The sequence below is a fragment of the Salvia hispanica genome, chromosome 5 (genome assembly GCF_023119035.1).
Source record: "Salvia hispanica cultivar TCC Black 2014 chromosome 5, UniMelb_Shisp_WGS_1.0, whole genome shotgun sequence".
Lineage (NCBI taxonomy): Eukaryota > Viridiplantae > Streptophyta > Magnoliopsida > Lamiales > Lamiaceae > Salvia > Salvia hispanica.
In genome coordinates, this window is record NC_062969.1 from 19,781,171 (window position 1) to 19,852,190 (window position 71,020).

At 37.1% G+C, this 71,020-nt stretch overlaps 8 protein-coding genes across 10 annotated transcripts in view; 2 read left to right on the plus strand and 6 right to left on the minus strand.

Annotated features, from left to right (window-relative positions):
• Positions 1 to 2,986: 2,986 nt before the first annotated feature.
• On the minus strand, positions 2,987 to 5,424 carry LOC125187691 (reticulon-like protein B21). Of its 2 annotated transcripts, XM_048084320.1 has the most exons (7): positions 4,839 to 5,424; positions 4,664 to 4,766; positions 4,512 to 4,586; positions 4,141 to 4,291; positions 3,994 to 4,063; positions 3,836 to 3,901; positions 2,987 to 3,237 (listed from the first exon to the last, which is right to left on the minus strand). In XM_048084320.1, exons 1-7 carry the CDS (start codon positions 5,290 to 5,292, stop codon positions 3,062 to 3,064), a joined length of 1,095 nt encoding a protein of 364 aa, XP_047940277.1. In that variant the 5' UTR covers positions 5,293 to 5,424; the 3' UTR covers positions 2,987 to 3,061. The 2 variants fall into 2 exon arrangements, with proteins under 2 accessions (XP_047940277.1, XP_047940278.1); XM_048084321.1 differs by lacking the exon at positions 3,994 to 4,063 and having other exon boundaries at positions 3,037 to 3,237.
• Positions 5,425 to 25,468: 20,044 nt separating this feature from the next.
• Positions 25,469 to 26,053, minus strand: LOC125189579. Its single transcript, XM_048086842.1, has one exon. The coding sequence runs from the start codon at positions 26,051 to 26,053 to the stop codon at positions 25,469 to 25,471; it is 585 nt and encodes a 194-aa protein (XP_047942799.1).
• A 7,603-nt stretch (positions 26,054 to 33,656) lies between these two features.
• Positions 33,657 to 42,491, plus strand: LOC125187319 (FIP1[V]-like protein). The gene is made up of 9 exons (XM_048083885.1): positions 33,657 to 34,655; positions 36,634 to 36,866; positions 37,491 to 37,617; positions 37,687 to 37,755; positions 37,915 to 38,058; positions 38,479 to 38,580; positions 38,693 to 38,991; positions 39,418 to 40,900; positions 41,711 to 42,491. Exons 1-9 carry the CDS (start codon positions 33,729 to 33,731, stop codon positions 42,230 to 42,232), a joined length of 3,906 nt encoding a protein of 1,301 aa, XP_047939842.1. The 5' UTR covers positions 33,657 to 33,728; the 3' UTR covers positions 42,233 to 42,491.
• A 2,819-nt stretch (positions 42,492 to 45,310) lies between these two features.
• Positions 45,311 to 48,597, minus strand: LOC125186099 (glycerophosphodiester phosphodiesterase GDPDL6-like). The gene is made up of 10 exons (XM_048082416.1): positions 48,528 to 48,597; positions 48,110 to 48,231; positions 47,740 to 48,036; positions 47,552 to 47,667; positions 46,988 to 47,486; positions 46,877 to 46,918; positions 46,518 to 46,793; positions 46,308 to 46,441; positions 45,750 to 46,230; positions 45,311 to 45,669 (listed from the first exon to the last, which is right to left on the minus strand). The coding sequence occupies exons 2-10, from the start codon at positions 48,216 to 48,218 to the stop codon at positions 45,407 to 45,409; spliced, it is 2,217 nt and encodes a 738-aa protein (XP_047938373.1). The 5' UTR covers positions 48,219 to 48,231; positions 48,528 to 48,597; the 3' UTR covers positions 45,311 to 45,406.
• A 2,492-nt stretch (positions 48,598 to 51,089) lies between these two features.
• LOC125187211 (UDP-glycosyltransferase 89B2-like) lies at positions 51,090 to 52,651 on the minus strand. Its single transcript, XM_048083757.1, is given in 2 exon segments — positions 51,090 to 52,350; positions 52,353 to 52,651. Coding segments are annotated over 2 exon segments (1,374 nt in total). The 5' UTR covers positions 52,636 to 52,651; the 3' UTR covers positions 51,090 to 51,259.
• A 9,628-nt stretch (positions 52,652 to 62,279) lies between these two features.
• On the minus strand, positions 62,280 to 64,207 carry LOC125189580 (ubiquitin carboxyl-terminal hydrolase 21-like). The gene is given in 8 exon segments (XM_048086843.1): positions 62,280 to 62,380; positions 62,446 to 62,854; positions 62,929 to 63,396; positions 63,492 to 63,631; positions 63,723 to 63,842; positions 63,901 to 63,953; positions 63,955 to 64,010; positions 64,088 to 64,207. Coding segments are annotated over 8 exon segments (1,467 nt in total).
• Positions 64,208 to 65,292: 1,085 nt separating this feature from the next.
• On the minus strand, positions 65,293 to 68,516 carry LOC125190804 (probable ADP-ribosylation factor GTPase-activating protein AGD8). Its single transcript, XM_048088207.1, has 7 exons — positions 68,280 to 68,516; positions 68,028 to 68,146; positions 66,698 to 67,160; positions 66,339 to 66,608; positions 66,015 to 66,140; positions 65,662 to 65,760; positions 65,293 to 65,582 (listed from the first exon to the last, which is right to left on the minus strand). The coding sequence occupies exons 1-7, from the start codon at positions 68,346 to 68,348 to the stop codon at positions 65,475 to 65,477; spliced, it is 1,254 nt and encodes a 417-aa protein (XP_047944164.1). The 5' UTR covers positions 68,349 to 68,516; the 3' UTR covers positions 65,293 to 65,474.
• Positions 68,517 to 70,358: 1,842 nt separating this feature from the next.
• The window catches only part of LOC125191110 (STOREKEEPER protein-like), a 1,646-nt gene continuing 984 nt past the window's right edge, over positions 70,359 to 71,020 (plus strand). Inside the window, exon 1 of one of the 2 annotated variants that reach the window (XM_048088570.1) lies at positions 70,359 to 70,981. In XM_048088570.1, the coding sequence (XP_047944527.1) occupies positions 70,493 to 70,981 (489 nt within the window). In that variant the 5' untranslated portion in view covers positions 70,359 to 70,492. The remainder of the gene's footprint in view (positions 70,982 to 71,020) is intronic. The other variant, XM_048088569.1, reaches the window with a different exon arrangement.

Genomic DNA, 71,020 nt, shown 5'->3' on the forward strand with positions numbered 1-71,020 from the left:
ACATTACATAGCTAGGAAGATTACCCTTATTGGCAAACGCAGTCTTCTCATGAACCAAGATGTCGTTGTACGATCTCGTGCAGGTAGATAGAATATAGAGTGGCATAAGTGATCTTCTTAACTTCAAACACAATATGCCTTGGCTCAAAGATTGTCCCATCGTAAACTAAGGTATTGCGAGCCTTCCAGGTCAGCCTCACAATCGCCATAAGAGTTAGCCTTCTTGCCTTGTGCATTACAACTACTTCGTGCCTTTCCTTGGTGATCCACTTAATTGCCATCGGGATGGAGCTTATCATGTGACATCTCTAACCTAAATCATATATTATTTTACGTAATAACATATTTTATTGTGATTAAATATTAAATTATCATTTACATTATAAAATTAATAAATAAGTGTCAAAATGATGTTTTAATAAATTATGAAAGTAATATAGTTTCGTACATACATGTGTGTGTACGCGTGTGTAGAGTAAACTGTAGCAATGTGTGACATTTTATTTTTATATATTATATGTATACATATGAGATGTCATTTTTATCTAGCTTTTCAAAGTGATGAAATTTTAGACTTTTAAAAGTATTTTATTTATGTTTTAAAATAATAAGTCTTTTGAGTATAATAAATAGGATACTACAGTGTTAGTAGGAAAAAAAAAATGCATGATTTTTGTGCTCGGGTGCATTACTCTAAGAGCATCTCCAAGGATAGCCACCGGCTAGCCGATTGACGTGGCTAGCCGAACCATTGGAGTAGGCTAGCCGAATTTCGGCGAAAAAACCGGCGTGGGCTAGCCGATCGCGTGTGGCTGGCCGATGCGCTGGCCGCCATTGTGGCGGCCCGATCGGCCAGCGGTATTTTTTAATTTTTTTTAAAATTTTTTTTAATTCTTTTTTTTAAATTTTTTTTTTAATTTTTGAAAAACTATATAAACGCGATATTCTCTATCTCTAAATTTCTGTACAAGAGCAACATCTAGCGATGGACAACAACAACTAGCCCAATACAAAATTAAGACCTATAACGAATTCAAGGCAAACTAACATTTTTTAATGTATTTTTTTAATAAATTAGTGAGGAGTAGAGTGGGGCGGTGGCTCGTGTGTGGAAGCCCGGATTTTTTTTTTTATTATGTAATTTTTTTGATTTTTAGTTAATATATTTTTTTAAAAAATAAAATTAATGAATTTTCCCGTATATGTCTCGTAAATTTAATTCGGTAATTTAATCGTGATTTTAATTCCGTAAATGTAGTATATTTTGAATTATATTTATTGCGGCTGGCGTATGGGCTGGCCTAAATCTGATGTGGCAGGTAGATTTTTTAGTGCTTCTTGCTGACGTGGCAGGGGAGAGAATGGCTAGCCTATTGCTGGCCTATTGCTGGCCTATGTACCATTGGAGATGCTCTAAAAGAGATGAAGAATCGGCTAAGCCAGCATTATTTTCTACACATAAGAAATTATAGTGGAAAAAAAAGAAGAAGAAAAAAGAAAGGGATGGAGAGATGAGTTATATTTAGTGCAAATAGGAATAAATTCATGCTTTGAGCTTATGATCGAGAGGGTTGTAAATCAAGAGAAGATTTGAGGGTTTGGTTTGTGATAGAGCTTGTTACAAGCATGGTTTTGTAGGGGTTTATTATACTAACAAGAGTGATAATGTGCGAAAAAGTGGTGAAATTGAGTGTACAGGAGCTGTACAACGTTGTAGCAGAAAAGTGCAAGAACAACTTGATCAACTCGTGAAAGAAGCGAAAAATGACCATAATCGAAGATGAGTTGATCAGTTGCGAACAAGCAATGAAACCTGCCTAGCCAACAAGTTGATCAAGTGGAGCTCACCACATATGATGAGTCATAGGAGAGAGAAAAGAAGATGCTATTTCAAGGGCATTAATGTCAAGACAGGATGGGCTTACCCTAGGGATTTGGGCCCAATGACAGGATGGAACCATCGAGCGCAATAAGAGTATGGTGCGCAATGCCATCTTTAGAGCCAACGAAGAAATCCAAATGTTCCAGGGGTATTACCTCTAGGAACAGCGGTCGACGATGAGCAGCAGGAGCGAGCTTGACATCATCAGTGCCACCATGACAACCTACCAATCCCAACATTACAAACCATTCAAGTACCTAAACGCTTGGCAGGAGGTGCGTGTGCATCCGAAGTATAGGGGAGGTGTATCATCCTCCTCCAGCAAATGGTCGAGGTCGTTATCCCTATCCGACGCCGGCGAGCCCTAAGCAGTTCCCAACGCCGCTCGCAAGGAAGGGAACAGGCGACTGTCAACCGCCGTCGCGCCGCTTCCGCTCCCTTTGTGGCACCTCAACCCCCACCAACTCATTGTGGACCCTTTTGGCTCAACTCAATATGGCCGAGACGTCTCACATGTGTCTCGAGCAACTTGAAGCACATCGGACAATGATATGAGGTCTCCGACAAACATTGAGGATAGGGCCAGAGAACATAGTCTTCCACGGGGTATTTTTTAGCATTTAATTATGTAATTTTTAATTTGTAGGATTTAAATTACGTAATTTTTATTTTTTAGGATTTTAGGTTTGTAATTTTTATTTTTTAGGATTTAATTATGTAATTTTTTATATTTTTAAAATTTGTAATAGTATTTCGAGTATTTTTAATGTATTTTTATATTGTAGAAATGCTTTTAGTGATTGAAGTATTTAAATAAAATAATGGAATGGTGGGACCTTGAGCATGCTCTTACGTAAGAGCATGGATGTGGGTGTTGTGCTATTGGGGAAGAGCAGAGAGTAAAAAATTAATAAATGTGGGTTCGGGCCTATACCCATGTTCTTTGGCAAGAGCATGGATGGAGATGTTCTTAAATATCAAACAGCTGAAAATACACAGTTACAAATATTTATCTTGACATTTTTATGGTATCAGACGAGCCCTAAGTATATGATTTCATTATCCTAAGTTAGAATTCAAACTACAAAAAGTGGAAAAAAGAAAGAAGAAAAGGAATTTACGTATTGTCTTTTACCGTAGGAGTATTTTGTAAGTATAGAATTTAGCAGACTTTAACAACTATGCCTTATTACACTGTTGATAGTACTTAAACGCAACAAATAAAAGAAAAAGAGCCCAAATTCGAGCAACAACTGAAGATAAATTCCAGACAAGACTGAATATTCCAAACGCCACTGCTTTCTTGTGACTACATGATTCCCACGCATCTCCGAATCTTCTAATCCAGAATGTACCTTCATACCAATACTACATTTTTCATTTACATAATTACAACACCTAATCTACTACTAATGTGTTTCATTTAATTTTAACACAACCTCAGTCACGCCCAACATTCTCTTTATGACCTTAATGAGTGGTTGAGATGACTGGTAAACCGTATTCAATATTGAATTAATTATTGATTAATTAAAACAGTTGATCCCAGAGTTAGATAAATAAACAAGATTAATTCATTATAATTGTTCCAGTTAATCAAAAAATACCTCCTTGTCCACAAAAATAGTTTTTTTTTTTTTTTCCTCACAAAATTAGTGCACTTCTACTTATGAAAATTTGTCCATAACACAAAATATACTATTAATGATAATACGAATCTGAAAGATGTATTTCTTATTTACCTCTTTAAAAATATAAATATACCTCCAATTTATCTATTAAATAATAACAAAAAAAACTAATATGTTTATTTAATCTCCATTTTTATCCGTTGAAATTGGATTTTAATGTGATCTCAAATTTAGTCTGAATTTTATTTTAGCAATACGACCCTAAAAGATTAAAAAATGAATTCAATAAATAATGGAAGAAAGCAACGGATTTGTTTGTTACCATATGCATTTAACTCTGAGGAGTAGGCAGAAGATAGTTTTGGCACCACGAAAACTCCAAAGAATCCTGACACCAACATAAAAAAAATCCAATAGTTACAAAAATATATGCAAGTACTATAGTATTTATTTGATTTAAATTTTTTAAAAAAAAGCAACCTAATTTTGTCATTTTCCAGATGGTTATGGAGCCTCCACATCTTGCTAAAACAAAAAGCACAACTGCCAACTGCAACAGACAGTAGTTGACATTTTGCCCAATTCAAATCGAAAATACTATAGTCAAGAAAAATGAATTTCTTTTACCTTGATTGTGGTAGCTGGATCTCCAGAAAAGAGGCTTCTCAATTTGGAAAGGAATCCATTTACATAGGGCAAAACCAACTTTATTACCCAAACAGCTTCTTCTTCTCCAACAACATATTCCTCATCTTTGCTATCCACATCAATATTTCCCCTAATAATTTCCACCACTAGTTTTTTTACTGATATGGTATGATAAAAACAAAATGGTGTAGTTGAGTCGTTTTTTTTTTGCAGTCGTTTTGAGAAAATGGTAGTACTATTAAATAGTTCGAGTTATAAAAAAGTAATGTAATTTAACTATTTGTTAGTACTGACATTTTATCAAAAATGATGAAAAAAAAAAGAAACGACTCAACTACAATAGGTTTTACCTGCTTTTGAGGGATCTGACAACAAAAGTTACAGCAAGATAGAGCAGAGCAAGGTAGGAAAGAAGAGAGATACAGCTGCCAAAAAAACATACTACTATAATTAATTGAGTAAAATGTGTGTTGAGTAAATTTCATTTGTATTTATTTGTGACCTAATATTGAGGTCTTTGGTGTATGAAGAGGAGATGATGGCAAATGCTCCAACACCAAATACAAAGGCTGATCTTGCTGTATCTCTCCACATTATCAAATCAGCTGCAAATTAAAAAAAGGCAATCAGAATTGACAAGCAAATGTCAATGCATTTGGATTTGTATTGTAACTCACCCAAACTCTCAAGTCTGGCTGAAGCTCCATCCTCCTGAATCTGATTTGGTATCTCCTCTTCCACAACCTCCTTCTGCTCTTGCAAACTGATTTCGAGGCTTTTCTTTTCAATCTCGACTTCGATTGCGATTTCCTTTTCTTCTTCCACTTCCTCTTCCTTTTTCACTTCCTCTTCCTCTTCCTTTTCCTCTTTGAGGCCATGATCTGCATTGATTGTGATTGGCTCATCGGCTTCGAATGTAGATTCGATAACCCTGAGATCCTCGTGTTGATCGATCTTAGCAGAATCGGATTTGATTTTCCTCAGCTTGACCGAATGAATCTCATCTCTAATTGGCTTGATGCCGGGATCAGATCTCTGCGTTGCGATCTTGCTCTTGGCAATGAGAATCTTATTAGTATCATTTTTTAGCATCATTTTGGTCTCCCCTGCTTTTCTAGCTCTGCCTGCCATCTTTGCTAGTACTCAATAACTCTAGCTGCTTCTTCTCAAAGTCATGCAGCATTGGGATTCCTTTAAACTCTTTTGCTTTCCACTTTTCTTTTATGGCCTTTTATTTTTTGGATATTACTTGCAGATGCAAAATATGTTTGATAGTTTACAATTTTTCAGTTTCCAATTAAATGATTTTAATAATGTTTTTGCGTAGACTTTCTAACCCGCACTGTACGTAGCACAAAAATAGAGGTGGATAAGGGTGGTGGGTGAAGAATGATTGGGTTGCAACTAAATTAGGGACCACCACCTTCAGATTAGAAGCAGTATACTACTCCCAAATTCCAATATACACTTTTAATTAAATACGAGTTTTAATAGTAATTAGTAAAATTAGAGGGAAATAGAAAAAAAAAATAATTAAATATTGTTAGTGTATAAATAGTCTCATCTCATTGGATAGAAAAAAATATTTTACTTTAAAAAGTGTATATTTTTATGGGACAAAACTCAAATGAAAAGAGTGCATATCATTAGGGTGTCTCCACCGGCGGACGTCCCGGTCGCCCCTCACCGACGTCCGACCGGGCGTCCGCCGTAGTGAGCGGGACGTCCGCCCACGCCCGTCCCGAGTGCCCCTCCCATGGGCTCGCCCCTCTCGCGCACGTCCGACCGGACGTCCGCCACAGTGGCGAAGGTCGGACGTCCGAGATTTTTAATTTTTTTTTTTTAATGAACTCTATAAATAAGGCTCCCCCAACTTCATTTCATTCACACCACTTGTGTTGACAAAGTTTCTCTCTCTAAATCTACAAATTTCATTTCTACTACAATGGAGTACAATAGCAACTCCCCCACCACGAGCGGAGGAAACACACCCTCGATTCCCATCGAATCGGAGGAAAATTTTGCGGGGATGAATCCCCAGATGGCGGGGATGCCGGAAACCGTCTGGGGTGAAGCCTCGCCCACCCGAGCAATGCCGGAAACAGTGGCTTCGGTTGAGGCCTAAGCTCGGTCGTTTTGCCGCCCTCTACCAAAACAACATGCGCATGGTAACCAGCGGCATGTCTGAGGATGATGTGAAGAGACAAACCTTGGCCCAGTACCCCAACCGAGAGTTGAACATCAGAGAGTTTGACCGGTGGGAGGCCTTTCTCGTGGTCAAGGATTCGCAAAAGTTTGCGATTGGTGTCGAATCAGCCTGGAAGCGGACGAAGATCGACTCTTCCGGTGAGTACAAAGCTGGCAGTGCTTGTTCGCATGAGCTCCCCGAAGCCGAGGAAGTGGCCCCGCTACCACGAACAGTACTCTCGTCGTCGTCGGCGCTCGATGGGGCAACAGTCTGCGCAGCGGATGGCGAGGGGAAGCGGCAACGGGTCCTACGAGGTCGAATCGGAGTCCCTAGGAGGCCCAGAGAACGACCGCCTCGCACCCGCGCAGCAAACGAAGACCCCGATGCAGAGCACTATGAAGTGGTATAACACGCAGGATCCAGTGTTGAAAAGGTTGTGCAAGGAGGTGGTCGACCAATGTCGGCGCGATTTAAGGCTGCCACCCATTGATGATTATGGCGTCGAGATCGAGGGCGGGGACGTCGGAGGCGGCAGCGGCACGGGCGACGGGGGCGAGGACGAGGAGGAGGAGTGAGAGCCGAGGGTATTATGTAATTTTATTTTTAAACTATGTATTTTTTTTAAAATTATGTAATTTTTTTTAATTATGTAATTTTTTTTTATGTAATTTTTTTAATGAAGTTTTCGAATTTTCCCGTATTCCGTTTCGACGTATTAATAATTCCGTAAATTTTCAGTCCGTAAATTGAATAATTGTGGGAAGGGCTAGTGGAAGTCCTAGTGGGAAGTTCTAGTGCAGTGGGAAGGGCTAGTGATATGGCAGTGGAATGGGAAGAACTAGTGCTGACGTGACAGACAGTTTTTATGAAAAGGGCTAGTGGAGGTCCTAGTGGCAGGAGCGCAAGACACCCTTACTAGTACATAAAGGCATTAATTTACTTTTGACATTAAACCACATGCACATGCCTAAGTTTTCAATGTGTACTTGATTTTACATAGCGTGTCTAGTTATCCTATAGCGTGTCTAGTTATCCTACACTACACTTCTTAAGAATAAATTAGTTGGCTGTTGCAATGTGGTGGTAGGCCCCGCAAACTGTTATAATTGACTTAGAGATCTGAAAACAATTTGTAACTACCTAGTCTCGAAATTTCTTCCTTTACTTGGGAGTTTGGAAAAAAATTTATGGGATTCAAACTCTTACTGTAGTTTGCTATAAAGTGTAATAGTAACAAAATTCTGTGATAGTGGTATGTCCCGATAATAATCGCAGTTAGTTCACCGAATCTATGATTAGTTAAACAGATAAGATCTCTATTGGATATTTGAATATTGTAAAGCAAAACTATATTGCCATATTTTAATTCTCCCTTCATCCCAAAGTTCTTGTATCGTTAATTCGCTATACTTTACTCGGTTTCTTTTATCATCAAAAAATGGAGTAACACTTTTAATCTCTTCTACTTTATTTTTTTCATTTAATCACTTTCTTAAATTTTTATGTAGTACTCATTCCGTTCCATAGTAATAGAGTCATTTTATCATTTTAATACGTTCAATAGTATTTGAGTCATTTCTCTTTTTAGTAACACATTATTCCACATCTACTTTACCCTCTCTTACTTTTTTTCCTCTTTTCATCTCTCTACTCTTTTTCATTTTCCACTTTATTCTCCCTTTGCTTAACTCACCTAACATAACTTTTTTTAATCTTCATGCCGAAAAGAAACGCCTCCGTTACTATGGAACGGAGGGAGTATAAAACAACTCGTATAACGTGAAACAAGGGGAACTTTATATTAATAGAGTATACAATTAATACTAATATCTCAAATTCCAATGTTATTCATTCAACAATAATCACCTACACAATTGTGTTGTGTGTACCAGTCTCACTCATATACCTTCACAAACAAAAGCATAAATTCTTGAGAAAAATTAATATTCTGTATAAATTGTGGAACAATGACACACCAACTTAGTAATTACTTCTTCTACGCTGACTAAACGTTATATTTCCAAATCAAATGTATGCTTAACAAGTGCATTATTTTCAAGTCTTTTATATATGGAGTAAACTGCGGAAAACGTCCTTATACTACATGATTTACTCTAACCAAATTACTCTTTCACTTTTCAGGAAGAATTATTAAAATTTTCAAGCCAACTTGATGTGTAGTAGTTTCCATTTAAAAGTGACTGCCACTTAACATTCATAGCTGACACACTTTACACTAATGGTATTAATCAAACCACAAATGATATTATTACCCCATCGTTTTAATTAGTTGGTGTGTCACACATCACACATGTCTTAACCCGAATGAATACATTATGGTGGTATTCGGTTTTCTAGATAAAATAATATTAAGATACAATCTGAAATTGAGTTGTGAGATTATTTTAGTAATAAGAGATTAGCTATGACTAATTATCCCATGATTATCCATCTAGGATTGAATTGTGGGACTGAAATTGAGATACAATCTGAAATTGAGTTATGAGATTATTTTAATCATAAGAGATTAGCTATGACTAATTATCCCATGATAATATTAACATACAATCTGAAATTGAGTTATGAGATTATTTTAGTCATAAGAGATTAGCTATGACTAATTATCCCATGATTATCCATCTAGGATTGAATTGTGGGACTGAATCTCACGAACCAAACACACTACATATTTAATCTAAGATACAATCTTGCAAACCGACACCCCATACGTATTTTTAGAATAGATACGCAGATTGCCATCAGAAAGATGAGCTGAATTTGCCATTGAACTAAAATCTGATGCAACACCAATGTCTATGGCTTCGTATCGAACGACTCTTCTTGAATTGAAAGAGTTAAAAGACTCAACTACAAGAGTTACTCAACCGATGATTCATACGACCTTGAATATCACAATGGAGAGCACTAGTGTTATTTGTGAATAAAAATGATGGATCGATGAGGCTATGAATACACTGTATAAAAGCTTATTCGGAGAAATGTCAAATAGAGACATCGAAGTAGAAGAATTTTAGGGAGATCAAGATATAAGCAAAGGTTCTACCTTCTAGATTATATTTAACTTTTATTAGATTGAACATGGTTTTTTCTTGTAGTTTTTGTTTGTATTTTGTTATCTATGGATAGATAGATCTTTAAATTCCATTATGAAGTTTATATTTTCAAATGACCAATTGGTCGCTGATAACATGAATTTTGATCGAATTTTGAATTTTACCACTAACTTAAAACTTGACCGTTAATATCATAAACTTTGGTCGAATTATAGAATTTCTCACGAACCAAAAACTTGGTTGTAGGTATGAAGAATTTTGTTTTCGTTGCTGATTTTTCATGATCCCCAAAATCGAAACTAATTGTGGCTAAACTAAAAGCTAAATGGACAATTTAAATATTGAGCAATTGGTTGCTAATATTACAATGTTTGATCATAAATATCATGAACTTTAAATTTTTTCATGAACTTTAAAATTAGTCATAAATATCATGAACTTTGTTGTTCTTGCTGATTTCTCACGACCCACATAATCGAAATTGTCGTCACTAAATTAAAACTTAAGTGTGATATTAGCGACCAATTGCTCAATATTTAAATTGTCAATTTAGCCTTAATTGAGCCAAGCCAATCTCTCTTTTGAGGATTGTGGGAATCGACAAACAAAAACAAAGATTGTGATATATACGATAAAGTTTTAAGTTCATGGACAAAACCAAAATTCAGATAAGACATAAATAATTCTTGCTTATATTATTATGAGATTTTTGGAAATCTCCGTGGAGAGAAAATCGAAAATCTCTCTTCCCTTCTAGTGGGAATCTATCCGTTTTCTAGTCTAGTCTTTTTTTGTTTGACAAGCTTTGCCTACACAAAGATCAAACTTTGAGTTTGAAAACAAGTAGAAGATTTGTGAGTGAGTACAAAAGATCATAGCTGTTGGAAATAGTATAGCCTTTACACGGGCAAACTCTTGCTATTACAAATGAACCAAAAACTAGAAGGCAAATAAAACAAAGGAAATACAATAAAATAACAAGATGCAAACATCCCCACGGATTGGCGCAACGTCCCCAAAGATGAAACGACTTTCCTCCTACCGAGTTGAAGCACCTCAAACTCGTAGGCACCGGCGAACTTGAATTGGAGGCGAGAACCGAGCAATGCAATGCTCCTAAGATGCGAACTAGAATGCTTAATGAGAGCTAGAGAGAAAAAAGAATGATTTGATTGTGTGTTCTCATCTCCCAAAGCTCCACCTATTTATAGGAAAGGGGAGGCCACCTCAAAGGTCTTGGCATTAAGGCATGTCATAATGCATTTGAAGGTTACACCATATGAAAGGCCAAAGGTCTTAAGGAAATGAAAGGTTTGAAGACCTTTCTAATTTCTCACGTTTTTTTCCTACAATCCCCCACATTGGTTAAAGCGCTTCAAGCTCAAACCAACACCAGATACAAATGCATGTATGCAGACTCTTTGCTCAGTTCTCGAGAAACGATACTGTCTTTGGAGAGGTAACTTGTGGTTTTGAACCTTCCATAGTCAACACTATCGGACATACCGGCGGGCTAGTGGACGCGATGCCTTGAACTATTCCTCCGGCTAGAGTTTATATACTAGAAATCACCTTTCGAGTGATTGAATACTGTTAAAACTCTTATTTTATTTTCCAAAGAAATAAACAGATTATTTTTGTCATAATGTTGTTATGTTTTACATTTAATGGATGTTTATTATATGTTTAAATGTATAAGTAACATAACAAAGTCTAAGTCTTTGCTTTAGTAGACCGGTTGTGGGCATCGTTCACTTTAAGATAACACGGTCAGTTCTGAACAAAGAAAAAGAAGAATTTCACAACCCAGATAGGCTTAGACTACTTATCGTGAAAGGTTGCAATGCCAGTCCGATTATTTGCTAAACCTTACTGAAATAAGATGACGTTGGTGTGGTATAGCACTGAATTGGATCTAACAGCGATACATGTATTTATGCTATCTACTGAAAGACAAGATCTTGTAAATTATTGTTTCTTAATCAATGTACGTTAGCATTGAGCATACGGTATTGATTATGCACTACTTTGACTTACCAAATGATGCGGGTTTTTCGCAACCCAATAAGCCTGGTATATTGGGTAGTGGTGATTAATATCTAGCGGTGCTAGGATTGCTATTATGTTAAATCGTGCGCGAGGTGAGTCTCGTTTGATAAGATCCTCAAGAGGAGCTTGAAATAAGGTTTTATTATTCAGAACCTAGCTAGTTGGAGTTTAATTACTTTATGAATAATAAATAAGAATTTCTTGCTGAGTCCACTCTTGGAATTAATAAGATATTAATTAATTAAGTGCATAGCAGACAATAATTAATTAATGGATGTTTCCATCTTAAGCGCGAGAAATAAATATCAAGCAATGGAAACCAGGAGTACTTATAATTTCGGATTTGGATGGGGAGTGCAATATTACTTCTGTAGTGGTTGTTCATAATATTCCAATTATAAGCTTATATTAAATTGGGTTTAATTTAATTAGTAAAAAGCTAATTGGAGGAGCCCATATCCAAAACCTTCCATAGATCCCTGTCTGGACCCAATATGTGACTTAATTTAAAGCATGATTTATTTGAGTTATGAGCATGATACATGTGATAATTGCGCGAATAGAATTTGTCTAAATAATCTGCTAAATTGATCATGATTATTATGTAATCGATTTATGTGAGCGCTTCCCCTGACAACCCCTTCGCCTCCTTGGTGTATGCCTAGTCAATAGCATCAACACAATATTGTCTCAACTCCATCAATTCTCTTGTTTGTGTCCGTTTCGGCCATGGAACACCTCTTTGGAATTCATAAGTGACTCACACACACGAAGCGGCCCCACTTCTCACTTACATAGGTGATTCTTTCATGAGTATCCTGCCATACTTCATCTCCCTGAGATTTCAAGAATCATTAAAAGTCGAAAGACTTAGCCTCTTACCACGTGCATGTTATAACACTCAATGCTTTCTAAAGAATGGGCGAAGATTAAAATCTTCTGAGTGCTACAACTAGATTTGTATAGCTTTGTTTCCCATTGAACCAATCCCATGGGATCTCCAATCGTATGGTTGGGTTACCGCTACACTCATCTTTTAAGATGTGGTTTTCAGTCCCATTCCTTTTAGCAGTTTATACATTTGATCACGGTTTAAACCTTTTGTTAATGGATCCGCTATGTTATCCACTGACTTAACATAGTCAAATGCGATAACACCACTTGTGATCAACTGCCTTACAGAGTTGGAATAGTATAGCTAAAGATCAGTACCAGATATCGAACACGAGGAAGGCAAACACAAAGTGTCTATCCTCTACTAAGACTCAATTACTATCTCGAAAAACAGGTAGGTTTTGAAAAACTTTTGAAAACTAAAAACAATAAAAAAAACATATAACAACTAAATGCAAATAAAACACGGAGATAATCGATAGAGATAAGGGAATCCCAGGGATGTGGGTTCACAGTTATGGTTATACAAGTTCCAAACTACAATACCCTAGTACAATTATTACTTTGATAGGACGAGTCACCTAGCTTATGCTCATGCGATACAAACGTTGATTACAAAATTAGGGTTGTCAATCCTAGCACGTAACTCCAAAAAGCTCCTAAGACCCTTGAAAAGTCCCCACTCTCAATTAACAGTGTCGTTTTAAGGGAAGCTAACTGTAGCGTCTACTAAGTGAACCTAACTCGCTAGAACTCTGTCACAGTTATGAAGCAAGCTATATTAAATCATACACGATTGTGTCACTCAATCATGCAGCATCAGAACTACTTAGGGAAGAAACAAAGTAAAAACAAAACGGATATTAAATAGAAAAAGGAATTGTATAACCAAAGTCGTTACTAACACATCCCTAGAATCCTATGAGTTTAGTTATACATGAAGAAATAAGCTAAACACATAGATTGAAGGGAAGACAATTTGAACATAAAACTAAAGCAAATAAAACCCATAGATTGAATCCTTGTCGTTCTTGATGTTCTTGAAATCCTTCTCCAACTCCTTGCACAAATGAAGTACTCTAGCTCTTGATCTCTATGAATTATTTTGCAAGTAGAAGCTCTCTCTTTTGATGAAGCTTGAGGTCTTATTTATAGGGGAAAGTCAATCCTTGTTGTAGAAGTAAATCTTGGAGCAAATCTAGGGCTTCTCGGATTCGCCGCCTTTCTCCGGCGGGCCGCCACGTTGGACTCCAGAGAGTTTGTTCCCTCGGCGGCAGACCGCCGCACGACTTCCGGCAGTCACCGGACGAGACTTCTCTTCCAAGCGTATTTTTCCGAGGCGGACCGCTGCATTGATCTGCCCGCCGGTCGCCGCACACACATCTGCGGCGGTCGCCGGTCGCCGTCTGACTCCAGATTTCCAGACTTTGCGTTTTGGCTCCCTTTTTTGGCTCAATTATGCACGTTTCTCACAAAACACGTCAAAATACTAAAATAGACAAAATATGCAAATAATGGACGTGTAGAGTGACTTTGACATAAAAAACAGACCAAATAATGGATGTGTATCAATTCCCCCAAACTTACATTTTTGTTTGTCCTCGAACAAAACAATAAAGACACAAGAATAGGCGCACGGATTGCACAAGGACTAGACGTCATAATTGCCTCAAAAGATGAAAGAACAGATTAAGCATGTATTAACGCAATCAAATCAAGCAAGGCTTATTAGTGCACTTTCATTACTAACTTGTGGAACACCTTGAATTCAAGCCCTCACATGTGGCAAACTTCCAAAGATGGGAAGTGTTCTCTCACCCTCGAAGTGTATGAAGCTAATGTGTATATAAGCACTCAAATCATGCATCATGCAAAGTTTACCATAGGCTTGCTCAAAGTCTAATCCCTCCTCTACTAGATGTGATTAAGCATCAAAAGTCCGAAAGGTCTTTATCTTTGGTTGTAATGTAGGCTTTTTGGTAGGTGAAGAATATTTCGCTAAAAAGTGACTAAAATTAAAATATCCCAAGTAGAGTTAAAATGACTCCACTTTTCTAAAATCCAAGACACTTCTAACACTTTATTTTCTCCTTTAACTCACTTTCCAAACCTTTTATTTTTTTTTTCTTTTCAGAACCTTTCACATTTTTTTTTCATTTTCTCTTTCTTTCTTACACATCATTTCCTTTCTTTTCTAAGATCAAGCACATATTTAGAATTTTTCTCAATTTCACAACTTGTACTTTCTTTACATTAAACACACTACTTTTTATACTTTCACCTTATCTCTCCAATTCCTTTACAAAATAAGATAGTAAAAACTAACTAACCCAAGGAATTGTCCCCATTATGTTGGCTTCCAAAGAATAGGCTTAAAGGCTCAAAATTGGCTCCAAAGGAAAAAAATTTAAAATTTGATAGGGTCAAAACTTTTGGATAGAAGTAGGCTAGAAAAGATGGCCAATCATCCTCCTAAATCAACTTAAACACTATGTAGACTTAGGCAAGACTAGGAGCAAGTTCTAGAAACAAATACATGAATGCAGATAAATCACACAAGAATGAAATTTAGGCTCAAATCCTCACAAGGTATAGAGCATGATTCAAGGCGAACAAGCAATTCACTAATTTATGCACCTTTTCACCAAACCATCAAATCAAGACATTAAGCCACACTTAAACATAGATGGAATGTAATATCGTTGGCAACTCGATCTAAAGTGTGTCCCTAAGCATGAGTGTTTCTAAGTTCTTCATGTTAAGTTCACGACATGGATTCAAGAAAACATTTTTTTAACACAAAATTCTCCTACGGGGTTTTGAAAAACAAAAACAAAAACTTTAAAACAAAAACCTAAACTCACGGTCCACCACTTCATCCCCCCAAACTTATTTATAACAAAGTGTAAAATAAGTTTGTAGAGTCGGTAGGGACGTGAGTGAATTAAAAAAAACGTACCTTGAAAATTTTCGCGTCGAGGCTTGACTGGGCGAAAATTGAAAAATTTTGAAAAATCGCGCTGGAAATTGCGCCCAGGTGGCAGCCCGCCGCGGCATGGCCGGCGGTCGCCGTGCAACAACAGATCGTTCCATCGAGCAGGTGGCGGACCACCGCAGCATATGCGGCGGTCGCCACTAAGAGGTCTGAACCTGCGAAAAATTTTCAATGCACAAAAATTAAACCAAAACCAAAAATACTTAAAATTAAAGCAAAAATTGTCAAAAACAAGGTTGAGTTGCCTCCCAACAAGCGCTCTTTTAAAGTCATGAGCTTGACGTTACCCCCTTTTACCCCTTGGGTGGTTCCTCTAGATCAACCTCCTCTTCCACTATTTTGTCTGAACTGTAATACTTCTTCACACGGTGGCCATTAGCTTGAAACAATTGTCCATTTGGAGCTAGCAATTCCATTGTTCCACTATCATATATCTTCTTGATCATGTAAGGGCCGGTCTATTTAGACTTCAATTTGCCGGGGAATAGAGAAAGTATCGAATTGTGCAACAAAACTACATCCCCCCAGCGGGAGCTCTCTTGGGCTAATCATCCGGTCATGGTAAGCCTTCATTCGTTCCTTATAAGTGGATGAACTGTCGTAAGACTTCATCCGAAATTCGTCCATCTCATTAAGAAAAAGACGCCTTTCTTCACCGGCCTTGCGAAAGTCGTGGTTCAACTTCTTGATTGCCCAATATGACCTGTATTCCATCTCAAGAGGCAAATGACAAGACTTACCAAACACAAGTTGATAAGGGGACATACCTATGGGGCCCTTGTAAGCGGTACGATATGCCCATAATGCGTCATCTAACCGAAGTGCCCAATCCTTACGGTTCACGCTCACCGTCTTTTGAAAAACCGACTTGATTTCCCTGTTTGCTAACTCAGTTTGCCCATTCGCCTGATGATGATAGGCGAAGTAACTCTATGCTTGACTCCGTATTTGTCCAACACGCTGTCCAACCTTCTATTGTTGAAGTGAGATCCTCCATCACTAATAAGAGCGCGGGGCGTACCAAATCTGCAAAATACGTTTTTTCTAACAAAAGCAATGACAACTTTAGAATCGTTAGTTATGGTTGAAATTGCTTCCACCCATCTAGAAACATATTCTACCGCAAGTAAGATATATTGGTACTCTCCTGATTTTGGGAATGGTCCCATAAAATCTATCGCCCACACATCAAACAATTCTACCTCAATGATGGTATTCATAGGCATCTCCTTCTTCTTAGAAATTCCCCCCGTCCGTTGGCATTCATTACATTGGAGAACAAAGTTAGCAGAGTCGCGAAAAATGGTAGGCCAATAGAATCTACTCTGCAAGACTTTAATCGCAGTTCTTTGCACACCAAAGTGGCCTCCAGTTGGAGACGAATGACACTTTTCAACTATAGCCACCCAATCCTCTTGAGGGACACATCTCCTAAGTATAGTATCTGCACATCTTTTGAACAAGTAGGGCTCATCCCAAAAGTAAGATCGTACATCTCTATAAAATTTCTTTTTCTAATAAGGAGTAAGATCTGGAGAATGTACCTTTGCCGCCAAATAATTTACAATATCGGCGTACCATGGGAAAGTGGCTTGAGTGAAGAACAGATGCTCATCTGGGAAGTCCTCATTGATTTCTTGAGATAAATCTTCTCCTTCCACCGGGTGCTCCAACCTTGACAAGTGGTCTGCTACCACATTCTCACACCCCTTTCTGTCCCTTATTTCCACATCAAACTCTTGGAGTAGCAAGATCCATCGGATAAGTCTGGGCTTCGCATCCTTCTTTGCAAACAAATGCCTAATAGCTGCATGGTCAGTATAAACAATAGTCTTAGGTCCAACGAGATAGGCCCTAAATTTATCAAAAGAATAAACAATAGCGAGCATTTCCCTTTCAGTAGTCGTAAAATTAGCTTGAGCAGAATCTAAAGTTCTACTAGCATAATAAAGGACTCTAAATATCTTGTCCCTCTTTTGCCCCAAAGCTGAGCCAACTGCAATATCACTTGCGCCGCACATGATCTCAAATGGTTGACTCCAATCAGGTGTGATGAGGACAAGAGCGCTTACTAGAGCTTTCTTCAAGGTCTCAAAAGCCTGCAAGCAATCGGAAGTAAAATCAAATTTCACATCCTTTTCAAGCAGTTTACAAAGAGGTTTAAAGATCTTAGAAAAATCCTTGATAAATCTCCGGTAGAAGCCTGCATGTCCTAGAAAGCTTCTTACTCCTTTTTCGTTGGATGGAGGTGGGAGTTTCTCAATGGCTACAATCTTTGCCCTGTCGACTTCTATCCCTGCAGAAGACACTTTATGCCCTAGAACTATACCTTCTTTCACCATAAAGTGACATTTTTCCCAATTGAGAACAAGGTTAGTTTCTACGCATCTCTGCAAAACCTTAGCTAGATTGTCAAGACAATGATCATAAGATTTACCAAACACAGAAAAATCATCCATAAAAACTTCCATCACTTTTTCAATCAAATCATGAAATATGGCCATCATACATCTCTGAAAAGTGGCAGGAGCATTACATAAACCAAAAGACACCTTCCTATAAGCATAAATACCATAAGGACATGTGAAAGCAGACTTATGTTGGTCTTCGGGAGCAATTGCAATTTGATTATACCCAGAATAGCCATCAAGAAAACAGTAGTAATCATATCCCCCTAGTCTATCAAGCATTTGATCAATAAAAGGCAAAGGGAAATAATCCTTCCCAGTGGCTGCATTTAACATCCTATAATCAATGCATCTCCAACCTGTAGCTACCCTAGGGGCTATCATCTCTCCATCCTGGCCAGGCACTACCGTCATCCCCCCTTTTTTAGCTACTACTTGCGTAGGACTTACCCATTCACTATCAGATATTGCATAGATATTCCCTGCATCTAGTAACTTTATCACCTCGTTTCTAACCACATCTTGCATGATAGGCTTAAGTCTACGTTGATTTTGCACACGAGGTTTATGCCCTTCCTCAAGTAAATTTCTATGCATGCATGTGGTTGGGCTAATTCCTTTCAAATCACTAATAGACCATCCTATGGCAGACCTATACTTGTTCAAAACACACAAGAGCTTCTCACACTCTTTCTCACTCAATGCAGCGGACACAACAACCAGGTAAGTGTTTTTCGGTCCTAGGAATGCGTAGCTGAGATGTTCGGGGAGAGGTTTTAGCTCTACCTTGGGCGGTCCCCGTGGCTTTCCTACTATTTTCTTCCTTTCTGCCTCTTCTTCGGGAGTGCGTAATGGCAAGAATGCGTTCCCTTTTTTAGGGATTCTTTCCGGTAACACTTCCAATTCTACAATGATGGCACACACGTTAGCATAACAAGAAGATAAGTCAGTATTAGGAGTGAAGGAATTTTGTAGACAAGTTTCAAAAGGGTCCTGCATTTGGTGATAAGTGACTTCCACTTCTCCCACACAATCGGTGACGACTTGGATGACACTGCATTCTTGGTAGCCTTCTGCCCCCTCCTTTCCATGAAATTTTAGGGCGTCGTAGATGTTGAATGTAATGCTTTCATCGTGTAACTTCAATGTAAGCTCTTCTTTCTGCACATTTATCATGGCTCCCCCAGTAGCTAAAAACGGTCTTCCAAGTATTAAGGGAACCTTCTTGTCCTCCTGCATGTCAAGCACAACAAAATCAGCTGGAATAATAAATTCTCCAATCCTTACCAAAACATCTTCTACTATCCCCATTGGTGTTGTTGTGCTCTAGTCTGCCATTTGCAACGTGATTGAGGTGGGGCGGATGCTATCAACGTCAAGTTTCCTGTAAAAAGATAAATGCATCAAGTTAATACTAGATCCTAGATCACATAACGATCTACCTTTCACATCATTCCCCAAAACACAAGATAAAGTAAAATTCTCTGGATCTTTGTGTTTAGTGGGTAATCCCTTTTGGACGATAGCACTGCAATTCTCTGTTAAGCCTATTGTCTTGTACTTCCCCCACTTCCTTTTCCTTGCCACCACATCTTTCAAAAATTTAGCGTAATTGGGCATTTGTTGCAGGGCCTCTACCAGTGGAATGTTGATGTGAACTTTGCTCATTGCTTCCAAGAATTTGGCAAACTGAGCGTCAAGTTTCTTGCTCTTCAATCGTTGAGGATACGGGACGGTAACACTGCCATGTGGGGGTCTGTCTGGTTGCTGCATCCCAGCCGGCGGACCGCCGCGATGGGGTTTGGCGGCCGCCGGGCTTCCATCAGTGATCGGTCCAGAGTCTATCTCGATCTACTAGGGTGTAGACGGTGGGTCGCCGTGTTGGGGTGCGGCGGACCGCCGCACTTCTTCGGCAGACATGTTGCCAAGCGACTTCTCTGCCTCCCTTCTTCCCCTGCCTAGGTCTCCTGCCTCCGGAGGTTGATATGTAGTTCCGCTACGCAGCTGCACGGCGTGGCACTTTCCTTTCGGGTTTACCTCTGGCAGGCTAGGAAGCGTACCTGGTGTGTGCCTGCTTCCCATGGTTGTGGCTAGGATCCCAAGGTTAAATTCCAGCATCTCGACTGGAGTAACAAGGGTTGTCAACCCTCTTTCCAAGGTGTTTGTGTTTCTTTCTAGATTTTCCAACCGCTGGTTCGTCACCTTTCTATGTTCGAAAACTTCTGCGATGTAGATTTCCAGCAGATTCTCCCAATTGGAGCGGGGTTGATCCTCCATACCAGCGCATATTTCAGAAGAATTATCAGAACAGTAATCTTGTGCATCGTAGGAGAATTCAGAGCAGTTTGGGTCGTAGTATAATCCCCCATGGTCGGAGTTATAGTACTCATCGCTAAATCCCCACTGCTACTCATAGCCATATGGATCCTCCATCCCTGTAGGCCATAACAAAATTAAAATTAAAATTAAAATTAAAATTAAAATTAAAATAAAATTAAAGCGATTAAAATCCAAAGTAGCAAAATTATCCTTTTGAAGATATCACTCCAAAGTGAATTGTCTTCCCCGGCAACGGCGCCAAAAACTTGATGCACTATTTTTTAGCACTATAAATTCCTGCAAGTATACAGAGTAGGAATAGTATAGCTAAAGGTCAGTACCGGATATCGAACACGGGGAAGGCAAACACAAAATGTCTATCCTCTACTAACACTCAATTACTATTTGGAAAAACAAGTAGGTTTTGAAAAGAGTAAAGGTCAAATGTGGTTCCTAACATATGACCGTTTTATCAATTTGGTCCTTAACATTATCATTTTGATTATTTGGTCCCTCACAAATAAACTTGGACGCGAATCGGTCCTCACTTAACAGAACCGTCAAAAAATAGCTGGTGATTGCAATTTGACTATATTAAATTACTAATGGTAATTAATTATACCTAATTATAATTCTTTATTCCTATTAAATTACAAATTATTCATTTCATTTTGCAACTGATACTATCTTTTTTCCAATTTGGCTAATAGGAAAAGAATTATAATTAGGTATAATTAATTACCATTAGTAATTTAATATAGTCAAATTGCGGTCATCGTCTATTTTTTTACGGTTCTGTTAAGTGAGGACCGATTCGGATCCGAGTTTATTTGTGAGGGACCAAATAATCAAAAAGATAATGTTTAGGACCAAATTGATAAAATGGCCATATGTTAGGGACCACATTTGGCCTTTACTCTTTTGAAAAACTTTGAAAACTAAAAACAATAAAAAGCATATAACAACTAAATGCAAATAAAACACGGAGATAATCGATAGAGATAAGGGAATCCCAGGGATGTGCGTTCACAGTTATGGTTATACAAATTCCAAACTACAATACCCTAGCACAGTTATTACTTTGATAGGATGAGTCACCTAGCTTATGCTCATGCGATACAACGTTGATTACAAAATTAGGGTTGTCAATCCTAGCACGTAACTCCAAAAAGCTCCTAAGACCCTTGAAAAGTCCCCACTCTCAATTAACAGTTTCGTTTTAAGGGAAGCTAATTGTAGCGTCTACTAAGTGAACCTAACTCGCTAGAACTCTGTCACAGTTATGAAGCAAGCTATAAATCATACACGATTGTGTCACTCAATCATGCAGCATCAGAACTACTTAGAGAAGAAACAAAGTAAAAACAAAACGGATATTAAATAGAAAAAGGAATTGTATAACCAAAGTCGTTACTAACACATCCCTAGAATCCTATGAGTTTAGTTACACATGAAGAAGAAAGCTAAACACATAGATTGAAGGGAAGACAATTTGAACATAAAACTAAAGCAAATAAAACCCGTAGGTTGAATCCTTGTCGTTCTTGATATTCTTGAAATCCTTCTCCAACTCCTTGCACAAATGAAGTACTCTAGCTATTAATCTCTATGATTACTTTGCAAGTGGAAGCTCTCTCTTTTGATGAAGCTTGAGGTCTTATTCATAGGGGAAAGCCAATCCTTGTTGTAGAAGGAAAAGATCTCCAAAATATGGAAAATCTTGGAGCAAATCTAGGGGTTCTCGGATTCGCCGCCTTTCTCTGGCGGGCCACCGCACCTTGGCCGGCGGTCACCGCGTTGGACTCCAGAGAGTTTGTTCCCTCGGCGGCGGACCGCCGCACGACTTCCGGCGGTCGCCGGACGAGACTTCTCTTCCAAGCGTATTTTTCCAAGGCGGACCGCTGCATTGATCTGCCCGCCGGGGCGCCGGCGGTCGCCGCACACATCCGCAGCGATGATCGCCGGTCGCCGTCGACTCCAGATTTCCAGACTTTGCGTTTTGGCTTCCTTTTTCGGCTCAATTATGCACGTTTCTCACAAAACACGTCAAAATACCAAAATAGACAAAATATGCAAATAATGAACGTGTAAAGTGACTTTGACATAAAAAAACGGACCAAATAATGGCCTTAAAATAGTGCAAAATCCGAGCGTATCAGACTTACCATTATAGAAGCCATTGAGTGCTCTACCTATAGCTGCTTTGCTATCACAGTGTATTCACTACTGTGGGTACTGGCTTCTTCCAACATGGAATACATTCTAGGAAATTTCTGAGCCACTCGGCTTCTTCCCCTGCTTTATCTAATGCGATAAACTCGGATTCCATGGTGGAACGAGCAATACACGTCTATTTCGCTGACTTCCACAAAACAGCACCACCCCCCACAGTGAACACATACCCACTTGTCGAAAATGAGTCTTTTGAATCAGAGATCCAATTTGCATCACAGTACCCTTCAAGTACTTGGGGATATCTTGTGTAGTGCAATCCAAAGTCAATAGTATACTTCAAGTATCTCAAAACCCCGCACAGAGCTTTCCAATGTTCCTTGCTTGGATTACTCGTGAATCGGCTCAACTTGTTCACCATACAAGCAACATCTGGTCTAGAACAGTTCGTGATATACAACAGACTTCCTATAACCTTTGCATACTCTTCTTGAGCAACAAGCTCACCCTTATTCTTGCTTAGATGGACATTGAGCTCCAAAGGAGTCTTTGCTGGCTTACAATCAAACAAGTTGAATTTCTTAAGCATTTTCTCAACATAATGAGATTGTGTTAAGGCAATTCCTTCATTAGTCCTCAATATTTTGATTCCGAGAATCACATCAGCTAGACCCATATCTTTCATATCGAAATTTCTTTTCAACATGTTTTTAGTCTCGTTAATAATGGCACTATTGCTTCCCATTATCAACATATCATCAACATAAAGACACACAATAACAAATTCGTTATTTGTGTTCTTCATGTGAACACACTTATCACACTTGTTGATAGTGAATCCATTTGTCAACATCACATTGTCAAACTTCAAGTGCCATTGCAACGGCGCTTGCTTTAACCCATAAAGAGACTTTACCAATTTGCATACCTTGCGCTCTTGCCCGGGCACAACAAACCCTTCAGGTTGCTCCATGTATATCTTTTCTTCCAAATCACCATTCAGGAATGCAGTTTTCACATCAATTTGGTGAATCTCAAGATTGTGCAACGCGGCAATCGCAAGAAGTACCTGAATGGAAGCTATTCACATAACAGGTGAGTAAGTATCCAAGAAGTCATGCCCTTCTTTCTGTTTAAAACCTTTGACTACTAGGCGGGCTTTGTACTTATCCACAGTACCATCGGGTTTATATTTCTTTTTCAGAATCCACTTGCATCCTAAGGCCTTACAACCTTCCGACAAGTCTACTAACACCCATGTGTTATTTAGCATGATGGATTCCATTTCACTGTTGATAGCTTCTAGCCACCACACTGCGTCTGGGCCAGACAATGCTTCTGATAGTGACTTTGGTTCACCATCCAACATAAAAGTTATGAAGTCTGGACCAAAAGTTTTAGCAACTCTAACTCTTTTATCACGTCTTGGTTCTACATCCTCAGGACTTGACCTCATCCCTTTTGGAGAATTAGAACTAGTGGTTTCATCCACAATTCTTCAACTAGAACGATCATCTTGCTTCTTGCAAGGAAACACATTCTCAAAGAATACAACATTGACTCAATTATTGTTCCTTCAGCTACATCAGGTATAGCTGACTTATGAACTAAGAAGCGACACGCGCTACTGTTCAATGCATATCCAATAAAGATACAATCGACTGTTTTGGGGCCAATTGCAACTTGTTTTGGAGGCGACACTTGTACCTTTGCTAAACATCCCCACACTTTGAGGTATGTATATGAAGGTTTCTTTCCCTTCCACAATTCATAAAGAGTCACATCCCTATTTTTGAGTGGAATCTTGTTCAAGATGTAATTCGCGGTTAGCAGAGCTTCCCCCCACATGTTCTGGGGTAATCCTGAATTAATCAACAGAGCATTCATCATCTCTTTCAGTGTTCGATTTTTGCGTTCAGCAACACCATTCGACTGAGGAGAATATGGAGCTGTTGTTTGGTGAATTATACCACTTGCATGACATAATTCTGCCAACGGCGCAACATATTCACCCCCTCTACCACTTCGAACTCACTTAATTCGACAATTAAATTGATTTTCGGCTTCATTTTTGAAGTCTTTAAACGTTTCAATTGCCTCATCTTTACTTCTTAATAAGTAAATTTAGCAATACCTTGTGCAATCATCGATGAATGTGATGAAATACTTTTTACCACCTTTAGTTTGCACAAATTTTAAATCACATATATCTGTATGGATCAATTCTAGAGGCATTGTGCTCTGTTCTACTGAGCGGAACGGCAGCTTGGTCATTTTTGCTTCAACACAAACTTCACATTTCTTTTGTGAATTAAACTCATTAATTTTTAGTAAATCAAGATTTACTAATCTTTTTATAGCATTTAGATTCACATGTCCTAATCTACAATGCCATAAATCGGCACACTCAAGCAAGTAAGACGAAGAAGCATTCTTATTATCTTTCACTTGATTCGGTACACTGCCACCAATGGCCATTACATTAAGTTTGAACAAGCCATTGGAAAGAAAACCTTTTCCAAGGAAAGTACCAAACTTAGACAAAATATAACTTGTCAGAATCAAACACTAGCTTAAAGCCATGACTAACAAGTAGACTACCAAAAACAAGATTTTTACGGATGTCTGGGACATGCAGCAATTCCTTCAGCTTCAGCTCACGACCAGATGTCATTAAGAGCTTCACTTCTCCCATGCCAACGACTTCAGACGAGTCTTGGTTTCCCATGTGGAGCTTCTTCCCTTCGACTTGCTTATAGGTCGAAAATTGGCCACGATCAGAGCACACATGCACAGTAGCTCCGGTATCAACAAACCAAGCCTTCGGATTGTCAACGTGGTTCACTTCAGAAACCACAGCAGCCAAGTCATCATCGTTGAAGTCTCTCTCGACCATGTGGTCACTCTTCTTGAATTTCATCCTTTTAGGCTTTCGTTAGTCCTTCGCCATATGGCCCGACTTATCACAGTTGAAGCAATTGCCTTCAAACTTTCAGGCAGCAGCTACCTTCCCTTTGCCCTTGTCATTTTCCCTTGGGCGGGGATGCTTGGAAGATCCTCCCTTCTCCATCATATTTGCCTTGGCATGTTCAGGCCCTCCTGTCTTCTGATGGTACCGCCTATTATCCTCTTCTACACGAAGACGGACAATCAAGTCTTCTGGCTTCATCTCCTTTCTCTTGTACTTTAGGTAGTTCTTGAAATCCGTCTAGCACAGAGGAAGCTTCTCGATCATTGAAGCAACAACAAACTGGTCTGGCAAGGCCATCCCTTCAGCGTGGACATCATGGATAATGATTTGCAATTCTTCAGCTTGCTCTACCACAGAGCGAGAGTCCACCATCATGTAGTCCGAAAATTTTGCGACTACAAATTTCTTTGTACCGACGTCCTCGACGTGATACTTCTTGTCAAGAGCCTCCCACAAAGCTTTGGAGGTCTTAGCCCCGGCAAAGATGGAATAGAGACTATCCCCCAAGCCGTTCAAGATATAGTTCTTGCACAAGAAATCTCCTTGATGCCAACCATCATAGGCAGCCCGGACATTAAAGTCCGTCTCCTCCTCAGGTACAGTTGGAGCATCCTCCTTGAGGAAGTTAACAACACCCAACATAGTTAGGTAAAACAACATCTTTTGTTGCCAACGTTTGAAATCCAAGCCCTTAAAATTTTCGGGCTTGTCAGCTTGAGCCATGACCCTTGAGGTCGAAACAGGTGCCATCGTTGAGGAGCCAGATGCAGCAGAAGATGATCCAAAGATGTTGTTTCTGTTCCCTCCAGCTTCGGTCGGCATGATGATGACAAGAGTACACTATCTCATCTTGCGATTGTTGGAAATAGTATAGCCTTTACACGGGCAAACGCTTGCTATTACAAAAGAACCAAAAACTAGAAGGTAAATAAAACAAAAAAAATACAATAAAAGAAAAAGATGCAAACTATAGTCTTCTTCAAGTCGAGTCGAGGTATCCCTCTCTCCGCAAGACGAGATATGCCCCGGCTAGTGCTCACGGATTGGTGCAACGTCCCCAAAGATGAAACGACTTTCCTCCTACTGAGTTGAAGCACCTCAAACTCGTAGGCACCGACGAACTTGAATTGGAGGCAAAAACCGAGCAATGCAATGCTCCTAAAGCTCCACCTATTTATAGAGAGAAGAGAGAATGATTTGATTGTGTGTTCTGATCTCCCAAAGCTCCACCTATTTATAGGAAATGGGAGACCACCTCAAAGGTCTTGGCATTAAGGCATGCCATAATGTATTTGAAGGTTACACCATATAAAAGGCCAAAGGTCTTAAGGAAATGAAAGGTTTGGAAACCTTTCTAATTTCTCACGTTTTTTTCCTATAATAGCGTGCAAAAGTCGCAAGCAATCTTCGATTCTTTGGAAAATTAGTTTGGTAACTTCTAAACCGTAAAATTCATGATTTATGATTTTTTTTTCTTTATGCAAGAATTATTTGTTTTTAACGTGAAATTATCTGCTTAGCATGTGAATTTAATTAATATTATAATTATTTAAATATATTCGTATATGATTTATTTGTATATGCAAACTTCCACTTGTGCATGGTTTACAATAACCCCAATGCAAACAATATAGTGGATGAACACAGACACACAATACGTTTTTGAGAGATCTCTCGGCAACTTCACAAGAACTTGACCAATCATCTCAACATTCACCAAAACTTAGTTGGTTGCAGCTTTATGTGATGCACATATTTAGTCACTTTAAAGACAAAATACCATATGCTAGAAACTATGTAAACTGACTAAAACAATCAAAATAGCATATGCTAGAAACTATGTAAACTGACTAAAATCTAATGATAAGCATTGTTGTTTTGTTTTCCAATGTGGTGAGACAATTATTGACATTGTATTAGCTAAATTTGACTTCTTGTCGCAGGACCTAAAATATGGAACTTCTTAAGCTACCAATTCTACTAAACATGTTTGCAAAAAAAAAAAAAAACACCTTATCCTTAAGTACGAATGAAAAAAACAAAACCAAACGCTTATTGAAAAATTGAAGTTGTCCAATACACCCTTTAAAAGCCTCTCATTCAATAAAGTACTCTTACAATTTCAGCAACAAATGCTCCACAGTTGAATGCATCCATATCTTTGGGAATTGAAATAAATTTACCCTACAAATCAAACTTCAAATAGATTTCATATTATTTTTTGACAAATAAAAATTGGTTTACAATGTAAGTACAATTTTTTTAAAGATTTTGTTAATTTGATCTTCCCTAGATGAAGAAAAACTTTAGGGGGTGTTTGGTAAGGGTGCATAAGATAAGATAGTTAAGTTATCGGCTTTAAATGGGTGTTTGGTAGCCTAGATAAAATATAAGTGTGGCCCGTATTAAATAGTCGGTCCGATCAAAGCAAGCACAAAATAGCTATCTCATTATGATAAATAAACAGGGGAAAAAGGGTGTGATTGTGTATCTATCTCTTCAAATTTATGTTCTTGAATTTAATAGCCCTCCCTCAAACCCTCCCCCCCTCTCTATTTCTAATTAGGGCTGGGTAAATATACCGAAAAAATGATATATCGATTGTATCGTATCAAAAAATATCGAAAATATCGAATTTTCGGTACGATACAATACCGTATCATAAGTTTTCTATATGATAACGATATGAATTTTATTATACCGCGGTATGCCATTTTTTATCGAATATACGATATATATCGATATTATAGGTATACCGAAATATATCGAAAATCAATACGTATTGAGTTATCGATGCATACCATTTATAATAATAACACGTATGGGGATGTGAACAATGTTTATTCCATTGTGTTGGAATTATATTTATTTTGCTTTTAATTTTCAGTTTTGAAATTATATTTTTCGGTATACAGGTATTCAAAATGGTATAAATTTCGGTATATCGTACCGAACTTCTGTACGATATATCGAAATTTCGATACGGTAACGGTATAGATATTATCCATACCAAAATTTTGATATACCAAAATTTGATACACCAAAACTTTCGATACGGTAACAATATAAAATTCTTTCATATCAATATTTTCGATACGATGACGATACAAAATTTTTGATACAATATACCGTATCGACCCAACACTAATTTAGACAATTATTAACATTCGTGTTTCATGCATGATGATTTAATGTCCAACATCACTACTACATTAATTTGATGCTAAGATGGTGGTTGAGAACGATCCACAGACTGATGGGCAGTCTGAAAGAACGATCCTGACTTTGGAAGATATGCTGAGAGCCGTAGTGCTCGATCGTGGAGGAAACTGGGAGCCAGTGCTACCGCTTATAGAGTTTGCTTACAACAACAGTTACCAGACAACTATAAACATGGCCTCGTATGAAACACTGTATGGAAAGAAATGTAGATCACCGCTTTACTGGGATGAAGTTGGTGAGAGAAAGATGCTTGGACCGGATTCTATAGAGGAGATGATAGCAATTGCCCGACAGATCCGTGAAAGAATCAAGGAAGCTCAAGATAGGCAAAAGTCTTACGCAGATATTCGCCGAACCGATTTGCAATTCAGGGCGGGAGACAAAGTTTTTCTGAAGGTATCCCCATCTAAAGGAATTACAAGATTCGGCGTCAAGGGCGAGCTAAGACCGCGTTTCATCGGACCCTATGAAATTCTAGAAGAAGTCGGTCTTATGGCGTACAGATTGGCACTCCCGCCGAGTTTCGGGAATGTGCACAATGCTTTTCATGTGTCACAATTGAGGAAATATGTGTTCGACCCGAAACACATAGTCCACCAAGAGGAAATGGTTTTGGAGCTAGACTTAAGCTATGAAGAGAAGCTAGAGACAATCTTGGACCGGAAGGTCAAGGAGTTGAGGAATAAATCTGTTGTAACGGTGAAAGTTCTATGGAAGCATCATGGTCACAAGGAAGCTACGTGAGAATTGGAAGATAAGATGAAGGAAAAGTACCCAGAGCTTTTTGAGTGACATAAGAAAATTTCGGGACGAAATTTTCGTTAAGGAGGGTAGAATGTAATACCCGCTTCTTTTATTACCCTTTTCCCTTATGTTTAAATGTCGAACTAGCGAATTTTCGCACTCTCGATTCGTGTTCTAAATAGAGCTCGTTATTCCTTTCGATGCTTATAGTTGTTGGTTCGCAATGAAATAAAAGCTAAAGTAAGAATTTAGCGAACACAACGACGTCAATAATATGTAAATGAAAGAGGAAAGACAAGAAGTCTTTTCCCAAGTATAAAGAAATTCGAATAGCATTTCATATACAATAAATGATCAACTAACTTCAAAAAAAATAATACATGGATCAAAGGCTTCAAATAAAGAAAACAAAGAAGAGAAAAGAGAAATCTTGATGGCACTTCAGGCCTCTCTCTCTGGCTGAAAGCACGGCCCGTCTTCGAGCAGTCCGTCTGGCCGAGGGGAGCAGGCCGAACCCAGAAACAGCACGGCAGCCCAGATCTGTCCACTTGCAAATGAGACAAGGAGAATTTTAAATTAGCTAGAGAACAAGAGATAAATGAGAACTTGCTTGTGGGTAAAAGACCAACCCTCCTTTATTCTTAGGAGACCAAAAATTTTCCCAAATGAGTAACTCAAGCTACCTGCAGCAGCTCCCACCCACCCAACAGCCTTGCCTCCCCTACGAGCTCCTGCAGCTTGCAAACAAAGAAAGTTATGAACTAAAGTACTAAGAGTAGGGGTGTGCATTCGGGTTTCGGTTCGGTTTTTTGCCAAAACCGAACCGAACCGAAAAACCGAATTTCATTGAAAACTAAAACCGAACCGAAACCGATTAACCGAAAAACCGAAATCCGAAAAACCGAAAACCGAACTACAAAAATCGTCAAAACCGAAAAATCAAAATTCTATAAGATTTTTAAAATCCTAAAAAAAGCTAAATCCAAAAAGAATAAAAAAAAAAACTGATTATCATCTACCAAGAACAACCAAAATCTGAAATAAAAAAAATTAACTTTCATTAATAACTAATCTAATCAACAATATTTTCCAAAATTTCAACAAAATAAGTACACATAAACATAAACAGTAAACTAATCAACAAAATCTTGCATAATTTTCGATAACAAAATTCTTAAATTTCCATAATATATTTCATTTACATAGCATTCTGCTATGCTAAACTAAGCTAGAGCCGGAGAGATTTAGCATCTAGGGATAGATGCCAGATCTGGAGTCGCGTCGCCTGCGTGGATGGTCGGATGGCGGATGTTACCGGCGAGGGCGTGAAGTTGAAGACGTGGGTGGAGGGGCGCCGACGTGGAGACTGGAGGCGACGGGCTAGACTCTGGAGCACGACTGGAGAATGGAGGCGATGGGGTGGAGAAGAGATGGAGGCGAGGTGACGGGGTGGAGAAGAGATGGGAGAAAAGGTGGAGAAGAGAAGGAGAATCTGGATTTCAGATTTTGGAGAGGATTCTGGAGAGGGAGGCGGAAAGCTAAAGGAGAGAAATTAGGGTTAGAGTATTTTAAGTATATATAGTACTATATATATATATATATATATATATATTAAAATAAAATTCGGTTTTTTGGTTTTTCGGTTTTTTCTTTCCTCCGAACCGAACCGAACCGAAAAACCGAAATTTTTAAAATTTTAAAACCGAACCGAACCGAAAAACCGAAAAAACCGAACCGAATTTCAAATTTTCGGTTTGGTTCGGTTCGGATATTCGGTTTTCGGTTATTTTGCTCACCCCTAACTAAGAGGGCACGTGAGAACAAGAAACTATGTAAACTGACAAAACAGTCAAAATACCATATGCTAGAAACTATGTAAACCGACTAAAATCTAATGATAAGCAACATTCTGTTTTGTTTTCCAATGTGATGAGACAATTTTTGACATTGTATTAGCTAAATTTGGCTTCTTGTCGTAGGATCTAAAATATGGAACTTCTTAAGCTACCAATTATACTGAACATGTTTGCAAAATAAAAACACCTTAAGTATGAATGGAGAAAACAAACCAAACGCTTATTGAAAAAATTGAGTTGTCCAATACACTCTTTAAAAGCTTCATTCAATGAAATACTCTCACAATTTCAGCAACAAATGCTCCACATTTCAATGCATCCATATAATAGATTTCAAATAATTTTTTGACAAATAAGAATTGGTTTGCAATGTAAGTGCAATGCAATTTTTTTAAAGATTTTATTAATTTGGTCTTCCCTAGATGAAGAAAAACTTTAGCATGCATGCAACTCAAGAGCAAAAACTATTTGATCAATATTGTTGCCCTAATTATATGTAGATAGAAGAAGTTGCTCCATGCTCTTGGAAGGAAGCCGTGAAACTTCCCATACACATGTTACCTTGGCATAGCCAACATCCTAGGCCAAAATGATGATGTTCCGACCAGTCTTTACTTGTATTTTATTTTGGATTAGTTATAGTTTATATCCCTAAACAATGTTTTCATATCTATCACAATATTTATGTTTAATCTTTCATACTTTTATAATATCTATCGCCATTAATATGCACATTGTATTATTCTACTACTCATTGTGTAACATAGACTACAGGCGCAGTCGAAAGTCGGTGAAAATTGCACGCATGCGTGCCACCTATTGTCAGATCCACGCAGGAGTGTGCACAACACGTGCATGAGGAATTCCAGTTTAGCAAAAAATAGTTTTAAATTAGGTTTGTGAATTAGAAAAATAATGTACTGATAAAAATGATTCCGTGATTGTTTTGTGGACATTGTACTAATATTTTGACTTTATATTAGTTCTACAAATTTACAATGTTTTTCACTTTTTTTCTTTTATAACTCGTACAATAAGATGTCAATCGCCAATTTTTGCTTAAACTTAAAGAAAATAGTTTGTAGATAGTGAGGATCTAAACTTTATTTGATGATGTTTTCCAAAAGCATAAACAATTATATGTATGTCTTATAAAGATGATATCAATATAAAATAATATTCTGTATGTATAAAAATAATATCAATAATATTCTACTTGTATAAAATGATATTTTAGCAAAACTGATATAGTACTATATTTCATCCATAAAATGTTATCACCCTAAATATGAGGTATCATTTAGGGTTTAGTTATCATTCTAAATGCACCCGTATAGGCAGTGTTTTAAAAATCGGACCGGATCGGTACTCAGTCCGGTCCGGTTCACCACTTAAAATCGCCGAGAGGTTGAGCATTTTTAAACTGGATGAACCGGCCGGTTCGACCGGAAATCGGGACCGGTTGAACTGGTTTTTTGAAATTTTCAGTTTTTTTTAAAAATATATATCCAATGGGATTGGAACCATAGACCTTATATATGTAAGTCCAACTCCATTACCACTACGGCACTACCCCACTTCAATTGGTTGTGGGATAACAATAACTTTAATTATTCTTATAATCAATGAATAAATTTTCATTTATTCTATGATTAATTATTATTTTTATAAAGTGATTAATTCATTATAATTAATTTTAAATAAAATATGTTAATTAAATTTGTTATTTAATAAACTTTAATAGTAATATATTACACTAAATTTCAATATTGTCATATATATAAATAATTAAACATAAGTTTTAATATTAGGTATATATTTATATTTATATTTATATTTCTCTAAAATTCAATTACACTTATCCTCAATTAAGTTTAATAATATTTTATTTTCACTAAATTATATAAAAATATATATGCATTTGATCAAAACTACATTTTATTATATAGGGGTGCGTTATATTGCTAACTATTTAAGTTGCTAACTCTGCTAATTCATTAATACAGTGTATTGAAAATGTCAACACAGTGACATCAAAATGTCAACACATAATATCGACACATTATATTGAAGTTCAACAAAATTATGTGTTGACATTTTAATATCATCGTGTTGACATTTTTAATACACCGCATTGATGAGTTAGCAAGTTAACAACTTAAATAAGTTAGCAATTGATCACACCTCTTATTAAATACTAATAAATTTGATATATTTATATTATATATGCTAGAGTAAAACAGTCCAATCAGTGGTTGGACCGATTAGACCAGTTGAACCGCGAACTAATAGCTTCATCGGTTTGCTTGCCGGACCGATTTTTAAAACATTGCGTATAGGTATATGTACATTTTGGCTAGTTATTTGTTTGTTATTAATAAGCAAAGAGACCTATGTGATATTATAACTTTTTTACAATAATTATCTTTTAAATTGAAATATTAATGACCTTTTAATTTGAAAAATATTAATAGTAATAAGTAAAGAAGACAGTGGTAAGATTATGAATTTGAGAAGATCACATTATAGAATAAGTTTGGTTTGTTTTATTGGGATGATTTTTGTGAACGCAACGCCTAAATAAAAATCAAAGTTCCCCCTTTGGCTTTTCCCTTTAGCTTAACCATTTGCCCAAAACCCTTGTATTTCTCCTTGTGACCTAAGCGCGCGCGTTCATGGAGGACGACGACGAGTTCGGAGATCTCTACACAGATGTCCTCCGCCCCCTCCAACAATCTGCCGCAGGGAAGGCGCCGCCCCCGATCGATCCCCACATCGACAGCGACGATGAGGAGATTCTCTACGGAGCTTCGGATTCGACCACGGCGAAGCTCAATCCTAATTTGAATCCCTCTAGGAATTCGGACGCCTTGAATTTGGAAAAAACCATTCTTCAACCTAGGAAAATTGGTTTGAATTCGGATTCGTGCCAAAGGATTGATGGATTAGTTGAAAAGGGGGGTGATAGTTCGGGGTTTGAGGCTAGGGTTTTGGAGAAGGGGCGTGGCAAGGTTTCGGATGATGATGATGATGATATTGATATAATTGTGGAAGAAAGGGAGGATAAGGACGGGGATTTGATGGAGAATGATCCTAACTTAACGAACAATGACGTGAAGATGTATGCTACTGCAGTTGAAGAGGGAAATAGTATGAATTTGTTGAATGATGCTGGTGAAATCGGTTCGCAGCAGATGATCCCAGGGCTTTCGGGAGGGTTGCAGAATCCCGGGGCTACGAATATTGAGGATGAGTGGGACAGTGAAGAGAGTGATGATGATCTGCAGATAGTGCTCAACGACACCCACCACGGGCCAATGGGGATGGAAAGGATGCCGGGAGTGATTGACGAGGATGATGAAGATGGAGAGCCTTTGGTGATTGTCGCGGATAATGGGGACCCTCATCACCAGGCGCCGAGGACTGTGGACGAGCAAGAGTGGGGCGGTGAGGAAGGAGGATCTGGAGCCGACAGGGAGAAGGATTTAGGAGACGCCACAAAGGCAAGTGGAGGAGGAGGTGTGGCTGCTCCCGCAGCTGCACAGCCAAAGGTTGCGTACAGCAATCATGCATACCATCACCCATTCTCTTCACAGTTCAAGGTCAGCATCTTGTTTGATGAGCGCATACAATGTAATTTGCATTCTAGTTGGAACCGTAGTGCTTTTGTAGTGAATCTATACATATTAGTGATGCTGAAGATGATCAGCAATATTGTGGATGAGCTCTTGTCTCATAGTGATGGGATACTAAACAACACTGATCTTAAACTTTCGCTTATTAATAAAGTTACATATTTTCTTCATATATCTTTTTCTTTTTTTGAATTTTATCTCATTTATTATGCTGTTGGGACTCTGATTTCTGCTGTTAATTGAGACATACACATGTCAGTTGTTGAGACTATATTATTTGGTTGCTCTTTTCGACTGCATCCACATATTGATGGAGATGTTAATGGAGGACAATACCTCTTGGACACTTCTCTTTCTGGGCAAATCTATCAGTAGATAAGCGCATTTCTCCTTCCAAATAGACTTGTAAGATGAACTGAAAAAAAGTGTTACCATGCAAAATGCAGGGACGTGATGTTTATATACCTATATATATATATATATATACAGGGTTGCGTTAAGGATAACTAGCCAGTCTATTTTGGCATTTCATGCACGATGGTGCTTGCTCTTCCAGAACCTGTCTTCTTAACCAATAAAGATATACACAACTCAATTGCAAGCATTCTTTATTTTCTGTCTTATTTGCATAAGAAACAAATTAGCCTTTATTAATTAACAAGGAATTTAGTATGAATGGATGATGAATCATAAGTTAGATCAGTATTGAATTAAAATGGTACTATTCCAGAGTCTGTTAGTATTAGATACAAAGAAACCCTTGAAGTCTCTATGGTCTAGAATCCTATGCAACCATAGATTTACCCTATCTCACACTTCATTTCTTCTATGCACCTGTCCTGAGAATACTGGAAATTCTCATTTTCTGTTCTATCCAAAGAGGCCAACACAAAGTCGGGACTGTGACCCATAAGATTATGCCTCTTTTACTCATGAATCCAACAAAGCATGCGATAGAAAAGAAAAAAGGCAGTCTGTTTCGACCGACACAATACCCAACTCCTTCATACTTATTGAATAATAATATTATAACATCTGGCTACTAGAGCATGCTGGGTCCATGTCTTTGCACAAAACTGTACTTTATCTCAAGTTCAAGCTGTTTAACTATGTGATGTGCAAAAGGTTGAGTAAAGAAGTAGTTATTTCATGATAGCGTAGTTATTTATCTATTAAGAGATTGCACATTTGCACCTCAAATTGGATTTTCTTTTTGATTGCTGTCGAGCTTCTGTGGTAGACAAGCAAGCTACTGTGGCATCTTGTTCATCCTCATCTTTGCTTCAACGAATTCAAATCTCAGCTTGGTGAATGTATATCAATTTAAATATCTATATCTAACTATCTTTCTATCTATATGCTCCCTTCGTCCCATGCTACTTGCTCCATATTCGATTTTGGCCCGTCCCAACTACTTGCTCCATTTCTTTTTTTTTTTTTTTGCAAAAACTTGATTCTCTCCTTCTCTCACCTACTTTATTCTCTTTCATAATTTATTCTCTCTCCACTTAACCTTTAAACATCAATTTCTTAAATCTCGTGCCCGGAAGAAATGCCTCAAGTAGCATGAGAAGAAGGAGTATATAATTTATATTTATATAATAACATATCAATGAACCTTGTAACTCAAAGCTTGTTAGAGGTTCTACAATGGAAAACAATTCTAGCAATTATTCTCTGCTCATATAGAAATTCACTTAGTAAATTAAATTAGCTCGCTCCTAGGTGTATGCAATATGATTGCCTAGTTTACTTAGGAAATACTGCCTTACATGTTGATGTTGGCATAGTAACATGAATGATTTGGACATGCATTTATTAAATTGTGTTTTTTTATATCAATATTTCTGTTGCTCTTCCTATTGTAATTCTTGTCATTACTGGAATGTTGGATTATTAACCATTAACCATTTTACATGTCTTTCTCTCTATGGGAACTGCTTAGTATGTGAGACCTGGTGCAGCACCATTACCTCCAGCAGCTCCTGGAGGAATCCCAGGTCACGTTCGTCCACCCATCAACATGGGGCCTCCAGCGGGACGTGGAAGAGGTGATTGGAGACCTGCAGGAATGAAAGGGACCTTGCCTCAGAAAGGGTTCCATCCTCCAGCTTGGGGAGTTAATTCAGCAGGTCGTGGTTATGGAAGTGGATTGGATTTCACTCTTCCTTCACACAAGTAAGATTATAGTCTTGGAAGCTTTCTGTCAATAGCGCTATTAGATATCCAGTCTATAAATATACTCCCTCTGTCCCCAAAAAATTTCTTCTTTTGCAGTCTGTCTCACAACATTAGTCCACTTTCTATTTTAGAAACATTTTCACCACACATTACACTATCAATGAGTGGGTCCCACTATTCACAAACATTACTTCAACTACTTTTCACATTCTCTCTCATACTTTACCAATTTTGCATAAAACCCGTGCCGTCACCAAAGTCCCTAATTTTAGGGCGTGGAGGGAGTATTACTGAATGCTGATCATGCAATAATATCGGATCAGGGATAAGGGAAAACATGGAAGATAATGTGATAATCCTAATTTTAGTTACATAATTTGAAAGCGACAATTCTATCATAGCTGTAAAAGGTGCAGTCCTTGGCTGTTGCAAGGTGTGTAACATAGAAGACGCACTAAGTGCGAAAATGCCTTTGGTGAAATTCAACCTAATCTTAAATAGTAACAGGGAACTGAATGCTTTATTAGGTCCTCTTTAGATGGATAGTATTAGTACCAATCTCCTGTTGATTCATGCTGGATATGTAATAATGATGCCTCCTGGATATCTTCATATTCTCAGGACAATTTTCGAAGTTGATATTGATAGTTTTGAAGAAAAGCCATGGAAACTTCCTGGTGTAGATGTGTCTGACTTTTTCAACTTTGGTTTGAATGAGGATAGTTGGAGAGAGTACTGCAAACAACTGGTAATTAGCTTCTCAAGTTTGTTGGTTATTTTAAGATAGTTGCAGCTAAAGTGAATTTGATATCTGTAGGAACAACTAAGGCTTGAGATGACTATGCAAAGCAAAATTCGTGTTTATGAAAGTGGAAGGGCAGAACAGGTAATGGTGTAATTTTTTCATTTTGAAGTAGTTTTTTTGTCTGATACAGGTGTGTGTAGTAAGATTTTGGCTATAGTTCAAAATAATGTTGTGGATTCTGTGATGTTATATGTTCTTGAGTGTATCTGTAACAAGTCCTGTTCGGTGTTCAAAATCTAGGATTATGATCCAGATCTTCCGCCAGAGCTTGCAGCTGCAGTTGGTATCCAAGATAATACATCATCTCTAAAAGCAAGTCATGGAAAGGTTGATGATGGTCCGACTGACTTAGCAAGAGCAGCTGCACGTGAACGGCCTTCTCTTGTATGTGGTTTTTGCTTTATGCTCACTCTAAGTTACACATTTTCCTTTTTGGGATGTCCCACTCTAAATGACACATTTCTAAATATGTAAACACCACTCTCTCTACTTTTTCCCTCTCTTACTTTATTCTCTCTACTTTACTCACAAAACAACACTACATAAAATCTCATGCCGAATTAGAAATGCTCCACTTAGAGTGGGACGGAGGGAGTAGTTTATACTAGCAATAGAACCTTGATCTTTCTTGTTATTTCTGTAATTGGATCCTTATATTTACTCGGTGATTCTATTGGTTCCTTTTATTTATTGTGTTCTCAAACTACCATTTTGTTTAATTGGTTTGGGTCCTTACACTTTGTGGTATATCATCATTAAATCCAACTACAGATACACATCTCATTAGCTTTTTTTCTTAATCAGCCTGTTGGCAGACCTATTCCAGTAGAAACTGGTTCTGGTGATCGTCTTCCATCAATTGATACAAGGCGCCCAAGAATGCATGATATTGATACTATTATTGAGGTGAGCAGTTGTTATCCTCTACACATAGCTGCCAATTATCTTGCTACTACTGTGTCTGTGCAACACCATAAGTCAACAGTGCCACAGAACTGATTGAGCTCCTGTAAAACAGATCGCCTGCCAGAGTCCCATGGATGGTGATGATACATCAGAGCAGCTGGATAGTGGTGATACTGCAAGAAAGGATCATGTTCGTGGAGGTGATGAAGCTGATAGTCTTCAACAGGATGATGCAGACCATATGGATAGCTATTCACCTGCATGTACTGATAATAAAAGAGAATTTGCATCAAGAAGACCACATCCGAAGAACACTGTCAATAATGATGGTATTGCAAAAGAGGATGTTTCACATCTTCCTTCAGAAAATTCGCATTCTGATCGGGAAAATATCGTCCTGCGAGAGGAGAGGTACATAAATATTTCTATAACCAATTTCAGATAGGTTTGTAATTTGTGTTGCTTCTCATAACTCTGGCTGATTATGGTTCTTGTATTAAGCTTGCCTGCAATTGATTTAGTATGAAGAGTTCCTGAAATTGTTAGCACTAGTATTCACTGTTTGCTTTATTTTAGGAGGATACTGAAAAACTGTTTTGCATACAATAAGACTTATTGTGGCTACTTATCTGGGTTTCATTTACAAAAAAACAAATAGTTAGACCAGCCAGATTGACCATCGCAAAAAAGTTAAAGTATGCTCCCGGATTGTAGACTATAGTTTATCCAAAAAGAATGAGCCTGAGAAAGTGCATGTACGATGCCAATGCCTGATTCTAAATCAAATGACTTGCACCAGTTGTCTTTTACTTAATCCATAAATTATAATGATTTCAGGGATAATGATGCTTCAGTGGTGGATGATAAAAGCTTTAATATGGAGGGACAGGAAATGGCTTCAGATGCATCGGAGAGGGGTAAACGTGAAGAAGGTATTTTAAATTCCACAAAGAAACAAAAGCTAAGTTTACCCGTAGGACAACCACATGAGTATGATGATGGGAAAGACTCAAAGGCTGCAAGGAGTAATGACAGCAAAATAAGATCAGGAAGCAGTGAACATCTTCATAGTTCAGATGATGTTGACGATGATGCCCTTCAGGATAGGCACCCTCTTCGACCAGGTAACATCAGGAGAGAAGTAGGAGACGAGGACTATGCTCATAGGAAAGATCACTATGATAGAGACGAAGCTGGAAAGCAGAACATGGTGGGTAAAGGGAGAGAAGATTCTTTTTCACGTAGAAGTGGTGGGGATGCTAACTCATCACTTCATCGGCATGCAAAAGCTGACAGTGCTGACTGGAGGAAGGGTAGTGATATATCCGAAGGAACCTGGAATCGGAGAGATGAGGATCATCGTGGCAGAAGAACAAGACTTGAAGACCAGAGAAAGAGGGACCATGGTCGTGAAATCAGCTCCAGAGATCGCGATAAGCTTAGAGAAAAAGATACGACTGAGAAAGACGAACATCACCTACCAAGAAATCGGCTGGATAATGGCAGTTGGAGGGGAACTAATCATGAATTGGATTCCATAGGATCTAGAGAAAGAGATAGGGATGATCATCTTAAAGGTCGGAGTGAAAGAGTAGATGACCATGACCTTCATAGCACCAGAAGAAAAGAAGAGTCACATGTCAGACAGACGAATGCTGAAAAAGATGATATTTCTCAAAATCACAGGAGTAGTAGTACGCGGAGGAAAAGAGAGAGAGATGATGGCTCTGATCTGCTCAAAAGAGATGAGCAAGGTAGATCAAAGGATGATGAGGTGCATTTTGCTCGTCAAAAAGAAGGGGTACCGTCTCAAAGGGAGAGAAGTGAAAGGCCAAGAGAGCGTGATGATTGGCATAGAACTAAGCAAGATGACCTTTTGTCGAAGAGAGAAAGAGAAGAAACACGGCCAGTGACAAGGAGTGGGAGGGCTGCTGAAGATAAAACATGGCCAAGTCATTCAAGAGGGAATGATGACTATAAACTATCCAGCAGAGATTACCATCCTAAGAATGTAGGTCGGCATAGTGATCAACTCAAGCAGAGGGATCGAATTGAAAATGAGAGTTTTTCACAGCGTAGGAGCCACGACGATGTTTATGCTCGTGGAAATCAACTAAGCGTTGATGAGAAAAGAACAAGGTACGACAAGACTAGCAATCGGGATGATCGTGCTGCCTATGGTTCTGATACTTCTAGGGCACATGAATACAAAAGGAAAGAAGCTGGTCGAAAGAGTAGAGAATCAGAGAGTGGAGATCAAAGCTCCTTCATACCTTCGAAGAGGAATCAGGATGCAGATGGCGGCCGGCTAAATGAGAAGGTATGTGTTTCTTTGAGCCAACCACGTCAAAATTCATTGAAATATCATATGATCATAAGTCAATTTACACCAAGATTTTATGTTGGCTGTTTTCCTCTGATCATGATGACTGGTGGAAAAGGAGAGCAAAAATGTTTCGTGATTAGTGACTTGGTTTACTATTGCTGGTGTCCATTTGCAAAACTTTGTTATTTTGTTTGTACATATGTAACTTTCTATGATTTAGAGAAACCCGAAACCCAGTTCTGTATGCTACAATTGATTGTTTGACAACATCTGTGTTAATTACTAAAAACCTCTGTAAATTGTGTAAAGATCACCCTTTCTCAGGGAATAGATCAACTTTCTTAAATAAAGGCTAGAGTAGAGTGTCTATCCACCCTTGCCGAGGCCATAAAAAAAGTTCTGAATGTGCTACTATCAAGTTGATATATTTTCTGGAAGAAGAATTCTTTTCGGAATCTCAGTTAGAGAACAGTTTACCATCCTCCTAGATATTAGATATCGCATTGTATGCTTATGACACCATCCTTTCCTTTCTTGCTTTCTTCTGATATCCCATCTAATAAGGATTCATGAACCCAGACTCGTTGCTGGTCTTTACTCAGCATCGTCCTTTACTATTGTTAAGTAGGAAACTCATAATCTGTACTTGATTCATGCTAACTAATAAAAATCAGCTAGCGATGGCCTGGTTTTGATTGTTATGGTCGGCAGTGGCAAGGCTTATTACCAATATTGGAATCGATATATATGTACCAACGTGTCTGACATAGCACTACTGTTTTTGCAATTGGTTCATGCGTGCAGGCAAACTTGAGAGGCAGAACTGAGCAGCAAAGTGGTCATGGTCCTGCAAATCACCAATCATCTCGAAAGCAGAAAGAAGAGGCTTCAACCGACGAAGAACAACCTGACTCAAAGAGGGGTCGATCCAAATTGGAACGGTGGACTAGCCATAAGGAGAGGGATTTTGGCATAACCCCCACTGCATCTTCTTTGAAGAAAAGAGATCGAGACACACACAACAGTAGTGTGACTCCTGAAGACCCTCCCGGAAAGATAGAAGACAAACCACATCCGCCTGCTGTGGAGAACAAAGAAGATGGTCCAGAAATGAATAAAGCAGGGACTGTTGAGGACAAACACTTGGATACTGTTGCCAAGTTGAAGAAACGAAGCGAGCGTTTCAAGCTTCCCATGCCTATTGATAAAGACGCAGTTGCAGCGAAGGAGATGGAGAGTGGGCCTCGGAGCCAAGCTGAGATACGGGCCGAGTCAGAGATCAAATCGGAGCGACCAGCACGAAAGAGAAGGTGGACCAGCAATTAGTAGTGAAGGATACTGTCGTTTTGTGGTTGAAGAACCCTATATATTATGTTGTCGGATATTTGAGGCATCTTGCATTCTATGATTTAAATTGCGGCGGCCATAAACTGTTGTAGTTTTTGTAGCACTCGAGATTACTTTGTATATATGTAGAGATCAGATGGGCTGTAACAGTTTTCAACATTATTTATCTTTTTAACACACCACCATATACAGTGTATTATCATTATTATTTCATAATGAGGATTTTGGTTAGTCTGCACAAGGGTTTTGCCCTTATATATATACTTGTACATGATTTAGAAAGCATTGTTATATGTGTATACAGTCCGAGCACGGGATCCCTAAGTATCATTGAAGTTGTTCCGACAGTGCTGTTTGATGTGGCGCAATGGGAGCTCACGGGGCATGGAAACTTCTCTACTTCCTCAGCTGTGGAGCTGATCCGAGATAAACAACCCTGAATGCATATCTGTAAACAAATATGAAGGCCTTACACCAACAATTTCAGTGTTTCTTCGGAGACAATGGAAGAATATTTCTTTGGCCTCGAAGTGTCGATGCTGCAACAACCTATTTATTCAAGGTGATGTTGCCCATGCAATTTGGTGCAACTATAGGAGATGGTTCCTGGGAGCCCCACAGTCCGAACAATCCGACAACAAATTGGTACATGACTTGGGTTCTTGTTGACTGGCTTTCCACACACCCAATACACATATCAGCCTCCCAATCCCTTGCTTGATCATGTGGGTGCATTCGGATAGAAAGGAACATTTGCGTCCATTTGGAGACCACCTTCCGCTTGTGCCATGTGGTGTGGTGCAGTTACGCAACCTTGTCTTGTCAGGTACCATAAATCCATCAAACGGCCATATCTAGCCTCTAGGGAAGTGGAATATTTTTTCCAATTTTTTTCGATATCTTGCAAAAAAAATGTACATTGATACAAAAGACGTCCCGTTGTCACACCCAGCCCACAGCGCACCATGAGGCCTGGGTGTGGTCCATCAGCAAGGGAAGGGCTCCCAACAGCGAGCACGCTCGTTCCAGCAGAAACCCCGCAATGGTGTGCCGATGTGTTGTTGAGTTCAAGTTTCAAACTCAGCTTTGAAATCATTGCTACTAATGTATTTAGGTCATATTTTCGTAGCTAAAATTATTTATATCTTGAAAAGGGAAAATAAGTGGTTTAAACAAATGAATCCATACCCATCCTTTGCTCTGCTTCCTGTTTTACAAAGCAAAATAAGAGAAAACAATAGAAGATATACAAAAAAAAAATGAAATGAGAAAAATTTGCAAATGTTGAGACTCAGATTCGCCTTTTATCAGACACAAGGGCAAAACCCGGCATGGCTGCGAAAACCAGTGGCCAATTGAGAATGAATCTCACAGACACACCGATCCCGCCTCGCCAAGATACGAGCTCGCTAGGAATCTGATTTTTATATTAAAGAATCATCACAGCCTCGTTTTGAATTCCAGCAACATCATCATCATCATCATCATCAAGGAAAGGGTTGTTCTAGAAATATAGATCGATTGGACTTCATCGGCTGATAATTAGCACAGAAAGGGGCAACCACCCTTAAGAATCCCAACCTCTCTGCGCAAATTCGGCAGCCTCGGACTTAAACTAATGAGATTTTAGGGTTACTACTCACCTCTCCCGCTTATTTATACTCCAAATTTTCCTCTTTCTTCTCCTTTTATATAGCGTGCTCTTTTCTTTTTTTCCTCATTTTATATCGAAAAATAAAAATATACTCGATTACTCATTCCATCGATAATAGTAAATGACTTACTCTTTCAAAAAAAATAATAAACAAACTAAAAAAAAAAAGTACTCCGTGTAATATTTACTGTGAGACAAAGAAAATAGATGTTTTTCATGTGTATTCCATGTGGCTGTTCGGTTTATTAGATAAAATAATTACACGAGATGTATTCTACGATTGGATTGTAAAATTATTTTAGTTCAGGAGGTGATTATGAGTAATTATCACTTGATTATCCAATATTGAATTGTGACATCTAGTCTTATGAACCAAATATAATACTACTACTTACTACTATTCCCTCCGTTCCATAGTAATGGAGGCATTTCTTTCCGGTATAGAGATTAAGAAAACATGTGTTAAGTGGGTTAAGCAAAGGAAGAATAAAGTAGGAAATGAAAAAGGCAGAGAGATAAATAGAGAATAAAGAAAGAGAGAGTAAAAGTAAATGAGAAGAAATGTGTTGACTTTTAGGGAAATGACTCCACTACTATGGAATGTACCAAAATGTCAAAATGACTCTACTACTATGGAACGGAGGAAGTACTTTTTAATCCCTGGATATTATAATCTTGCAAATTGAACAAACCCCATATATATTGTCAAGTGAAGCCGCACTCAGTAACAAGTTATAGTCGATATTATGTCAAACGTTCGGAAATGGATTCGTTATCGGGACATTCATGCTTTACAATTGTTGCGCGTTACAATTATACAACTGTATTTTAACTAATCAAATTAAGTTCAACTGTTTGGACTAAGAATTTTTAAATCGGAGAGGATCACCTACGGCAAACCCTAATCCATCTTTTAATAGATACACACATACATAATAAATGATGGTGGAGTCCATCACTCATGTATGTGTGTATGTGTGTATGTATTAGGAATTTGATTAAGGTTTGCCGTAAGTGATCGCTACCATTTTCCGGAGAGCAACTAGTTTTTAAGAATAAGTTAAATCTGGATTTTAGTTTTATGTATTTTTTATGTTAAAATATAAACAAGTCGGCATGGGACGTTACGCAATGCCAGAGGAACGAAATCGTGTGGACTTAGTTCACTGTTGAAGTTCAAATTAGTAGGAGTATTATTCATATACAATTTCTTCCCAAGTTTTGTCGACATAATTTATCGGCTGTAATTTCAGTGATTTTCACTTTTTAGAAGCTGCAAAACAAATTTTGAAAGGAAACATTATTTCAATCAAATAATCAATTCTATTGTATGGAATGCAAGTTAGTTTAAAGATTTAAAGGCAAGAGGAAGTGTTGAATAAAGTACACATCTTTTCTCTTGTTTAAGACCATGAATGTTAATAATTACATTTGTTTTGTGTTTCAAGACCATCATCAATAGTATTTCACTTAACAATCTGAGATTTGTGAGTGTTTTGTTAACCTTGAAGCATCAGCACTGCAGCAAAAAATAGGCTCTGAGCACTAACTCTGAATGCATTAGTAGTAGCTGAAGAAGTTTGTTTATTGGAGACAGCAGCAGCCGGCGGCGAGGCCGTCTTTGCCACCGCAGGCAGTGGTGGATCAACCACATCCTTGGGGCTGAGCTGAGGTGGTTCAGCCACTGCTTCTTGTGGGAACATCATACCTGGCTGGACCGGCATTATAACGTATGCAGATCCTTCGTTTACACAAGTCGATCCTGCCACAACACATATTTTTGGTTGTTTCCACTACTAGTAAGTAGTAACATAAAGGGGAAGTGAATAAACAACTACTTACTGGAAAACAGACTTGCAGTGTAGGGATACTCTGTTAAGAAACCATCAACTTGTAGCGCGGTCATGGTGGCGAGCTCAACGTACGGATCAGACAGATAATCGAGGGCCAAGTTTTGATATTCGTTCCTCAGAATCCCAACATACACTGAGATGTTAGCAGCATGGAAGGCTGGGATGGTCTCGGTGAAGTTTGCAATGAAGCTGTTTTCGGCTACCATGATGGAATTTCTGCGCAAGTGAACTGCGTCCGCGTGTTCCTTCACCTCCTTCACTGCTTGATCCGCTACACTACCTATCGCGTCCTTGATGTACAACACTCTTTCATAAGCTGGGACGTTTCTGAAATGATCCAGCACCGAGGTGTCATCTGATTCGACTAGAACCTTTTGGAGTGTCTGCTTATCGAACTTCGAGTTGCTGAGTGCTGAGGAGACTGTGCCCACAATGTCAAGACTCTTCTTTCCAGCAAGAAATGCAGCATTCTGAGGGAACAAATATGTGAGAAAAATGTACGCGATAAGCAAAAGATTTTCTTGAGGGTAAGGCTAAAAAAATTCACCCTTATGGATATGAATACGCCTTTTACTGTCGCTGCCTTGGCAAGTTCCAAGAACTCAGCGAGGGTCATAAGCTTGCCGTTGTTCTTGACTGCAGGATTTCTAGGTAGTTCGGGGAAGAAGCTCTCAATTGTGGCTGAAAAATATGGAAATTCTCATTGTAAACAGGTTGATGGAGAACAAACACTCTCCTTAACAATACGCTTGCTTACGCTTGAGTGTTTGAATTTCGTTCCACGTTAGATCAAAGGAGAAAACACCATCTGCTGATTGAATCTCTTTAATGTTCGTAGACCTGTCAATGAAAACAGCTGCTGCGGTAGTTGTTTTCATAAGGTCAGCTCTGTCGGAGCAGAAGGCAACTCCATCTTTAGACATTTGAACCGAGCAATCAAGTACATCAGCTCCATCCGCTACTGCTTTATTGTAGGCAAGATCAGTCGAACCGGGGTAATCTCCACTGGCACCGTTATGGGATATGATCAACGCTGTGGTATAAAGGAACACATACATCATACTAATACATATTAGCTTCATGAAAGGAAAGAATCCGAGCTATATTTCTTCTTACTAGGTACTGCCCTGGGAGCCTTCTTATCCAGATTGATGCATGCTGTGATGAGCAAAGGAAGATTATATGAGAAAATGAGTGCAAACGCAGAAAAGAGTTAAATAGTCTCACCAATTGCTTCTGAAGCAGTTGAAGGAAACTCGGACAAGACACCATCCACAGAAAATTCAGGATTCTGAGTGAACTCTAGGTACTCTTGCACAGGATCATAGCTGAAATTGTAGCTCCATAATCTGTCATTTGCAAAGCTAGAAGCGTACACGGAAAGGCCTGCTTTATGAGCGTCTTGCACGAGGGTTGTTGCTGGCTGCAACATCTTGTTCTTGTCAACAGGCCAAATATATTCTTTTGGCACAACAATCCCTGATGCAAATGATTTGATCATGGCCAGATCTTTAATCAGGGAACCATATGGTTTTTTGGTCGTTGGCTCGACGTCATCTAGTCCTAAGAATGTCAAGATGAGCTTTGTTTTAGACTTGGCTGCCTTGGCTCCCATAGACTTCAAGAAACCTATCTCCGGAGACGAAAGGAACTCTGGCAACCGTGGCAATTCAGTTTCGAGATATGATGCAGCACTGATCTTGTGGTCACTATAGAACATTTCATTCTGCAAACAACATTTAGTTAGTAACATATTCTCTCAAACAGAGAAATCAAAGAGAAGAGAGGGACCTCAATGTGCAACCAAACTCTTGCCGGTGTCTTATTCCTGTCTTCGAACAGTTGAAATGGTGCAACCAGTGGAGCACCGTCGTATACACCAGACCTGCTGAAAATGTTTTGGCGCGCTGTGGAAAGGAAGCAAGAAGATAAGATAAAAAAAACTAGCTATGTTTTAGCAAGTTTGGTGGTAGACTTACTTGTGACATTCTCAAATAAGACATTGGCAGGGTAGTCCAGACCAAAATATCCGTGGACTTCTTGTCCGTATATTTTGTACGTCTTAAGTCCTTTCAGGTCAAATTCCTCAATATTTGTTGTGTTCATAAGATTTATTTGTGCAACGCAGTAGCCAACGTTGTCCTTGGAGAAATGGACATTGCAATACTGGATTGTTCCAGGCATGCTAATGTCAAGAGAAAAGTCATAAGCACTCAGGGTTGAACTAGGGAAGAATCCCGAGTATCCGCCTAGTGCAACAACCTCCGGCTCACCACCTGCATTTCGTTCGCCTCATTTCAAAACCCGAAATCGACTAAAAACTAGTATATGAGAATTGAGCCATCCTACCACTCAGAGTCATGAATTTCTTTTGCTTTTCAACAACCGGTAGCTTAGCGCCATCTTTAACTTCTATTGTTAGAAACAGTAAGATACACAAAAGCAAATGGCCAACCATTTCTCCCTAAAAACTGCATTGCCACATATAAAATTGGCATCAATATAAGAATGCAAATTCTGTAAAAAACAACAATTTAACACGATTAGTAATAATGTGATTGAATTAAATGTATTACTGATCTAACGATGTATATAATTTGCATGATTAAGGAAGGATGCCTATATAGAAGAACTAAAAGGCTTGAATTGAATCACCGGTTTACAACATATGGGCAGCATTCCGGATGCATGTCTAATAAAGCAACCTTCGATACTAATTGGAGAGAGAAAATTATCGATGAATTATAAAAAGTTCCATGATACTTACAGTGGTCTTAAAACTTAAACGGAGAAAAGTGGCATTCCCTGTTGGGGAAAAAAAGAAAATTAAAAAAAAAAGTATAAAGTGGAGGTGTGAAAAATTGTGACAGCGTGGGAAGGAAAAGGATTCCCGTACCGAAAAATGGGAGAAGAGAATGCAAAATGCGCATTAATAGCTTTCACAAATTCTTCGGATTATTAGCTCCTCCATGCATCACTAATTTATTTTATGTGGCACTCCTGTTTCTTTTTTTTTTATTTTAAATATGTAACTGGAAAGAAATACAAGAGTTAATGTCTCTATTATTTAGAGTTCATATGTATGTACTTAAATTTGGACAACAATAAATTATCAAAATTCAATCAAAAATATAATAAAAGGGAATATTGATATTTAAGAACACATGGCATTACGGACTGACGTAGAAAAAATTGAAAAGACAATATATGTTTTTAATTTTATTTTATTATAAAATATATTTTTTAATTTATTCATAAATATTTTTATATAAGATGTGTTTGGTTTCCATGGCAAGTTTTGACCAATTAAAAATTTTAACTGATTAGAAATTCTGATTGCATGTTTGGTTAACTTGATTACTCCTATTTTTTAATGCTTAGGACATACTAAGAAACCAAACAATATTAAATTAATTGCATAAAATCGAAAAAATTTTATGACCACCATCTTGACGTGGCAACTGGCCCTAGCAAAGTACGGGTCAATCGGCCTATGTCAATATGGTACTCCTTCCGTCCCGCTTAAAATGACACATTTTCCTTTTTAGTTTGTCCCAACTAAGATGACACATTTCCTTTTTTGGTAACTTTCTCTCTCCAATTAATACACTCAACCACTTTTTCTCACTCCTATTAAAAAATTCATCTTTCTTTATCTCACTACTTTAATACTTACACTCACCTTCTCTCTCTTCAAATATTTTCGTTTTAATCAGTCTATTAAAATTATGAACTTCTAAATTTAAATAAAAAATTTATGTCGTGAGAGTTATTATCTACTATCAATATTTCAATAACTTTTTTTTTAATTTTTTATATTTAAGAATTGAGGGAACATCTTTTTTGGTTCACGAACTTTGCCAAAGTATCATTTTAGGTCCGTGAACTTTGAAAATATCATTTGAGGTCCATCAACTATGGGTTAATATCATTTGAAGTACTTTTTACTATTTCCAAATTTTTTCGGACGAAAATACCCTCAATACCTTAAAGGCTACATATTTTTAATAAATTTATCATATACTCATATTTTTTATAAATATCTTTACAATATATTTTTTGACGAATTTTCTAAATATAATTTGACCTTCAATATTACTCAGTCCGTCCACGAAGAATAGACAACATTTGCTATTTTTGGTTGTCCACAAAAAATAGACCATGTTTAAAAAAGGAAAGTTTTCAGCAACTTCTCTCTTGCTTTTTTTCCCTTCTCTCTTATTAATAATATGGACCTCACATTCTACTAACACTACTTTTCTCTTACTTTTTCACATTCTCTCTTATTTTACCAATTCCACATTAAAACATGTGTCATTCACTATGTGTCCTATTTTTCGTGGACGGAGGGAGTATCCCTTAATTTTGTGACATGTAAGTAAAATTGTTTCTTCCGTTTTTTATATTAAAGAATTTTAAAATTGAATAAAGAATTTTTTTTAATAATAAAAAATTGAATAAAGATTTTTTCTTGCATGTCACAAAATTAAGTGATAATATTAAAGGTCAAATTATATTTAGAAAATTCATCAAAAATATATAGTAAAGATATTTATAAAAAAATATGAGTATATGATAAGTTTATTAAAAATATATACCCTTAAAGATATTGAGGGTATTTTCGTCCAGAAAAACTTGAAAATAGTAAAAAGGTACTTCAATTGATATTAACTCATAGTTGGCAGACCTCAAATGATATTTTCAAAGTTCACGGACCTAAAATGATACTTTGGCAAAGTTTGTGGATCAAAAAAGATGTTCCCTCTTAAGAATTTTATGTAACTTTATTTTGTATGAAGTAGAGAGAATAAAAGTAAGAAAGATGAGAATAGATTAAATGTGTTTTATTTTTAGTAATTAATCATCTTAGTGAAAACAAATCAAAAAAGAAAGTGTGTTATCTTTAGTGGAACGGATGAAGTACTAATAATGTCGACCCCACAATTCAGTTAAACTAAATTTTCTTTCATTCTTATTTTCGTAAATTTGGTTTCATTGATCCATAATTCAAATTACCACCATTGGTTCCCAAATTATTAAAATTTCCAAAATTATTAACAATAGTCAGATATATCCTACCTATCCAAACATTCCAAATTTTGCACCGTATCACCCCAATTTTATTTAAATCAAGATATTCAATAACCTCGAAATTTGTCCAAATTGAAAGATTTGATCCCGCACATTTGAGAAAAAATTGGCAAAAAAAATTAAATGTGTAGTATTTATATTGTTCAAGTTATTTTCTATTTTTCACTTCTAATTCGTAACTTGGTTTGTTAATTTTCTATTATTTGTACTATATTTATTGTTATGACATTGGATGGAATAATGCATCAACCGAGAATTACGCCTACTATTGTGTTTTGGTAGCGGAAAACAGGCAGCAAGTAGTAGAGCAGTAACCACAAAAAGAAAATACTACAAATTGAGCTCCACCCCTTTTTTTTTGTTGAAACTTGAAACAATGTCACTCTACATTTGTTAGATAGGGCTCAACTAATTTTTAGCTAATAACCCAGCAAAATCATCCAAATTCTTGTATGACTTCCCACCAACCTTCATCGCATCCCTCGCAGCCTTGCTCAGCGCCACGGCACGAGCCCGCTTCTCCGACCACCCGTCGCTCGCAACTTCCCCTAAAAACCGCACCAGCTCGTCCGACCCGAGCACGGTCGTCGGCCCCTCGCACACTCGGATCGCCACCCCCAACTGCTCCACCAACAACGTTGCGTTCAAATACTGATCAGCCCCCATCGGCCACGCCAGCATGGGCACTCCCGCCACGACACTCTCGAGAGTCGAGTTCCATCCGCAGTGCGTCAGGAACGCCCTAATAGCCCTATGCCCCAGTATCACCACCTGCGGGGCCCACCCCTTGATGACGAGGCCCCTCCCTGCCACCCGCGCCTCGAATCCCTCGGGGACGGAGCCGTAGGCCCCGGCCCCGTCCCCGTGCCCCACCGTGGCGCCCTTGACCGACAGAATGAACCTGACTCCGCTCTTCTCTAAACCCGAGGTCAACTCTGACATCTGCTCGTTGGTCAACACAGCCTGACTACCGAAACAAACATACACCACGCTGTCGTCTTGACACGTGGCGAGCCAGGAGCAGACCTCGGTGGCAACGACGGAGCTGGACCCGCCCCGGTCCGTGACGCGGTCGGTTGGCAAGAGAGGCCCAACGGCCCAAACGTTAAACTTTTTATGGGCCAAATAATCCAAGTGGGCCCCCTCGATCTGTTCAAACGAATTGAAAATCAAGCCCTGGCCCAGGAAATTGGCCAAGTAGGAATCCTTGATAAATTCCGAATCTGGGTCTCCCTTGACGTAGCTGCGGAAAACGGGGGAGAGCTGCCACCAGGGGTAAATAGGGGAATAGGGGATATGGGGAAAGCCCACGGGATCGGCGTGGGGCATTTGGTGCCAGAGGGAGTGGAGGAAGGAGATGGCGAAGGCGCCGGAGGGGAAGAAGGCGAAGGAGGGGATGGAGAGGGCGGAGGCGAGGTGGGAGGACCAGCCGAGGAACATGTCGAAGATGAGGGAGGAAGGAGGGGAGGGGTGGGAGTGGAACCAGCGGAGGAGGGGGCGCGGAGGGCGGAGAGGGCGCACATCATGTGGCGGAAGGAGGAGGCGGGGAGATCGAGGGTGTTCTCGACGCCGGAGGGGATGGAGGGGTGAGGGGGGAAGGGGAGGATGAGAGGGGAGATGGAGTGAGGGTGGGAGGAGAGGAGGGGGGTGAGGAGAGGGAGGTTTTTGGGGGTAACCAGGATGGTGATGGTGAGGCCGCGGGAGGCTAGGTGGGCGGTTAGATCTAGGAGAGGGAGCATGTGACCCTGGGCGGGGTAAGGGAAGACCAGCACGTGACCGACCATTGTTTTGTTTGCTCACTCTGTGTTTGTGTGGGTTTATAACAATGGGGGTATTAATATAAATACAGACTAATTTTACCATTTATGTCAATTATACAAAATCTAAAATGGAATATTTTTAATCACCGTTAATAATATGAATTCCACCATTCATTAACAATATTTTTACTTTTTTTTTCTCTCTTATTTAATTAATTTTATTTTGTTCTCTCTCTTATTTAATTAATTACACATTAAAATTTTGCCAAATACAAATTCCTCTATTTTAGAGTATTTAGCTTTCATTGTAGACATTTAGTACTGACTCACTTTCTTTTTTTATTTGTCTCAATCAAGATAACTTATTACTTAAAATAGAAATCTATTTATTTTTACTTTATTCACACTCTTCACTTAACACACAAAATAAATTGCCTAAAATCTCGTACAGTCTAAGAAAATGGTCATCTTCCTTGGAATGAAGGGAGTACTAATTTGACATATGCCCAACCACGTGGGGTAGTTTTTCAGTGTCACTGTGTCAGCGTCATAGTACTGTATAAGTTTCTTTTCATCAAATCTCATAAAGTGAATTGCAATATTGCTAACAGAAGAAGATGTAGAATAAAGTAATTTTGTTCGTACGTTCAATAATAGTGAAATAATTTTATATTTTTTTGGTAAAAATTAATATATTTAACTTTTACTTATTTTATTCTATTTTTACTTTGTTTTTTTTTTATTTCTCTATTTTTTCATTTTATATGTTATTTGTTTTTACTTAACATATTTTTTCTTAAATCGAAACTCTAAATATTGTACAAACTTCAAACTATGATCTAGACCGTTAAAAAATATCATCAGATGATAAAATAATAGCAACAAAAAATGTCAACACAATGTCAACGGTTGATACTATATTGAAATTGTGTTGACACTAAAATCTTAAAAGTTTATATTGTGTTAACATTGTATTGACGTTGTGTTGAAAAGTAGATAAAATAATAGCAACAAAAAATGTCAACACAGTGTCAACGGTTGATGCTGTATTGAAATTGTGTTGACACTAAAATCTTAAAAATTTACATTGTGTTAACATTGTATTGACGTTTTGTTGAAAAGTATATGAGTTTACATTTTATCACTACCCTATAAAAATATGTGTATTTTTTATTTTCATCCGTCCCAAAATAATATGGACATTTCCATTTATAGAAAGTTGTCCCAACTCATTTCCATTTATAGTAGACCTACCCAAGGTTTATTGAACCGGCGGTTAAAACCGTAACCGTAACCATCAGTTACGGTTTCGAATCGAAACCGTGAGAATTTACCCGAACTGAGACCGTTGATTTTTGAACCGTGGTTCAGTTCAGGTTCAAAAAATTTCGAACTGAAACCGTGCCGAAACCGCGAAAAACAGTCGGTAAATCGTGAAATCAAGCCGGAACCGCAAAAAACCGGCGGTTTGGAACCGTGAAAAAACGTAAAAAATCACCGAAAAAATGCCGGTTCGGAATGGAAACCGAAACTGACGGTTTTGGAACCGGAACCATTAAACACCCTCGCGATTCAGTTCTGGTTCAACAATTTCCAAAATCGGAACCGTCGGTTCATGAACCGTGGGCACCTCTAATTTATAGAATAATTAAGTTTTAATTAAATGACTAGGTGTTACTTATATGGTATTGGGGAGTGATCAATTACTAACTTACTTGATAAATGTTTCATTTCCGACTAATAAGTCGAATGATCTCGTCACTGCTGTGTGAATGATTTAACATCATTACAAAGTTTATGTTTGTATGCAATACAGTCGGTGGGTGGGTTTTGGCTCCATTATTCCTCTTTACTTTCTAGAAAAGAGAAATATGGTAGTATTAGGCATAGGTTGACAAATTTATAAAATTTTCATTTTCTGCCGACAACGATATCCACTTTTGTTTTTCAAATAGATAATTATATCAAATAAAAGTCCATATTTAGGTGAGTATTTGTTTGAATTAAAACTTTCACCATATTTAAAATTTCAAGTGGAGGAAGCACGTAGTACAAAGGTTGGGCATGAGTTACGAAAAGAAAAGAAAAACAGAAAATACACATGACATCAATTCAACAATAAATAATACATGGTCAAATGAGGGAGGTGTAAAATGATTTAATGACAGAGAATAAAGACAATCGTTTCACCAGTTCACACCGATAGTCTTGTATAGAAATTGTGACGACATATTTGACCAAGAGATTCAGATAGAGGCGTGTTCACCCTAAAAACTCTAAGAATTGAATTCTTTCAAGAAATATGTATAATTCTATGAATAGACAAAGTATAGCCAAATTGGATAGTACTCCTACTATTCAAATTTTATAACCAAATTAATTAAATTTCAAATCCAAATACCTTTGAAACTATACACACAATATTCATACAATCATACTGCACACTCCATGCACACACGACAAACACAGTATGCATAGATATATAATATACATAAATAATGGAGTAGTTAAGAAAGTACTTTATTACAAATTTATGTATTTTTTGATTAAATTATTTATTTACAATAAGAATTTATAATTAGAATAAAATATGTATAATTCTCTGCCACTTAATTCAATTTACATGTTTTGAACTCAAATATGGGCTAAATAGTAGTCCTAATTTCTAACTTTTACCTAATAAAAAAAGTTGAATGACAAAATTAACACTAATTCTATGTGAGCGAGAAGATGATGGGGTGGAAAATAAGGGCAAATGAGGAAAATCAACACCAATTCTTGAAATCAATGCAAAAATAAATCTAAGCAACTTTCAAACTTCAAAGATTTGAATTCTTGTTCAATTCGCATGAACATTGTGGGCCGACCATTTTAGCATAGGCTTCCAATAATTAAAAAGTAGAAGATGAATACCCAGATTTCTCAGAAATGGACCAAGAATTGCCCAAATCTTATTAGGTGAACACGCCCTTAGGGTTAGTTTGGTAGCAATGGTTTGGTATGCTAATATCTTCATCCAAATAATAGATATTGTTTGATTTATAAAGTAAATTATGTACAAGTCCGGAGTTATTTTTTTATCCAAAGTGGCTTTTGATGGAGAAAAAATTCCCTAGTTTATATATACCACATGACAATTTTATTTTGTATACTCCTATAATAATATCTTGCCAAATGAAAATGTATAGCATACATGGCCAAATAATTGAATTCAATTAGTTACGCTCAATTTAATAGTAATAAAATTGGTAAGCTTACCTCAATTATTTTTCATATCATTTAGGACTGATTTGATTGCCATGTTAGGCCTTGATAATCTCTCTTATTCATGTTGTTCTATTATTTGGTTGTCTTGTTACTCCTATCTCTAACCCCGAAAAAATGTAAAAAGCCCGCCTAGGTCCGGTGGACTAACCAGAAATTTGAGAATACACTATACCATTAAAAATCTTATGTAATTCCCTCTTTCTCTCAGCCTCTCTTTGCTCTACCAACTAGACCACAATGACTTCATCTTCTCTCTTAGGGGTAGTAGTGGTGTTGCTTTTGTGAGCTGTTGTCGAACCACGTCCGCCGCCCTGCGACCTATTGTGCTGATTTGAGCCTCTTTGGGGCAAGTGACGAGAACCGAATAATTCTGAAGCTTTGCCGCTGTTTGACTGTGGTTTCTCCACCTGTAGAAAGATTTATTCATCCGACCGTAGAAGATTTTTCTTCATCGTAGATGATGGTTTTCCTAGCCACAATCTCTTTTTTTATCTTTCAAACTCTTTGATTTCTCGTGGTTGGGGGGAAGCCTCTCGGTTGTGTGTTCTCTTGACAAAATCCTCTAGTTTGTGTTGTCTTACAAATCTTGCTATGATATTTTGAATATGATCTAGGTTGGGATACTTAGGATTTAGAGGAGAAGAAGGAGGAGGAGGAGAAGAAGAAGAAGAAGAAGAAGATTAAATATAGTTAAGCTTTAATTATGCGACATAATGAATAATAATTAAAACGATTTTGTTGTAATGAATAATACTGCACATGTCCCATTAAATATGAAACATTTGATTTTGTGTGTTAATGAGAAGTTAAAAAAGTAAGAGAAAAGAAATAATAGAGATGATGTTTTAATTTTAGAAAATGTTTCATTTTTAGTGGAACAATCCAAAAAGAAAAATGTTTCATTTTTAATGGGACCGAAGGTTTAATATTTATACTAATCAAAAGTAAGTAATCCACTTTACTTAATTAACCAATAATATAGTAGTTAACATAATTAATTATTATATATTTTATATCCATAAAAGAAAAAAAATACATAAGGCTAATTTTGTCCTTACAATTTGTATCTTAAAAAATTATTTTGTGTATCAACCAACATTTTTAAAAAGACTATCTTCACATTATCTTAATTTCATCACGAAAATCCTATCTATAGATAATTTTCTTGCTCTATCCTATCTGCACAGTCAAACGAGCCCTTTAAATCACCTTCTCTCTTAATTTAGTTGTTAATGATTTTCTGTTAGTATTGTCCATTCGTAATTTAAACGTAAATAAAAATTAATATATCAAACAAGAAATTAAGTTATTTGCATATAATATACCAATATATTGACTAATTTTCTCAATTTAAAAATGGATAATTTAACATGATTTTTAACTTTAGATAATTTCAACCTAAATACCAAACATGCCCTGTATTTGTTTGATGCAATGTTTTAATATCTGATCGGTTAGGCTAGTTGTCTGGCCAAAATTTTGTATTACTATACAATAAGCACTAAAACTTTAATGATTAAAAAGATATTACTATACGATTTATTATAATTCAACGCCAACAGTTGTATGATTTTATAAATAATTTCAAAAATCGATTAACAATACATTTTCACAAAAAATATTTCAAATATAAGAATAAATTTTTAAAATTAGTATATAAGTATTTGATTGAAGTTATTATGTATATTAAATAATGTAGCTAATTATGAAATACTTCATATATTAAAGTCAATATACTCTTCTTAAATTATAAAATGAATAATAATGCATAAATTTTGATGAATGAAAAGTATAACTAAATGTATGTAAATTACTAAAATGAATCAATTTAATGAAGCAATGTTAGATTAGATCTGTGTGCTCGATTGAGAGAGAGGTATGAGCAGGAGAATGGGGAGTTAGTTGAGGTGTTGCTTGGTGATTTCAAGTTTTAAAAAGTTTTGAAATTGAAAGGGCTTTCGGATTCTTGCTCTAAATACTAGTAGCATACGTTTAGTTTCGGTCTTTGCTCTAATTCTTGTCAAAACTTGCTTTGTTTTAGCTCAATTATGTTGAAATATTTTGCTACTTATTTCATCTTTTCCTTCTATTTTTTTTACAACTTATCATATATTACTACTATAATGGAATTAAGTTTGCAACTCCTTATGCTGATTCAATATGAAGCTCATTTCGAAGCTTGGATCTTCATAGTTTACTTTGGTAGACAAGGTTCAGTTTGTGCAAATCACTCAATCAAGTTTTGGATTGGAGTTACTAAATATTCATAGGATTCCATAGATATTTTGCATCGCCTTAAAGTTCTAGTGAACTGTTCTTGTACTATGCTGATTGAATGTGAGGCACTTTTTAATCTTTGCTTTCCACATGATAAATACTTTTATCCAGTGGCAGTTGTCATTGTCTGGCATTGGATTCGATTTTGATCCATCCTTGTATAAAAGTCTCAAAATTGATTTTGCAAAACATGCAGGTTTTTATCTCTTGGGTAAATGGCCAAACAAATCATTAAGTTTGGTCAAATTCTGGTTCATTCCACAACTCTTAAAAGTAGCCAATTATATCATAACTTTGACATTTTTCTTAATTGTCCCATAGTATATAATTTGGGGGAAATTATGGATGCTTTTTGGCAAACGAAAAATATCATATTTGACTATTTAAATGACATCACTAATACATTTAGTAAATTATGTCGTTAATTTTTACATATGTAAGCATTACGTTGATAAATTCAACAACGTGACATGATGAAATTTTTTGATATGGGACAATTGAAAAAATTGTCAAAATTATGATATAATTGGCTATTTTTTATCATGTTAAATCAAACAGTAATTTGGAATTGCAATGTGAGATTTTTTATTTGTGAAAGTTTTGAAAGAAATTAGTTTAACCGTTCCATTTTTTTTTTATCATTTTATGTTTAAATATTCACAAATCACATTGCTTTGCTCTAAAAGTATGGTTTGATAGCCTTATTTTGGATTATAAGACCCACTCTGACTAACATTTTCATGCTATTTTTATATTTCTTACTAATACTCTCTTCGTCCGCGAATAGGAGTTCCGTTTTTCCATTTTAGTCCGTCCGCAAATAAGAGTCCCGGTTCACTTTTATCATAAATGATAATAGGATCTCATCATCTCATCTTCACCCAGCGGCGGAACTAGTAAAGGACAAGCCCCCGCTCCAGCGGGGGCTTGCCGGTGCCGGACACTGTATAATTATTGAATGCTTGGGGCGGAAATTGAAGAGAGTGCACGTACTGTTGTTCTTGTTCTATGATATTTGGAGAGATGGGGGAGAAGAAAGGAAGAGGTGAAATAGAGATGACACACTGTAAGCTAGATATTTTATCTTTTTAAGGAGTAACAATATTAAATTAATGGGATATTGGCATGTAATATCACGAAATTTTCAAAACGTTGGGTTTTTCCCACGAACTTTAAAATTGGCAAATAATATCACGAACTTTACCCCTGGTTTGTTTATTCCCACCATTGAAAAAATTCCCACAAATAATATTATGATACGAATTTGTTTTCGTACTTTCTCGACAAAAATTTTGAGAGCTTCTAGTTTTTCAATCTTTGAAGATAGTTTTTCTTGAAGCACACCCTATAAAATTGTTCTTCAATCTATTAAAATAACATGATTTTTTTCATTCGTGCGAAAAAACAAACCGGGGGTAAAGTTCGTGATATTATTTGTCAATTTTAAAGTTTCTGGGAAAAATCCAACTTTTTGAAAGTTTCGTGATATTACATGCCAATATCCCTAAATTAATTAGCAGGGAGTACTCCACTTCATGACTTTTACTCGGATTAAAAGTATTGGATTTAATAATTTACCTAATAAGTTATGAAATATAGTATTCATAATAAAAAAGCATATTGCAAATATCTCAACCAAATTTGTAACATATAATTTTTTGAACAATAAAAAAGAAGAGTGACGAGGAAGGCATTATCAAATACTCCGTATTACTCATCTCAGTATTGAAAATTGAAATATAATTTGCATATTACTTTTGTCCAATTATTTATTTTTGGACGATTAATTATTTAGTTGATGGTAAAGTGATAGAAATGGAAGTACAATTGCTTAATTGCTCAACACATACACATCTCTTTTTTTAAATCTAACTATCATCGTAATTTTAAATAATGCTCCCTCCTTTCATTTTAGGAGTTCCGATTGATTAATTTCGGGTGTTCCACTTTAGGAATCTTGGTTGGGATAAACTAATAAAAAAAATGCCTACAAAGTAAGTAAAAAAGTGTTAAAAATGGGTCTCAACGACATCCACTACAACATTTATTTATTACACACTCAATTAAAAATGGGTCTCAATATTCACTACAACATTTATTTATTACATACTTAAACACTTTTTTAAAACATGTGTCCGACTTAACCGGGACTCCTAAAGCCGGACGGAGGGAGTACTACTATTAATTATTTGAAAAATAAAATAAAATAAAATAAAAATATTATTATTATTATTTTAATTTATTTTTAGCACCGGCTTATTTGATTTTCTGGTTTCGCCACTGCCTTCACCTAACTCATTCCACTCACATTTCATTTAAAACTAATATATACAAATGAGACTCCTATTCCACTAACCTTTTTCCACCCACTTTTCTTAACATTTCTTAAAACTCGTGCCGCCAAGGAATGAGACTCCTAATGGCGGACGGAGGGAGTAGAACTCATAAAAAAATTCAATGGACCATCCACTCCAAGGTGTCAATCTTATTTGGTATGCCCTATTTGACAAGTGGAATTATATATAACCATGCTTCCAACTAGATATATAAACAATGGAAACATTAAATTATATGGAAAGTTTCTTCATATTTGATGTATATAAATACACTATATACGGGTCATATTCAAATGCTTATAGCACCCTAATACAAAATCAAGACCAAATCTCCACCCTTAGATTTTAAAATGAGTGGATGAGATTAATTCTTACGAATCTCAATAAATAGTAGACAAAATATCAACAAAAGGGTAACATCGTCATTATGTTATTATATGATAATTTTCGTGATTGTTTTTTTATATCAACATAGTGTATTACAAATATCAACAATATGACATAAGAATATCAATACTAGTACAAGAAAATATCAACACATATTTATTGAGATTTTTATATGGTTTTATTGAGATTTTTTTATGTATTTGTTGATAAAAATCTGGCTTATCAACATTTACGAAAACTAAAATAAAAAATATCAAATTTCATCATCCGAACATCGTCGGAACATATGCAATTGAGATCTCGTTGGAATCCTTATAAAATTATCTATAATTTGATATATTTTTTGCGGAAAAATAATTTAAATCGAGAGAGTTACATAAATTTAAAGTTTTAAGATGATTTTAATGAGAGGGAATGACATTTATACCCTCTAATTTTATTTACTAATTTTTTTAATTAAAAATATAATTCATATGGTATTATTTCAACCACTACATCTTCTAATTTAATGACTAAGATTTAGTCTTAGTTTGAGATTGCTAATTAGTTAGCAATTGATCACTCTCCCATTGTATACGAAAGAGATATTCATTATTCTATTTATTTAAATATTTAATCATCACCACAATTGTTGTCAGCCATTTTATACGCAAACATAAAAAATGATAGCTTTCTTTTTATTAGAACTATTATTTGTTTTATTTTATTATGAAACTACGTAGATATTTCATGTATTAACCGGTATCAATTAACTTTAAGATTAATTTTTCAATTGGGCAATCACTATCACTTTTATTTTAGTTTTTTATAATTTTAAATTCAAATGTTATTCATGGAATTTTTGTTATATTAAAAAGGAAAAAAAAGTACTAGTATTAGTTTTTAGATCATCTTATTATTATTTAACTACTTTTATAATTTAACATAGCACCCATATATAATATTTATATAATCAATGTACAATGAAAATATTAAACAAAAACTACACTATATAATTATTCATATAATTAATTTAATTTATAAGTATTTAACGCTAATAAACTTGCAATTATAATTACATGTTTTATTTATCTAAATTTTTTATATATAAATAAAGAGAAAAAAAAAGTACTAATCACCTAAAATCTAAAATGAGTGGCGTGATCGTTTTCTGTATTTATGTTTAAGATGACCTTGACAATAATCATGAAAATTGATTAAATATTGAAATACATCATAGTGTATGCATTATATATGGAATGCGCAGAAGCTTTTCATATAATTTAGAGTGTTGGAATTATGTATTGTATTTATATTTGTCAAAATTCTATTGATAGGACATACCAAATAGGATTGGCACTGTGGTTGTCTTTACCATTGAATTTTTTCTAAACTCACCCTATTCCGTGTTTCTCCTTGAATTTATGCGACCATTTCTGGATGTGCATCCATATCCTCCTCCAATCGTCTTTTGCATGAGAGACGGTCTGCATTCCTCAGATGTCTGCGGAAAAAGCTGAAACCTGCATCTCAGACCAAATATCAGCATCTGCCATCAATTTTTATACTAGAAGATAAAATTATATACCAGGAGAGTCTTTTATGTCTATCTCAGGACTTGGAGATCTCAAAATTGCTTCAATATCAATTGGAGTCTTTTGGGGAACACTAACCTCCTTCTTATAGTTAGCCTTTTCAAATTTAACTGGAGACAGTTTTTGGTGTGGTGCTATGCTTACTATCCCCTTAGTTTCATTCCTCACACCAATATCTTTGATGCGTCCTCTTCCCGTATTCCAACTTATGCTAAACCTGTTGTCCGAATAGGGAGACATTGAGTTGTCTAACACGGATACAGGCGATGTGTGCCACGTAGTTGAATATAAAAATTCTTTCTGTGTTTCAATGAAACTTGAAAACCAGGGAGTGCTTTTTTTTGCATAGAAGAGGAGATAAGCCTCTTGTGATAGCACATATTCTTCATCGACCAGCTCAACCTACGCAATGGGAAAATGCGATTTATATATATATAGACAAGTAGAAGCAGCAGCAAATGGTGTGATACATTTACCTTTGAATCATCAAAACAAAACCATATGCCAGCAGATAAGCGTATATAGCAGTAGTAGTGGCCAGATGTAGGACTTAATCCGACGTGCACCACAACAGCATAGAGCACATATTCAAGATCTTCACTCACATGATTATGATTGGCGCGGCGAGTGAAAGGCTGCAAATCCAAATCTAAGGGAAATGCGACATGTTTATCGATCTTTTGAACAAAACTGCCATGATTTATGAACCTCTTCAAATGAAGTAGCGCTACTTGAGGATGCCGGGCGAAGGAAAGTTTCTTCTCAACGTACACTCGCTCTTTACATTTTTGACATTTAAACTTAGTCTGCGGATCTCCTATCCTTTCAACCTTTGTGAAAGAGTAGAGAGCATTAAACAAATTGTCCGCATCATCGATCTCCAAACTCAGGTCGATTGATGGTTCATAAGTGTCCGAGCAGTGACCACAGTTACAACACATTAACTGCAATTATAAATACAGAATAGTGAAATAAAAGGAAACTTAATCATGCATCAATAACTAAAGAATGAGGAATCTAATACTAATAAAGCTCATACATTGCTGACAAGACAACCGCCAAATACTCGTTGCACTATGCTATAGCCCCGTTCATGACATGAACCGAGCCTATCCAAAAAGCACTGAAAGAATTCATGAGCATCTTCCTGCTGTGATCTTTTGAAGTTCGATGATGTATCTAGTTTAACATAGTCAAAGAAACAAAACAAAACCAAACATTCGAAAGAAACAACAATAATGATACACATCAGAACTGCTACAGAGGATACAAGTTAAATTGTTGACAAGATCTACAGGAGAGACAGTGGCATTCGAAACAAGACATTGAAAAATCAAATCCCGCAGTGCATTTAGCAAACAAAACTGCTTCTTATTATCTGTACACATTACTAAGAATCCAAATCAAAAATCAAGAAAAAAAAAGTAAATCAGCTTGAACTGACTTACAGTTATTGGTAGATTGAGTTGAGAAAATTGGTTGAAGAAGTGGAACAGTGTGAACACTGCAAAACTGAATTCATAAAGCAAGTGTTGCCTAAATTTTCCAGGCCAACTCCCTACACCGGAAAAGCCAAAGTTAGTAAGTAAAAACTAAGAAAACCACTTTATAGTAAAAGATTTTAAGAGATGTTACTAAGATAGCATGATTAGACAAGTCATGTGCAGATTTGTCTGGTGGCTTATGCGAAGATAAGGCACGAGTATCGTTCACATCATCCGGCATGTAGTACACGTATAAATCGTCGTCGGCCATTGGGGCATGTAGTTTTGGATTGAAGCATCCCACAAAATGAAGGAGCCAAGGTGGTATTTGACATGGGAATTGGGTGTTGATCATGGAAAGTTTATTGGATTTTTCAAATAATAAAATAAGTGGAGGGAAAATAAAACTCCACGTGACTCGCCTCTATATCTGCTGATTTATGTTACTACTGCTCAATACTCAATATTTCATTCTCTCAATCACCTCACTTTCCCCTTAAATTACATGTTTCTCTCCTTCGATGTAGGAGTAATATATTCTCTGTCCATAAATAAATCTCACTTTTAAATCTCATACTACTACATTTTACTGCTATAAAAAGTGTATCTATTAATTTAAAATAAAAATATAAATTGATGAGTGAGTTCGTAGGCTCATTTATCAAAACTAGCAAAAATGAAATAAAACATTTGACGATAGATATCCAAAAATGACAATATGAGATGTTTATTGGTTTATAAAAAGTGTATCTTTTATTAACTAGCACAATCTTTTGTACAAATTTTATTTTTAATTGTAAAGGTAAAAGAGAAATTGCGCCTAGATATATTCGATGTTGCCGAGATTACATTACTTGATTTTGAATTGGATATTGCTATACTGCATTAAAAAAGCAATAATAAATATACACTCAATTTCGCATTCTATAATCTATATTGTACTAGGAGTAATTGTTATACACTCAATTGCGCAATGACATTTTCTTGTTCACCCTTAATTTTCGCTCCTGCCCCTATGGATCATCACAAACACAAGAAGCGATAACAAAAATTTGCATTTGGAAGAGTCAATTAATTTTACAAAACAAACAAATTAGTTTCAGTCTAGTCAATTATATTGAATTCCTCTGGTTTTTGTTCTAAAACAACTGAAAATTAGTCTCAAATTTTAGACTAATTATATTTTCATGACTGATGTTTATTGAACTCAACATTTATATTTGTGTTTAAAGTTTGGACGATTTTTCATAAGTATAGTGTCGTTCAGTGTGGGGCTCCAACATGGAAAAGAGAAAAACAAAACATTGGATGTCTTGTTTAAACTAGTTCAAACAATAGTTGTATCGAAAACGAAGATTAAAAAATAAAGTAATTTAACCACATTAACCCAACATAGCATTTAGCATTGTCGAAGCCAACCTATCTCAAGCTAGCAAGGGCATGACCCAGCTTTTCAAAATTATGCTCTCTTTACATTTTAACTAGATACTCCATTATATGGAACTAACTCATTTTTCATGTACATACATTGTACTCTATCAGAGGACCCTGTCTTGCAGATCCGTTAGTAACGATGATGCAAGGGAGCTTATCTTCTTCCCGGTTTCTCCTGCAATATTCTTTAGAGAGGAGATATCTTGTTGTGCCTGATGACAACACAAACAACCAATCATTCAAGGCCAAAGACAGAGTAGAGCAACACACTCCCAAGATCAGTAATGTTACCTGGAAAGACAGCTTATTAATAAGCTCACTCGCAGAAACGTCAACAGGAGAGCCTGACTCCTGACCAAACAGATCAGCACTAGAAATTGACGATGACCCCTGGCACATAATGGAATCAAAGATAAGAATAAATTTGAAACTATGCATCTAAGAAGGCTAGGAAAGTAGGATGGAGATAAATTTGGAACGATGGTCCATGCCCTCTGTTTTACAAATCAGACAAAATAAATAGAGCTGTGAAAGTAGGACAAACAAAATTTTGGAACAAGAATCTGATATCACCCTATGTTTTACGGATTGGACAAAATAAATGGAGCAGAAACGGTAAGATATATATAGGGTATATGACATACTGAGAATTTCTCCAATGTAGCTGATGCCTCTAAATCATTAGCCTTGGTTTGATTACCAAAGTACTGGGCAGATGATATAGATTTTGCATTAGAAAATTTCTTCCTCGCTTCGTCGGTCTCTTCAACCTGAAGATGGGAGATAATAGACGGATTATGCTCAAGTTATACATGGAGTAGCTACTACATCTCTTCTAGCAAAAGTAATGACGATGTCCATTATACCAAAAGTGATAGTAGGAAACGATTAACCAGTTGCCCCAGTGTCCACAAAAAATTAGCAAGTTTATATTCTACTTTTAAGTTGGTGAATGAGATTTCTCTTACTTGGACTTTTAATGAATTTGACCCACTTTTCTTAGGGAAGCCGTTGTCCATGCCGTATTCAGCAAAGAAATTGGATGACTTTGGGGCTGATACATGGTTAATAATACGAGTGCCTCCAGAACTCAGCTCAGTAGGTTGGCTATTTTCAGTATACTCAAATCGAGATGTAAATGATGCACCAACTGCAGGAGTGCTGCTGGTTGCAGATTTGGTAGAAGAAACTTGTACAGGAGGTTCTTCAGGCTTCTGATCGTAAAGGCTTTCACTAGGCTGCATTATGAAAACAATAGAATTGCCTAAATATAGAAGCACCTCAATGATACATTGCAAGAAGTTTAGTAAAGAAGGCTCATGCAAACCTTGCTAGTAAGTTTCTTCGCCCCTAGTCCACCAGTCTTCCCAGCTTTCTTTGCACCGAGAGTCTTCTTGACATAAATTGTTGCAACTGCTTGAGAGGCCCTGGGTGAAGAAGAAGAAGACTCTGGTGTTCCATTTTTTAGAGATTGTCTTTCTTTCAATGTGTCATTTGAAGAATTTCCATTGGACTCTTCAGCAACTTTTACATCAGAAAATCCATTAGAAGGTTGGGATGACTGGGAAGCAACGGGTGAGGAAGGTAAGCCTGACTCTTCTGCATTGTTTTTTGCAACTTCTTTAGCAAGTAATTGCTTGTATAACTCAGCAGCTCTTGAGGTATATTTGGCCTCAATCTTGCCTCCATCACTCCATCCATGCTGCTTGAAAAAAACTTGAGCACGGTTATTTCCGCCAAATAACATCATCTTCAACTGCTCAGGTGTCCAAGAATCCATATTTGTTGACCTGCAATCGAGTATTTGCATGAAACTACAAAATCTAAAGAAAGCAAGATAAAACAGAGATCAGTTGCCTCAACTAAATATCCATGACCCTAGCCACTAAATGATGCTGTTCTTTTTAATTTTGCTAGGCCATTCCTCCCTCAGAAACAAATGTGATAGAAGTACCCATGAAACAGAAACACATACGCCTGTAAGATGGGTCTGCAAGTACTTGGCCATTCCACAGAAAATTCAAATTTAGCAACTTGATGTATCTTTTAGACTGGAATCCATTAAGTCAAGCAAAATCAGAATGGAAGAAAGATATTCAAAGACATTCAGCTCATCCTCAATCAGATTTCATTTCCAGTTTCCCACTAAGTTATTCTGTTGGTCATATTTTGAAAATTGAATACATTTACGTGAATTTGAATTGAGCATTGCTATACTGCATGAAAAAACAACAAATAAATATACGAACTCAGTTTCATCAATAAATAAATATATACCGAATTATTATTATGATACCATCCAATTTATTGCATCTCTTCCGATCAGCTTTCCCATCCCAAAGAAGAGTATAGAAATGGTTGATGCAATCTCAGGGAGGGACTCTTAAAAATGATAAAAGAATCAAATTCGAATCAATGGTTCATAAATTGATAGCATTGATTTGACGCAAACAAAAACTTAGGAAATACTAATAGTTTTTCATATTAAAAGGCTATCAATGAATTTACGGTGTGATGAAATAAAACAGACGATCAATTGCAAATTACTTTAAGATACTTCAAAATCAAAATCAAAATATGATTCAATCTGCAATCTAAAAGCAAGCCTCGGGGAGAGAAACAGAAACACGATAAGTTAAGCCGGAGATAGGAATTACCTTACGAAGCTGATGTGCACGCCAAGGCTTCGATGAACCCCCGAACAATCAATGCAGAGGAAGATCCCATACGTAACCGACGCCCAAGTCGGATTCTTCGCGTTGCAATCGAAACACATCTGAAATTCGAATTTAAATATCCAAATCATGGCTCAAATTGACAAATAACAAACTCTCTAAACAAATAAAAAAGAGGTGATTAGATCCGAATCAGATCTCAAAGCAAAATTGCATAGGAAAACGAAAATGAACCTTATTATCGGACTTGGCTCTGAGCTTGCGGAAAATGGCGTTTCTGTCGGTGAAGGTGTCGGTAGCCATGGCGCTATAGCTTAACAGGATCCGGTATCAACAAAGATGTATACGCGAATATAGCAAATACTGTTTTTTTTTTATTTGATTTTTTATTTTTGAGAGAGAAAGGCGTTTCTCTATCTCTCTCTGGTTTCTGTATCTTTCATCTCTCACCCTTTTGAATGCGAAAATGAGAACTGAGAGAGATGCAATCTGAGCCCCCCAGATCAGGGTTGACGAAAATGCCCTTAAACGTAAGTTTTAACTAATTCGAAAAACTTCATTGTATACAATTTTGGCAAAATAAATACTCCCTCCTTCAGCCACTAAGAGTCTCACCCCTTCGCGACACGAGTTTTAAGAAATATTAAAATAAATTGGTGGAAAAATGTTAGTGGAATAAAGATCACACTTGTATATTAATGTTTTAAATGAAATGCGAGTGAAATGAGTTAGTGGAAGGTGAGATCTTATTACCATTTATGGTAAAAGTGAACCGAGACACCTATTTACGGACGGACTAAAATGAAAAAACAGGACTCCTATTCGCGGACGGAGGGAGTACATCAAATAAACAACCATTCAAATAAAATACAAACGATATCAATATCAATGTGCAATCCTATATGTCCATAACTCTTCAATTATATCGTGCTGGAGTCGAAAAATGAAAAACGAGATAATAGGATAATAGGGTATTTTATAGAAAAATTCAATGTGCAACCCTATATAATAAATTCGGCTAGCTAATCACTCCTCGCGCGATAGGCGGAGAACAATCGGCTAGCCGAGCTCGTCCACGCTCGACCTCTAGGGCGTTTTATTTCCGTCCTCCCTATAGCCGCTTGCAATAGTGGACTAACCGAGTGCCCTAGCCACACGCCGGCGGCTAGGGCGTCGGCTAGTCCACTATTTGGATGCTCTAAAAATCCATCCATCTTTATTTTCCTATTGCTACGTCATCATTTAATCTTCCAGCCCCGTCACTTACAATAACGTTCCATAAATTCGCTTTATAATTCTGTGTGAGATTTCGGAAAAAGGGATTAAATTCGTTGACGAAATTTGAGACTAAATTCGTTGACCTTTCAGAATATGAGATCGAGACACGCGAAATGTTTAGAATTAGGGATGTCAATCCACCCGAAACCCGTGGATCGGCCTAAATAGCTCGGTAAAATTAGTGGAATAGGACTGTAATTTTGTACCCCGAATACAAAACGGGCTAAACGGGTTAGCTCAAATGAGTTGGCGGGTTAAACGGGTTGCAACTTTTAACTAAAAAATATTAGTACTAAGTTTTAGGGATTTTTTGTACTTTTGAATTCCGCGTGACACACTTATTAGTCTTCTTCAATCTTCATTTTACACTTTTCCACTCGATCTCACACTATCAACTTTCAAGTTACACCTCGACATTATTCCATCGTCCCATCATCTGCCACTACTGTCTTACAACCATCAAAACCAATCAATACAAAATTAAGAACTAACTATCAAAATCTCAATATATTTATCATTTTAATAATAACACATGTGAGATATGATTTTAAATTTTCATAAAGAATTAATTATGAACAGTACCAAAATAATGACACAAACACAAGCTTTAATTCAAACTGATTGACTTAAATTTTTTTAGGTTGTAGTTGATCGAGATAAAAAGCTTCTCTCCAACTATTATTGAAGAAAACTATGAAAATTTGAAGATTTTATATGATTCCAAAACTAAGAAGAAGAAAAATATTAGAAATTAAAATCATTTTATTAAAAAAAATTTAATACAAGAAATTATTTTCGAAAACTCTTAGGCGCGAATAGTCCGATGGGTTAGGCTGAAATCCCGCGGGTTAGGGTTGAAAATATATGACCCCAAAAATTGATAACATGAATAGCCCGCACCCAAATAACCCAGCAATCCGAGTGGATTGGCCCGAACCCGAACGGGCTCGATTGACATCCCTATATATATTTACAATTTACAAAATTAATACATTTCCCTTATTAAATGTATCCGATATTTGAAATATTGGGATTCTAATATACATTCTCCAAAGGCGTATAGCAGTTGGTTTATTAAATTGTGATTTTCTATAAAAAAAAATATGTTAGGGCAACGAAGAGGCCGCTGATTTTGATTTTGAATTTGAATTTGCGCCCAAACCAGAACAATGAAGAAGAAAACCATATGGCCGCCTAGAGTATTCAGCGACGAGGATGAGATTTTGGTGCTGAAAAGGCTTGCGGATTTCTGGGGTGATGGGAAGAACTGCAAGTGGACTAAGTTCCACCGTTTCGTCAAGGATGATCTTTCTAAGCCGTATACGAGGCATCAGGTGGCGGAGAAGATCCGACGCCTCAATAACAAGTTCCATCGCTATGGAGCGGATCCCGATTTGTCGACCCCTCATAAATCGGCTGTGTATGAGCTTTCTCGAGCTTTGTGGAAAGATGAAGTTAAAAAGAGGAAAAGGAAAAGGAAGGAGAAGAAGATTGGATTGGATGAATTTGAGTGCAAGTATCCATACTTGTGTGCTTCGTTTAAAATGCCTGGGTGTCCCGTGGTTTACTTGGATGAATTGGTTTTGATTGGGAGAGAGAAAGCGGGGCAGCTTGAGAAGCAATGGAGGGAAGTCTATGCTCAGCAGCTTCGCCTTCAGGTGAAAAGCCTTGCTCTCAGTCAACAGCTACATATGTTT

What these genes read in the sequence shown, in the direction of transcription:
- LOC125187691 (XM_048084320.1), bottom strand. Translation starts at nt 5,292, where the DNA reads ATGGCAGGCAGAGCTAGAAAAGCAGGGGAGACCAAAATGATGCTAAAA. An exon ending in AGCCAGACTTGAGAGTTTGG is followed by an intron (nt 4,767 to 4,838) that starts GTGAGTTACAAT and finishes TTTAATTTGCAG; the next exon opens with CTGATTTGATAATGTGGAGA. An exon ending in CTGGAAAATGACAAAATTAG is followed by an intron (nt 3,902 to 3,993) that starts GTTGCTTTTTTT and finishes TGTTGGTGTCAG; the next exon opens with GATTCTTTGGAGTTTTCGTG.
- LOC125189579 (XM_048086842.1), bottom strand. Translation starts at nt 26,053, where the DNA reads ATGCCGACCGAAGCTGGAGGGAACAGAAACAACATCTTTGGATCATCT.
- LOC125187319 (XM_048083885.1), top strand. Translation starts at nt 33,729, where the DNA reads ATGGAGGACGACGACGAGTTCGGAGATCTCTACACAGATGTCCTCCGC. An exon ending in AAAGTGGAAGGGCAGAACAG is followed by an intron (nt 37,756 to 37,914) that starts GTAATGGTGTAA and finishes TTCAAAATCTAG; the next exon opens with GATTATGATCCAGATCTTCC. An exon ending in ATCGTCCTGCGAGAGGAGAG is followed by an intron (nt 38,992 to 39,417) that starts GTACATAAATAT and finishes TAATGATTTCAG; the next exon opens with GGATAATGATGCTTCAGTGG.
- LOC125186099 (XM_048082416.1), bottom strand. Translation starts at nt 48,218, where the DNA reads ATGGTTGGCCATTTGCTTTTGTGTATCTTACTGTTTCTAACAATAGAA. An exon ending in CTTATTTGAGAATGTCACAA is followed by an intron (nt 47,668 to 47,739) that starts GTAAGTCTACCA and finishes TCCTTTCCACAG; the next exon opens with CGCGCCAAAACATTTTCAGC. An exon ending in CGAAATTCAAACACTCAAGC is followed by an intron (nt 46,442 to 46,517) that starts GTAAGCAAGCGT and finishes CATATTTTTCAG; the next exon opens with CCACAATTGAGAGCTTCTTC.
- LOC125190804 (XM_048088207.1), bottom strand. Translation starts at nt 68,348, where the DNA reads ATGGCTACCGACACCTTCACCGACAGAAACGCCATTTTCCGCAAGCTC. An exon ending in GTGCACATCAGCTTCGTAAG is followed by an intron (nt 67,161 to 68,027) that starts GTAATTCCTATC and finishes ACTCGATTGCAG; the next exon opens with GTCAACAAATATGGATTCTT. An exon ending in CAAATTCATTAAAAGTCCAA is followed by an intron (nt 66,141 to 66,338) that starts GTAAGAGAAATC and finishes TCCCATCTTCAG; the next exon opens with GTTGAAGAGACCGACGAAGC.